The sequence below is a fragment of the Agelaius tricolor genome, unplaced genomic scaffold, assembly GCF_023055355.1.
Source record: "Agelaius tricolor isolate 1412-34295 unplaced genomic scaffold, bAgeTri1.0.p SCAF_27, whole genome shotgun sequence".
Classification (NCBI taxonomy): Eukaryota; Metazoa; Chordata; class Aves; order Passeriformes; family Icteridae; genus Agelaius; species Agelaius tricolor.
In genome coordinates, this window is record NW_027269287.1 from 9,812,800 (window position 1) to 9,883,324 (window position 70,525).

The 70,525-nt window shown below is 39.0% G+C and overlaps 1 protein-coding gene across 2 annotated transcripts; it reads left to right on the forward strand.

Annotated features, from left to right (window-relative positions):
• The first annotated feature begins 10,806 nt into the window (after positions 1-10,806).
• On the forward strand, positions 10,807-60,614 carry CEMIP2 (cell migration inducing hyaluronidase 2). 2 transcript variants are annotated; one of them, XM_071448729.1, is made up of 24 exons: positions 10,807-11,046; positions 23,318-23,654; positions 28,015-28,155; positions 28,434-28,995; positions 32,110-32,279; positions 33,541-33,729; positions 36,336-36,505; positions 38,998-39,207; positions 39,613-39,818; positions 40,382-40,451; positions 43,123-43,251; positions 44,819-44,907; positions 46,770-46,901; positions 47,388-47,423; positions 48,132-48,287; positions 50,909-51,086; positions 51,572-51,787; positions 52,456-52,667; positions 53,292-53,477; positions 54,604-54,823; positions 55,402-55,500; positions 56,610-56,758; positions 57,462-57,568; positions 58,286-60,614. In XM_071448729.1, exons 2-24 carry the CDS (start codon positions 23,330-23,332, stop codon positions 58,480-58,482), a joined length of 4,149 nt encoding a protein of 1,382 aa, XP_071304830.1. In that variant the 5' UTR covers positions 10,807-11,046; positions 23,318-23,329; the 3' UTR covers positions 58,483-60,614. The 2 variants fall into 2 exon arrangements, with proteins under 2 accessions (XP_071304830.1, XP_071304831.1); XM_071448730.1 differs by lacking the exon at positions 10,807-11,046 and adding an exon at positions 11,317-16,784.
• The last annotated feature ends 9,911 nt before the right edge of the window (positions 60,615-70,525 follow it).

A 70,525-nucleotide genomic window follows, 5' to 3' on the forward strand; every position in this document is an offset into this window, starting at 1 on the left:
ACTTTATAAACACAAATCCATCATTCTTTTAATCTGCTGGAGTGCTGGTTGAAGTTGACTCAAACATAAAAGGGTCTGTATCCTGTTGGGCCTCTGCTATCCTTTAAGTAGTATTTAATGGCTGTACTGTTTGTGAGACAATACTGGCAGAGTAGTAGGAAGACTCTACTGCATTGTGACCTAGATCATTATCAATCAGATAAACTTTAGAAAGAAAAAGAGCCCTACAGAGCTGGTTTTTAGATTTAGTTATAAATAGAATGCATTCTATAAAGTTTTGTATGAGATCTGTTTTACAGAGGATGTTTATGAGTCTTTTCAAAAAGGAAGGGACAGTAAACTCTTTAATATACTAATTAATATATTGAAAACTTATGTTGGGCCGCAAAAAGTCTTGAGTTTATCCTTCTCCTGTAATACAAACTAACCCAAGACTGGTCCTTTTAATTAACCTCCTGTGTTTTGAACTGTCAATGGACACAAAAGTTGTATTTCCAAGCTCCAACTTCAAAACAGAGGATAAAGTACTTCATTTTTAAAAGAAAGCTTAGTTTCTAATGTAACCATAGCATTCTAAAGAGAATAAGAGGGTATAGAGACTATAAGGCAGATGTTATTAAAATTCAAGATAATGGAAGGGTCATGAGAGCAGACAACATCAGATAAGCTTGAGTTTCCGCATTGATATATGGTTCTGCTCCTTGCAGAACCAATTTGAGATTCTGCAAGCTGGGTCTTGAGGATGTCAAGGACAGGTGCATGAGGTTGTAACCAGTGGGTACCTTGGTGTATATAACATGGAAGATAACAGCTTTGGCTTCTATCTGAGTTTAACCCATTTGTATTTCAGGAGAGATTAAAAAGAAAGATTAAAAATGTTTGTGTCAGCCAGACATCAAATGTAGCAGTCTGCTGCTCTAGATTTACCCAGTCCATATAAGATGCAGCTTTGTCATTGCTAGTGTTGAGAAGATCCTTAAGCCACAGAAAACTTTGTGCTAAAAGTTCTGTTTCTTCTAGTTACTGTGGAAAGTCTAGGAATCATCTTTTTCAGTGCAATCTTATTCCATAGCCATTTTCATACCCAAGAAAGCTGCATTCACCTAACAGTTCTATTCAGATCTTAAATACTTTCTAACTTGAGTTCTAGCTCAAGACTAGTCCAAAGAAAAGAACAAGCCTCCTGTCAAGTTTTGGGTGTTGTCAACTGCATATGAAAAAGTCAGCATTTTATTCACAAAAAAAAAAGAAAGAGAAAGGTTGTAACTGTCTGCTGTCCTCTTTGAGGGATCATTTGAAAACATGGCTAGTGAAAAGGACAGCATGTATGCTAGGATAAAATTAAATTCCTTAAAAGGGAGGAAGAAATTCCATTTGACTGGCAAGCAATTCCAGTTAGCAAGGAAGTATGTGTTCCACTCCAGGTTTGAATTGGAATATAGCATTAACCAACAGTTGTGAGGAGTTATTAGCCACACTAACATTTCTTTTTCCAATTAGTAATAAAGTGTTTACTAATATTTCCCTTTAAAATGTGGTACTCAGTTTCAGGATTAGCACCCATGAGACATACAGGAGCCATTCACATCTCATGCCTTTCGTTATACCAGTCAGCAATCTGTTATTAAGTTGATACTCATATTTTGAAACTTAATTGTGCAGCTGCAGGCATTCCGAGACAGATATTAAGATTCTTTGAATATATTTTTATAGTATCTTGCAAGAAACTAGGACACTGGATCATAAATACATCAGATAAAATTGGATTCCGTTTTGGGGATATGAGAGATAAATAGTAAATCAAAGTTTAAACTCTGAAGACCAAACAAACCCATGTACTTAAAAAAGTAGAGTCATTACTACTGAATAATCCTTTAGATATGTATTTAGCAACATATTTGTGAGTATTTGCTACACAAGATTGATGGATCAGGTAATACTGCTTCAAATTCAAAAATATTCTATGAGAAGAGGTCCTAAATAACAGCATGCAAAGAGATTTGTGTCTATATATGTCTGATTTTAATTCATTATCTGCACATGAAGTCAACACTTTGAAAAGTGGAATAAGTTTTAAAAATTAATGTGATTTCTGTACACTCTGGCATTCAGAAAATTTATGATTTGTTGTCACATTTCTCTGATTCCAAAAAAGTGTCTTCTTTCCCTGGTTTCATGTGAGAGACTTATGAAGCTGACCAAAGGTAAGCTGTTATCAAAAAAAGCAAAACAAACAGACAGAAGCCTCTTTCAAAGTCTTTCTGTTAAAATGACACACCACAAAGTTTAAGTTAATATCCAATTCTGGTGGCTTGACCTTGGCTGGATGTCCAGTGTCCACCCAGCCACTCTATCACTCCTTGACTGATGGAAGTCTGTTCCAGTGCAGGCTTCCCACAGGATCACAGCATCCTTCAGGCATCACCCTGTTCCAGACTGGGGCTTCAGGAGCCACAGGTAAGCTGCAGGTGGATCTCTGCTCTCCTGTGGATCTCCATGGCTGCAGGGGGATCGCCTCACCATGGGCTGCACCAGGGGCTGCAGAGGAATCTCTGCTCCAGCTCCTGGAGCACCTCCTACTCCTCCCTCTGCAGGTCTTTTTCTCTCAGGTATTCTCACTCCTTCCCAGTGCAATAATTTACATTTATGATTTGATTTTTATCTCCTGAAGGGTGTATGATTTAAAACAGTAATGTAAAAAATTGTTAATTACATAACAAATGAAGTAAAATAACAATCTATAACCATATAATAGTCCTTTCTGCATAGCAAGGCATTTGACTAAAGGCATCCATAAATTTGGGAAATTACTGTATCCCGCTCTTTGTCTTTTTGGTTAGCCAGAATGTAAATGTCTAAGAGTTTATGTCCAATTGCTGAGTGCTTCAAGGAGAGGACACAAATTTTCCCAGTTTCATACAGTTGTTCTGACCAGCCTGTCCAGCATGAATCTGGTCCATGGACCGGGGGAGATTTAGTCCAAAGCCTGCATGAATCTCACCCCTGCAGCAGGGGCTGATGAAAGCTGCTGCATTGTTTCGGCCTCGTATGAATTTTAGTCTGAACCCATGAAAAGGTCTAATCACTGTGTAACTCAGCACCATTGGTGATGCCTTATGCTTGTAAAAAGTGTAAATATATAGTGGGAAACACCAGGCTTTATGAAGGATATTGTCCAAATAAGTCTTTTAGACAGCCTCTACCATACATAAAGCCAGCAAGACCTTTTCTGTGCAGTCATTACCTTTGAGTCTCTAGAGGCTTGGTTGTGTTTTTTTTTTCTTGTAGACACCCTCCCCCAACTCTGGCATTGTTTTTTCCCAGGAGATGAGTTCAGTTAAGCCTTTAATCTCTATAAAGACTGTGCTGTCTAATTCAGAATGGAGAAAATTGCTTGGAGAGATATTATACCTTCACTGTGCTCAACTTGAAGTTTCAGTTGAAAAATCATTGTCTAAGTTATCTTTCCTGTCAGAGTTTGATGTACAATCATAATCATGAAGAATGTTTCTATCTGTAGTATTTTTCTTTATTTTTTTCCTATTCTCTCTTTTCCATGCAGTTTGCTCCATGGAATTTTGCAGAGGTAAGACTTAACTATAAAATGATAAAATGTTGATGTCAATCCCACATGTACAACTGCCTGGCTAAGTAAATATGCTCCCACTGCAAAAAAAAAAAAAAAAAAAAAAAAAAAAAAAAAAAAAAAAAAAGGAAATAGGCTAAGGGAGTGGAACCAAAAAGCAAGAGAGAAACATAAAACATAAGATTGGTATCAAGAGAACTTGAAGGAAAATTAAAGAGTCAGCAGGAAAGAACTTCCCCGACTGAGAAAAGAATGGCAAGCTTGCACTGAGAACATTGTCTTGCTTTCAGCAAACAACTGACTTTGATAGGTATTTTTTCCTGTCTTTTTTTCTCCCTCATTGCTTACCTAAAATCCAACGACAGTATTTGAGGAGAAAACAGGAAACTGATGGCCTATTTTTTCCAAAGGGCTGGTTTATGGCAAAGGTTATAATTTTTGAGTTGCTCCTATTTTGCAATTGGCACAGAACAGGAACTTGCTGTTCAGAACAGAACATGAACAATCTGAAATGCAGCTCCTTCTCGAAAGCTTGCTGATGTGATTGTGATAGTATATGGCACTTACAGGTTGTTGGGAAATCCAAAGCGACATTTATGTACACAATTACAGGCTCTAAAGAGTTACTGTTCAGAAATACTACTAAGAAAACATCAATGGAATATTCAATGGTGACCACAAAGCAATAGGATTTTAGATATGATTTAGGGAGAAAAATACAATGAAAAGAAAGCACTTTTTTTAAATCTAAGGTACCCATATTCTGGAGGATGCTGCAATTCTCTTTCTGTCTTCTTTAAATAAACAGGCAGCAAAATTGGCAAAAGAAAAATAAAGATGCTGAAATATAAAACAGTCTCCATGAAAGGGACAGAAAAAGATGTTCTGTTAATACATATATTATTATCTCAATGAGCATGAGAGAATTTGATGGCATGTGAATAGGGAATAACTTTCTTTCAATGTAAGAACTATGGGGTATTATAAAAGATAAGTGGAACATCTGAAAGAAATATTTCTTGTTACAAGATAAGCTTCTTGTAACTCATATGCCCCATGTAGTTACTACAGAGCTCCTTGTCACAGGACATCATGGATGTTAGGAACTTACATAGTTCAGAAGGCAACAAATTCTTTAATAGAAGCTGGTAAAAAGCAGCATATCAATGGTGACACAGAGCTGCAAATCACTTGAAGAAGGGGAAGTAGTCTATCAAGTTTTGATGTATGTTTACTTATCTTTTAAAAATATATTCTTGCAATGGCTTGTCAACAGCTGTTGGAAAGAAGATACTTTGCTAGATGAATGTCTGCTTTAGTGTAGAGTCCTGTTTTAACATTAATTTATGGTTTTGTAAAGAAACAGTAATTATCATGGTGCTTTCACCTCAGTCTCTTGTTTAAAGAATTGATTTTTAAAAGTAGCATGATTTTTAGGATTATTGAATATCTCAACCTAAACCAAATATTTAAGGATTGTGTTCTGCAGGATTGCAAATGCATCTCTCAAATACTTTGAGAGAATCAAAGTATTCATTTCTCTTGGGCAAAAAAATACTTATTGTTTTTACATTTGGCTGTCATTCATATCAGACACTTCAGTTCCTGGAGCCTTTTCGTAAAAAAAAATCAAAAGGTCAGGATGACATCCTATGCACAGAATCCAACAGATAACTTTTCCTGTCAAGTGATTCACATTTGTATTTGTTCTTCCTAAAAGGAAAAAGGTTCAGTCGGTCATTTGGTGACACACTCTGTTGGCAAAAAACTGAAAATTTACTGGAAACAATCCCCTCTCATTTTATATACGTGCATTATTACTTTGTTACAAAACAAAGTAAGCATAAGTGCTTTATTCTACAATGTTACTTAAACACGTGTCAAATGTGTTTCTGCTGAATTTCACGGAAGTTTTTATAAAAGAATGACATTTTGAGGACTATGGTGTAAATGTGAATAAACAAGCTCAAAGCTTTGTAAGAAGATTTACATTAGCAAATCATCATGTGCAAGAAATGTATCTTGTTGTGTTTGATGGAGAGTTCTGTTTTGAACTTTGTTTTAATGCCATAGAAAACAATGTTATCTTAGTGTCCTAATGTTGCACTTTACCTTTAATATTTTCACTTACACATTGTTCGTATGTACATATGTTTCTTCTGGAACAAAATGAGGTACCAGCGAATACAGGTTTTTAGAAATTTCCATATCTGGTTTTGGCACCAATTTAGAAGCATTACAACTTAATTATTTTCCAAATGTTTAAATGCTTTTAAAATAAATAATATTCCTGAGCATTTCACCTGGTGAAAATATTTATCTTTCTCCTCAATCAGATATTTAATAAGTAACCATAAGACCAGAACACTTAAATGCATTTCTCTACAGTGGAAGTCAGACTCTCTGTCTCCCTCAAAAATTAAAAGAACCCAATTACATCATGTTTCTGGCTTACTAGTATGTGAATGCAAATCAGAAATCTGTGTTTTAAGCTCTGCTCTTCTTGTAAAATTCACAGAGTTTTAACCAAAATCATTCTCTGTTAAGATAAGAACAAAATAAAAAATTCGGGACTTAAATTTATCACCTAGAAACATTATGTGCACAATTTAAAAGCAATTGCACCAAGCACATGGGATAAAAAGCAAATGGTCATAAATATTTCAAATAGTCTCAACCAAAGTCTAGCAGGCAATTTGTAAGAAATTATGCACTTAACGATTTTTAGTCTGCCTTATCAATTACAGAATGCCTCATAATTAAAAATTTCTGACAGATCTTAAAAAGTCTGCAGACTGTGGCTCATCTCATGAGCACAGCACTACAAATACAACTCTCATGGATCTGACTTAGCCATTGTTTGTGTTTATTGACCAAACAAGCAACTAGAACCAGCAGTCCTTATGGCTGTGTTTCTGGTCACTCATTTGCCAGTCAATTTCCATCAATATTTACCTTAAATGCAAAGCAAATTTACTGCTGCACTTAGCTTGTAAAATTCACATAAATGTCAACCCAATTCACATAAAAATAAATATTTAAGTGACATGGAAGGTGGACACCTGCTCTGAGAAACTTTCCCAAGGAAAAAAAATTTAAATATGGAAGACAATCACAATCAAATGTTTTTAATAATGTTGGAATAAAATCTAAACAACAAGTAGATACTTGTTTCTTAGTGTGAATGAATGAATGAATTGATTTGGTAGGGAATTGTGACTTTTATTCTGATGATATTTAAAATTGGTGTAATACGGCTTCGTTGCATTTTGTCTTTCATCAAACTGCACTTTAGGAGTGTAAAATGCAAAATACAGCTTTCTGGTATTTTGCCTACTCATATTGGCTTTGTGATTTTGTTGTTTTCTTCTTTTCTCCTTTTGTTTCAGTTATGTGCTCCCCTTCATGTGTTTCATCTACGTACATCTGCTTCCCCCTCCCATTCTTATGTGTTCTTAATACTTATTTTCAACTATTCTTTTAAAACCCTGATGTATTAATTCTCCTTTCACCCTTGAATGCAACCTATAATACTCCATTACACAAGTTTTTAAAGTATTTTGCTGATTTGCTATCAATATTTGATTACTGAGGAGGAAATCTAAAAGCCACTAAAAATATATCAGGTTTTGTTGTTGGTTTTCCACAGTTTTTCATCTTTATATGACCTAGAATCTTAAAATTCTGACAAGTTTCTGCACGGTAAAAATTTTGGAAACATACAGTGACAGAGGAGAAGGACAGGTAGGATCTACCAGATCTCAGACATAGGTCACACCATTTTGTAAACCTGCAAAAAGTAAATCAGTTTCATATGGGTTGTCTTGACACACAGAAAAAAACACATTGGCTCTTCAGTGAGCAGGGGAAGATGATGCACTAAATCTGCTTCTGACTAAATTTGGTTTAATTCTCTTTGGTTAAAACTCTACATTCCCCTAATATGTATTGTGCACTCTTGTCTTCTCCCTTAAACTGTTGTTATATTTTATTAACTACTGTTACCTTTGGTTGAAGCACAGTATTTCAAAGTAAGATCAAGTTTTTACTAAGAGCAAACCTTCCCCCAGCCCTAGGCAGTGTCTGCATTATTTTAATAACTTAACTTTTATTTTGCCACAAGTGCTTAACTTACTGAGAGTTAATTAAAAATCTGTGTGGTTTATGATAATTTAAAACATGGCTACTGTATGGAAAAGGTATTACTGCAGAGTACCTGGGACATATGCCAGAAAGGCTTAGGTCAGGAAAGAAATAGGTACATTTGCTCTCTTATCTAAATAGAAAAACAGCAAGATTTTCTAAGGGTCTGCATGGGAATTGAGAGAATAGGACATAATTTTAACTGGTAACTGCCTATACTACTTACTCCCACCTGTTGCTTCCTAACTTGCTCCTTCCTCTCTCCTAGTACCTCTTTTTATTCAGAAGGACAAAAGCTGCTTCCTTCTTGCTTATTTTAAAATCATCAGACCATAGTGATGGCATCCATCATCTCTTTCAAGTCCATCTTTTGTCATTTTTAAACTTCAGTTTAATGATTTGTCTGCTGAAACCCAAAGCAGCATAAAAAAGCAAGTGATATGAAATGGAGATGCACTAATGCTTTAGTGCATCATTTGGGTTTGATGGAGAGATTTCAAATACTCAGGAAATTTCAAAGTCCAACATTTTACATACTTACAGGGTTTAGGGATTGTTTTATTCAAGTGTATCCATCATTTAAAAGCATTATTGTTATTTGGTGATAATTCCATTCTGTAAGTGATCTGAAGCTGCCTAAAAGGAGGTCATAGTGAGGTGGGTGTCAGTCTTTTCTCCTGGATAACAAGTGGCAGGATGAGAGGAAATGCTATCAAGTTGCACCAGAGGAGGTTTAGACTAAATTTTTGGATTTTCTTTTTCACAGAAAGGATTGTTAAGTGTGTTGGAGTCACTATCTCTGGAAGTGTTCAAAAAAACTGTGGATATGGTGCTTGAGGACATGGTTTAATGGTGAATATGCTTGTGGTGCTAGGTTGACAGTTGGACTTAATGATCTTAAAGGTCTTTTCCAGCCTTATTTTTTCTATGGTCCTATGATCTAGTGCTTTTATAGCTCAAAGGTGTTTGTGGCCTGCCTGAGACTGAAAAGAATGTATTATGTGGGTTGCCTAAAATATACATATGTCTGCACTCCTACACACATACCTAATGCAATATATTTAGTTGCAGACTATTTAAGTATGTAGAAATGTTTTACCTTATGCCCCTATATAGTAGTACTGGCAAAAACATTAATACTTGGGTATAACGAAAACAACCTTTTTTTCAGGCTTCTGGCTGAGAATGTTGATCAGCAGTCTGTATTTCTTCTTTCTTTAGACAAGTATATAAGAAAAGTAAATAATTTCTGTTCCTGGACTAATACCTTTCTAGTAGATAAGCAGTGCTTACCTTCAGTTTAATTCCAGCCAAAGTAATAGGCAAATGTAAGTATTCAGTTTGCATATGTTTGTTGAAAAGAGTCAGTTTTACAATTACATGTGTTAGAATGATTGTGCTCCTGGCCTAACAAAGGAAGAATAGAAGTAGAGACACACTGTAAAAGCCAAGATGAAATTGTCTTATTCATACACGTACAGGCTTTCCTCTCTGTGGTTTAGTGACAAAGGCAAGTTAGGAACTGTCTCAATCTATTTTGTGTGTATACAGGCAAATCTCTGTCTTGAGTCAATTACTGCTGTAACTCCTAGGCCTGAAGCTCAAACAGTGCAGCAGAGCTGCAGTCACAGTCTCCTCCTGAGCTAGTGCAGTGCTCCTTCCACCGTGCTCCCTGCCCAAGGACAGCTGCTATCCAGTGGTGCGATGGTTTGCAGTAAAACTGCTCAGCACCCTGCAGCCCTGGGGTGAAACATTGCAAGCAATGGGTCCGACTGTCATCTCCAAGATTTCAGATTAATGAAGCTGATTTGCAGTCTGTTATTTAGGCGCTAGATGTCTCCATGTGCTACAAGTACACCTCACCACACAGGCTATGCTTACTATGCTTTAAACAAAGAGGAAATCGCTAGAGGCAAAGTTAGCAGGGCAGTGTTCATAGACATACAAGTGAGTTATCACTTTGACTTCATCTGTTTGGAATATACCCAAGGAAATAACCATGTCGGGAAATGCTTGTGTTTCCCGAAGCATTTCATTGACCCATCTTGAATCCGATCAGGGAATGCTTTTTTCTTTCTTTTTTTTTTTTTCCACTGGCTCATTAGTAATGAGTGTGGCCCAACCTTGCAGCACGGAAATGGTGGGAGGTCCCAAACTTAAGAGAAGCCCGTTGTCAGATTTGCATCAAAGCTGACAGCCTGAGGTGGCCTGAGGCTTCACAGTCCCTCTTGAATGTCTATACCAACTGATGGTCTTTGCTGGGTAACAGCTTCAGGCAGGGGTTCCCTGAAATTCAGAACATTTTGGACTTTAGTTTGATTTTACTTAAAAAACAATAGAACTCGAAACAAAATTAAAACAAAACAAAACAAAAAAGCAAATCAGAAAGCGGAATCAGGTTCTTCACTCGGCTCTTTCCCCTGGTCAGACTGCCCGGACTACAGCCGCCGTAAGTAACTCTGCGCAGCCCGCACGTACCGACAGCCGCCGCGTGTCTCTGCTCGCTGCTACTGCCGCCTCTCACGCGCTCCGGGTGTCCCTGCATCCCTCCCCTCCGGAGACAGCACAGCGTCTCTTCCCTGCTGTCGCCTGGCTCTCGTTCCTCGCGCACATTCCACACCGCCCAGGCAGCACCTGCGCGTTTATAACTGTGGAATTACTATTATTACAAGTATTATTATCATTATTATTAGTAGTAGTACTACTGCTGTTGTGACTATTACTTTAACACGGACATCGGCATCTAACGGTGCGTCCAGTATTTGAACTGAATATCAGCTCTTTTCCACTCTGCCCAGAGGAGAGCCGTAGGTCAGGGCACGGATGCAAAGTACCCCCCTGCTTCCTCTTGCCCCCCAGGCCCGGGTGCTGCAGGAGGCGGCGCCTGGGTCCCCCGGCAGCAGCGGGAGGCCGAAGGGATGCAGTCCCGCGGGGAAGGAAGCGCCAGGCTCGGGCCGGGCAGCGCGGCGCCCGCGGAGCGCAGCGCGGAGCTGCGGCCGGGCCGGGCCGGGCCGGGCGAGGGGAGGGCGGGCGGGCGGTGGGGGCGGCCCCGCTCCTCCCCCGGCGCGGGGGTGGCGGGAGGGCGGGAGGCGGGGCAGCGGCGGTGGGGCTCGGCCGCCTCCGCTCGGGGCCCGCGATCTGGGTCGCCCCGCGGGGCTTGCGGCCGCTGCCAATTGCGTAAGGGCGGCAGCCGAGGCGGGGAGCGGCGGGGTTGGCGAGCAGCCGGCGGCCTCCCGCCGTGTCCGGGGCGGGGAGCGCTATGCCGCCGCCCTGAGCGCGCCGCCGCCGCCCCGAGCGCGCCGCCGCGCCGGGCCCAGGTGAGAGCGCGCCCGGCCTGGCCAGAGCCAGCGCGGGGCCGGGCCGTGCCGGGCCGGCTGGGGCGTGGGCCGAGCCGCCGCGCCCGGGCGGCCGGGCTCCGCCGCACTGGCCTCTTTTGTTCCCGGGGCCGGCGGGAGGGGAGGGAAAGAGGGAGCAGAGGGAGGGAAGGAGGGAGCGGGGGCGGCAGCAGCAGCAGCCGGCGGCGGGGCGGGGAGGGCCGGGCGGCGGGCGCGGCTGCACTGAGGGGTCGCCCGGGGCCGCGCGGGCCCGGCAGGTGTGGGCCCGGCGGGGCCGCGGCAGGTGCGGCGGCGGGGCCGCGCTCACGGTGCCGCGGCTTTGTTGGCGCGCCCAGTCCGGTGCTGCCGCGGTCGCGGTGGAGAGCGACCGGGCTCGGGTCCGCATCGCGGCGTGGCTGCGCTGGGACTTGTCACAGGCATCGCCGAGAGCTTGGGCTGTCGTGGAATGCCGTCCTTGTGACTGATAACCAACAGCTGCTTCATTTGCCCGGAGGCACGGAAGAAGCAGTGGGAGCTGTACATCATCCCAGCCCCTCTAAGAAAGGAGGGTGTGCAGCGATTAATGCACTGCATTTGTGCTACATCACAGCTAGATGAGGGCTGTGTGCTGAAGATTATGACCTTGTTGGTACTTAAGTGTGCATTTAGTGATACAGTTTCCTTGAAAGGGATTTTATATTTTTGAGTGGTTCTAAAAGCAGAATAGCAGACAAAGACAATGTAATATGGAGGATAAAGTAGTACTTGGTGCTTTTTTGTGGCATTAGTCTGTTTTCATGAATCACAGAAAAAGGTTTGCAGTGGCTTAGCTACTGATGTGAAATGGCCCATGGTAGCAGTAAGGAGAAGGGAGGTTCATCTTTGTTCTTAGGAGTCTGCAGCTCTTCAAGGTGCTTTGTCTACATGGATCTTGAACACTGCCTGCACAAATGTGAAGTCTTCTGCCAGATCAAGTTTGTTGGGCCTGCTCCTCCTGCACTCTCTTTACTAATACAGCATTCAGCAGACTATGTCAGGGACTTGAGCTAGGCAGGGAGGCCAGAGAAATAAGTTATATGTAAAGCTTGAGAAATACCCGCAAACACAAAGGGATTCAGGAAGAAGAAAGCGAGTGTGGAGGGGAAAAGGACAAAGACAAGGAGTCTTGTGGGGTCCATGCTAAGATGAGTGTCTTCTGGAGTTCAGTGTCTGGTCTCAGCAGGAGCTGTGGTGGTGTGTGCTGTTTTGACATGGGGATATATGTTTTCCAGTGGCACACTGTGGGTTTTTTAATTACAAATATTAAAACATTTTCCCATGGTATTTTTGGGGAAAGTGGTATTAAGGATTGGCTGAAAGCTTTTAGCCAGTTCGTCTGACTTGTTGCTAGTTGATAGAGACACTAACTAGTAGAAGATGGTGGCCCCTGTGTGTAAAAGCTATTGATTGCTGAAGGGCCTATGAAATCCTCTGAACATTCCTAGCTTTTACAGGTCCTGTGACTGGAAGTTACCTTTTGGTGGTACAGTTCACTTTTCTTCCAAGTTTACAAACCAGGGGACCAAAAAAAGGTTGTTTTTTACTTTAAGTATGAATATGAAATTAGATAGAACACAAGTTGTGGGGCTGCTTTGGTTATTTTACAGCTTTTCTTTCTTTTTTTTTTTTAGTTTGGGTTGATACATATTTGAATAGTTTGTACTTCAGTGGAAGTTAAGTAGTGACAGAGGGCAGTGGGATAGGTGCTTTTCAGTCTTATTTAAATACTTCAAAACAACATTCTTACCACCAAGGCTGTGAAGAACTGTCTGCATGCCTTCGACAGTTGGGACTAGAAATGTTATTTAATTATGGATAACTTTAAATACAAAGGACAGTCATTAGCTTCCTTTATTATATGTCCAGTGAGTTTCAGAAGTTTCATTAAACAGTTTTAGCAGACTGGTTTTGTGTATTTTGAGGTAACTCCAGTTTCTTGCTGTGGAAGTCTTGTTTGCAGAAAATGAGCAGTGACTCAGTTTTATTTATCTTACCTGTTGAATAGGACGGAGCTGTTTGTTTCTGTGCCTGTGGGATGGCTCTGGCTACTCTCTGTGCTAGGACAGGAGCTCCATCTCCTCTTGATTCTGCCTTGTACTGGAGCTGGGGGGAGCCGGGGAGAAGAGGGACCCTGGTCCCCATTGTCTGCTGGAGGCTGATGCTGTAAGGGACACGTCTGCTACCTCTGCCCTGCAGCTGACGGAGCTCCTTGGCTGATGGGCCACACCGTGCGTGACTTCAGGGAAAGTTGTCCCACAGTATTTGTGATGAACTGTTCTTTACCTTCTGTGTGCATGCACCAGTGATTTAAAAACTTCAGACAGAAATTAGTGGGAAAATGGTCACCTAGTAAATCTTGCTTTCTGTATATTAAAAAATTAAATCATAGGAATATAATCTGAAGTATATCAGTAAGGTTCATGCTTTGCATTGGTAAGGCTGTTCCATAGAATCACCTACAGTATGCATCAAAACGTGATTAAAGTCTGTGTTGTAAATTGCAATTTCTTGTTTGGAGTCAAACTGTGATTAGACTTGATACATTCTCGGCTTATTTTTACCAAAAGGGATTTCACTGTTGATTTAATTGAGATATTTTTGGCGAGACAAATGGGAATGAATTATTTGTAGATGTGGGTGTAGAAATCCACAGAAATATTTCGTGGAATAGTAATACTGAGAAATTGGAAAAGGAGTAGAAAAGTTGAGCAAAGATCTGAGGGAGAAAAGTGACGTATTTGCCAATAAGGAAAGAAAATACTGAAGGCATTGAAGAATGCATACTTTAGAACTTGTAACTGATTTTATTGCTTTGTTGTGAAGTAGATTAATGGAAAGGATGTGCTAGTAGCTCTTCTATCTTTTTGGCACATGGGATTAGGAAGAACATGTAAAAAGGAGTAGTGCAGTCATGCAAGATGACTAGCTATACCTGGCAGGGTGTTGCAGTACTTGGCAGTAGGGTGCAGAGTTCTTGGAGTTTCCTAGAATGGAATTCACTGTAGGTAAGCCAAAATATGAGTGTAGCCACTAGCTCAGTAGAATGTATAACTAATGGTGGATTACTGGGCTTTGTTTTGCTGTTTGAAGATTGAGATTTTGCTGTTTTGAGATATCCCAGATATGCTGTATATCCCAGATATACAAAAGGAGAATTATAGCATGTTTTTTCTTTTACAAAATTCTACAAAGGTATCATATTGCGTAAGTTAAGTCACTGTTCCTTTTTCACCAGGTTCTCAACTCATGTAGTTCTGAAATTTCTGAGATACTTTAGAGCCATGGATTATGTTGGCATTCAGATACACAGTCAAGTTACTCTTCTTAGTTCATCAGTAGAAACTCTTTTCACAAGACTTTGAGCCCTCATACCTTGGCTGGTATGTGCTGTGCCCTTCTGCTACATTGCCACAATTCCTACAGCAAAATGAAAACTGTACTATATTTCAGCTACTGTGTATCAATCAGTGTGGCATATTAATGTAAGTGATCAGGTAAAGGTGTATTTTGTGTTGCTGATCTCAGCAGGCAGTTGCAGTGGCTGAGTTGAGGGGGATTTGGTCCTTAGAGGAGGAGAGGTGATTTTGGAAAAGTGAAGGTGAAAGACAGGTAAATGAGGTCTTAAAGTGTGGTAGAGGAATGACCACATCTCATCAGGCCAAGTGTCCATCCAGGCAATTACCCAGGGTCTGACAGTGGTGAGTAATAGTCATCTGGTGAAGCTACTGCATTGTGATGCTACTGCTTCCAGCTTGTGTTTCAAGGACTTCCTAAACTCGGGGCAGTGTTATTTATACAATACTCCTCAACTGAATTATCTTCTGCAACCTTGTTGTTCCCTGAACCTGGGTAAATGCTTGATGTCCAAAGCATATAGTACTGAGACAGGTTCAAAGATGTCTGTGCCAGCTTTTTTTTTTCCTCCTGGGAAGAGGCATGAAATGTTTTTTGCATTCTACCAGCTACTTCTGATTCTATGGACCTAGTGACATATAGCCTCTCTCTTAATCATCCATCACCAGTATGAAGAGTCCTTTGGGGATTCATAGAGTTCTTACTGGATGTGATTTGCAGCTCTTAATTATTTTTTAATGCAGACTCATTTAACTTGGCTTTTACAAAGGCAAGACAAAAGAATGTGGGTGTGCAACTCCAACAATTCAGTTTTTCAAGCAGCATTTTTTTTGTGGTTGATGCACAGTTAAAATCTGCTGAGGCAGTCCTTCAAGTATGCAGAATGAAGGGTGACATTTCATTTACTGAAGCTTGAGTTGGACTGAAGAAAAAATTCTAAGAACTTAACAGCTTTGCCAAAGAAAGAAATCCACATGCTGATATGGAAGCGACTCTTATTATTCTGATTCTTGTTTTAAATACAACTTAAAGATGACAACCCTTTGATGATTAAGTGATTATGTGAATACGCTCAGGAATGCTTTGCATATGTCAGTTTACTGAAGCTAAATATCGGATCTGATTCTTTTCCCTACTGCATATTATAGTCTGTACTTTCATATATGCCTATAATCTATAAGAGCTTTTCTAATTTACTAATAGATATATAATCTTACTGTCCTTCTCTTTGGAGTAGGGTTGTAGGCCCAGTGATTCAAGGTAGTGCCAGAACTCAACTTCACCTCTCTGAAGTGTATTACCATTACATAAAAAATTTTCTGCTTTGAAGTCCTAGGCTGTAGTTGTTAGATTGGGATTTGTGTTTTTCTAGAGACTGCAGATATCTGTATACCACTTCTTATTGTCCGTATGAGAAGTAGTTTAAATGTTTTTCCCTGATTTTTATTTGGATTTTTCCCTACCATCTTATTCAGGTTCCCTAAGGTGAATGTGGCAAATCCGTCACTTTCATGTGAAAGTTGTTGACTTAAGTGTAGCTATTTATTTACTTAAAAGTAGACTTGTACTCAGATGCATTACTGAGCTGAGGCCAAAACGTTCTCTAAACTAACCCTCACAATGTCCCTGTGAGGCTGGTGACCGCTTTTTTGCTCATGTTACGGGCTTGGGGCCCAAGTAATCTGTGACTCATGCAGCAAGCTAATGACAGATGGGTGACTAGAATGCAAGTTTCCACTCTTGATCTCTTACACAAATTATTAAACATTTAATTTCTGAAAGTGGAGTAGTAAAAATGATTCCATTCATTTTGCCTATTTCGGCACATGCCATATTTCCTAGTGTGCTCTTGGATGTGCTGTATTTAAGTTGTCGATAATTCATTTGTTTCTACATGGTTTCCTCCAGCAGAATATGCTATTTTTTAAATAGTGAATGAAAAACAGAATAGACTTCCACCAATTTATAATTTACAAAGATAAACTGTGTCAAAAAGAAACAAAGGGCAGGAAAGTAGAACTCACTGGAAATGTCAGATACTGTTTTAGAAACGCTGACTACAGTTTTCTGTGGCTGCTGGCTTGTTTCTTTGTTTCAATGGGCAAAATCTGAAGCTACTACAGTTCTACTTGAGCAGACTGAAAATTGCAGTGTCTACTGGTCAATTTAGAATTCTTGAAAGCTTACCTACATGTTTGGTGTCTAGGAACTGGAAAAAACATGTCCCTTCAGTTTCTGCAGCAAGATGCATATCTGCAGCACTACAAAAATCCCCAGGTTTTGTACATAAACTTTCTGCAAGATCAGATACTTCATCTGCTGCATCAAATGCTCTGTAAGTGAAACAGGTGAGTGCTGCAGAGGCTGCTCACACAAACTGTATCTCAAGGACAAAAGCCCAGTTGTCTTTGGAGCAGGGAACCATTTTTATTGTACAAATACCCTCAGTCTTTGTCTCATCCTTAATGGTGATATGCCAAACACCTGCACAAGAGGATAGCAATGAAATTCATGGCTCTCCTGCATGCTGTCAGCTGTCAGCGTGGGAGTGGTTTTACTTGACCATAATTTCGTACTTATTCCCACAGACAAGTTCTATTCCAGAGTGTTTATTTACCTATTTCCCTTGGAATGCAATCTTTTCACCATCCTCTACCCCTCACCTCGTTGTCCTTTCTAATCCATAGATAATAGCTTAATTGTTTTGCCTATCACCTAAACATATGTAGTTCAACTTTCCCTGCTTGTATATAAGTTTGAAATTTCTTCTGAACTGGAGAGAGGCTTGTGTTCTCCAAGATTTCATTAGACTAGCTGACGAAGGTTATTTCTATCTATAAGCCTTCTCTTATACTGTAAATATAATGCATGGTTTCACTTCTGTTTCTTGATGCGTGGTACTAAAGTGGTTCTGTGATTCTATACTTTGAAAGAATTGGTTTAAGAAATACGGACCTTGCAATTTTACATGTTTTCTACATGCCAAGTAATTCGCTAAAGATTATTAATTGCTACGCAGGAAATTCAGAGCTTATCTTCTAAGTTTTGTAACTTTTACCATTCTTATATCTCTATTTCTTGCTGGTTTATGCTCTAATTTTCTTCTGAAAATGTGGAGCATAGGAGAAAACTTGTTGGAGGCATGCAGAAAACACGTGTGTCTAGATGTCAGTAGAGTTTCTAAAGGTTTTTCTTTGTAACTCAGTTGAGATTTTTCAGGCTGTTCTAAATATTGTGATTTCCAACAGTTACTTAACTTAGCAGTGCATTTTACTGTGCACATACTCTTTCCAGCTTTTGTACATGGGTGGAAAAGTAGGTTCCTTCCAATATGCTGTCTGTTGTCTTAGCGAATAGGTGTAATTTCAGAATAAGGCAGGAGGAGAAAATGTGAAACCAGGGAAGAAAACATGTGGGCACCCTGTCTAGAATTGTTCTTACCGGTGAGGTGATTTGTTGACCTGAGGACTTCCAAGACACTTGAAGAATTGAAATTTGTATTTCTGTTGTGGTTGACCAGCTCGGAGGTCTACAAAGGTGTGCATGTCATGCTTTAGGAGCTTGCCTGACATCACATTCTGTTCCATAATTGTTTCTAATTAGGAGCTTGTTAATACTGATTTCTTGTCCCTTTCCCTTTTCATGGGTTTCTCACTGCACTTTGGTTTTATACCAGACAAGTGCCTCTACCAGGAAAGTAGTAATAACTTTTGTGGTACAGAATCATTAGGTTGGAACAGACCTTCAAGATCATCAAGATCATCAAGTCCAACCATGCCCTAACACACCTCAGCTAAGCCATGGCACCAACTGCCATATCCAGTGTTTTTTTAAACACATCCAGCGATGGTGACTCCACTACCTCCATGGGCACACCATTCCAGTATTTTAACACTTTTTCTGTAAAAAGCTTTTTCTTATAGCCAACTTAAGCTTGGTGCAGCTTAAGACTGTGTCCTCTTGTTCTGTCAGTTGCTGCCTGGAGGAAGAGACCCACCCCCACCTGACTGCAACCACCTTTCAGGAAGGTGTAGAGTGTGATAAGAGTGAGTCTCCTTTACAGTAGATAGAGATATCCTTTAGATAGAGAGCGAGTCTCCTTTTCTCCAGGCTGAACACCCCCAGCTCTCTCAGTCACTCCTCACAGGGTTTGTGTTCCAGGCCCCTCACCAGCCTCATTTCCCTCCTCTGGACGTGCTCAAGCATCTCAACATCCTTCCCAAACTGAGGGACCCAGAACTGGACACAGCACTCAAGGTGTGGCCTCACCAGTGCTGAGTACAGGGGAAGAATGACCTCCCTGCTCCTGCTGGCCACATTGTTCCTGATACTAGCCAGGATGCCATTGGCCTTCTTGGCTCCCAGGGCACACTGCTGGCTCATGTTCAGCTGGCTGTCAACCAGCACCCCCAGGTCCCTTTCTGCCTGGCCTCTGTCCAGACACACTGTCTCCAGACTGTAGCATTGCAGGGGATTATTGTGGCCAAAATGTAGGACTTGGCACTTGGACTTATTAAACTTTTTATTAAACTCATTTTATTGGACTCTGCCCACCCATCCAATCATTCCGAGGTCTCTCTACAGAACCCTCCTACCTTCCAACAGATCGACACATGCACTCAGCTTAATGTTTGCAAATATACTACTGTGTTGCATGGGGAAATATTTTTTTGTGTATGTGTTTTCCTCCACCCTCTGCTCAGTCTTTTCCTTAGCGGTAATTGTATGCTCTGAGACTAGACAGTGTGGTAATAGGTCAGCACTAGAGCTGGTGTAGTTTGATGGCCCAGATCAACAGAAGTGTGTCATTTTTTCTGGTTTCTTTTATTTTATTTTTAAGACCTATGATCCTTAAGATGTGCTTAAAGAGAGGCATGAATTATGAAGTAAGCAAACATTCTGTACAACATTTTCAGATGGTGCAGGTGTGGGAGTTTATTAGCATGTTTGACATGTTCTATTACACTTAGCATTTGACAACACAGAAGTGTAAAATATCTTGATTTTTTTCCCACTTTTTGGGTGGTGTCATGTGACATTTTGAATTATCTGGTAAAATAAGCCAATTTCTTTCCAGGAAACCAGCCCCAAAATGAGTAATGGATAAGCACACTACTTGCTTCCGAGCGCGCAGTCGTGTCTCAGGAGGTTCATATGTTATGCCCTGGTTGTACAGTGCATATGTTTCCAGTTTCTGACCGTGTGGAACAATGTGGGCTTGTATGAGAGTGTGGTAGTGGCACAAGTTAAAAGTGGTGAAGGAATACTTGAGGAGACGGGAGATGTTGCAGCCTGTTCAGCGGCTCACTGCTGTCTGCAAGCTGGGGTTTGCTGTCCACATCTGTTTGCTCAGTTGTTCTGTTGACGTATCCAGACTTGCAGGTATTCACTGTTTTCACTTGGAAGCTGTGCAAAATAAACCTTTTTGGTTTTTTTTTTTTTTTTTTTTTAATTTAAGCTAGTTTAAGCTGGCTTGGCTGATGTGAGCAGTATGAGAAGTAATTGTTTGCTTGCTCATGCTGTAGGAAGGGGTGGATGAGCAGAAATCTGGATTGTGTGGAGTTGCACTACTCTTGCAAAAGAGCGATATGCAAATAGTGCAGTCATCCAGCAGATGGGTGGCAATATCTGAGATACTCCAGATACATCGTGGGCTGAAGCATCTGAGATCCTCCAGCCGAGTCTGTGCAGGGAAGCTTCCCTCTTACTGATGGGCTTGAGGCACATGCTTAAGTGTGGCTCTGACTAAAAGCTGTGTTGAATAATGGATTTAAAATCTTGCATAATACTTTGTTGAAAGCTGACGTGCAAAAAATTTGGGAGTAGTGAGAAAGCAGCATTTTTAAATGGCATGACAAAGAACACATTTGTACAGATAGAGCTCTGTACAAATGTTAGCTAATTGGTTGAATATGGTGTGAGAACTTAACCGTTATTGAAAGCACTCTGAAGCAAGCTGCAAAGTAAAATTTGTGACACCATTCTGTGTACCACAGTACAATTGCAAAAGTGAGAGATGTTCTTGTCTGGGACTGGCCATCAGGAAGAGATGCCCAGATCATGAGTTCCTTATGAGACATGGCATAGGCACAGGTCAAATGTAAACATGGGAAAATTCAGATGCATAGGAATTTTCAATGTGGTATTTAAATAGTTCAGCAGTTTGGGTATTTTGTCCTGCATTTCACTCTGTAAATGCATTTGCAGAGTAAAATTTGTGCTATATTTGTGACACACAAACTGTATTTGTGCAGCCAAATAATTGCATTATTCTCTGGTGCATAACTGGCCATACAGACAATTAATATACTTGCTTTTATGTGGTGCTCTCTGAAGTATTCCACAGAATGGAAATAAACAAGCCAATAATTTGAATCAGATTATCAGTCTATCTTTCAAAAAAGTTAGTAGCTTCTCTACAAGATAGAAGATATCCTTTTTCAGCTAGAGAATTTCAAATAACGCATGATGAGGGAAGGAAGCATTGCAATGGTTACTCCTGTTGTAATGGAAAACCGTATGGTGAGTTTAGAATGTACTGAGTAGCTCCTTATTGGCTTAGTGTAATTATTTTTATTTTGTAATGGTTAAGACAGCAATTCTACTATCTTTTTCCCACCCATCCTTGGGGTGACCTGTGTTTTCACTTGAGTGGGACAGTTGAAAACCTTCTACAATTGCCAAAATGAGGGTTGCTAACAAAGCAGAATGCTTTGTACAACACAAAATATGTTTGAAATATGACACGAGTGTTTCCAATGGCTGCTGTAATTAATGTTTTTTGTTTGGGGTTTTTTTTGTTATTTCTTTAGAGGTCTGGCAGTACTTTAGGAGGGCTTGGTGGGAAGAATTGTGGGAAAATTATTTTGTAAAACTGTTTCAATTCTTGCATAGCCAATCTGGATTCAGTTGCTATAGCTGAGTAGTTTAAAAACTTTTTAACTGTTGTTATTACACTATAATGAACACTGTAATAATTTTGTCAGTGTCACAGAAAAATGTCCTAACTGAAAAATTAGCCAAGTTTAAGGAGTTGGGGTTTCAAACCATAAAAAAAGAGAAAATCTCAATGCTGGATCAGATTTCTTAAAATGTTTAATTAAGAAGCTAGTCCAGCATTTGTTTAGCTAGATATAGATACTATCTTTGAACTACCTGAAAAGCTCCATCTCTACCCAGCTTTTATTACCACATCCAAAACACAGAGATTACTTTCATTTCTGAGAGGTGGTAAGTTGAGTAAAAGCATATGAGGTTAAAGCAAACTGTTCTACAGTGCACATAACTGGTTGGGCAGTTAAGTGTGAGAGCAGAGGATTGGGTTTGTCAAAGAATAGAAAGGAGAATGCTGAAAATTAATTTGTTATAATGAACAGGTGCAAGAAGCACTTCTGGAGGACTTGGAATAATTTTTGCACTCTGGGATAGCTACTCCAGTTAATGTTTCTGTGCCTTCATTGTCATTGTGCATGCATCTGGAGATGCATTGTCTCCCATGAAAGGGTAATCTAGCCTGTTTTATAGTAACAGCTCTTTTTCCTGGAAACAGTGAACTATCAGATTTTGCAGCATGTGGAACAAAAGGCTCCTTTGCTGCGTCTCAGAATAAGATTACAGTTGTCACATTTCTCCTTCATCAGCGTGCCTGACACTTCAGAGTATGGCTCAGACTTCCCTTTGTTAATGGAACAGAAAGAGGATCTTTATACTCTTCCATAATTAGTAGTTTTTATTTTTCCTACACTTTGCTGTTCAATGCACATGACCTATGCCTAAATCCCCTTCAGGATTTAGTTTCAAAAGTTAGGTTTCAGTTAACTGAAACTTGAGCATCCTTCTCAAAAAATTTCATCTATAAGAAGTGTTAATCATAATGGAGATTAAAAAAAAATTATGCCAGCTTTGTGAATACTCTGTGCAACACTGTTGACTGGAAAACCAGAGAAAACAATCAAATGCAGGTTTGTCTCTTAAACTAGAGTGGTGAGTTAGAGCTGCTGCTGAGGATGGGCCAGGCAGGGATGGCACTGGTATGCTTTCTTCTTGGTATGCTTCAGAAGAAAGATGGACAATACTAGTAACTGAAATAAAAGCAGTACTCACTTCTGGGCAATAGGTACAGAGATCTGGAGCAAGCATGTTGCTTCCAGGCTTTGTGTCCAAACCCAGGTATCTCAGCAGAAAAAAATCACAAGGTTTCCTGAATAAGATGTAGGTAACTTAGAGAACAATTCCTGATGTACCTTTACTATCAATTGAATCTTGCTGTGAGTAAATCAAGAGTTTTCTGGCTCTATGCACCTCAGCTTATTAAAAGTGTTGACGAAGTTGCATCAGCATGACTAGAAATAAAAAGGTATTTGGTATTTTAATTTAAACAGTTTTTAGGGCTTCCATTGTAGAAGGCAGGCTTATCTTTTTAAGCTTCTTTTCCGTAAGGGAAAGTGAGGAGTTTGTTCAGCTTCTGTGTACAGAAAAAATACATTTAGACATTCTTTGCATAACTGTGGGGAAGCAGGGGTTGCTAGGTTTCTCACTGTTCATCTGATTTCTTAATCTCATAATACAAGTTAACTGTGAAAATACTCAGTGAAAAGTACCCACTGGAACTATGAAGAAATGGTCTGTGTTGTACTGGGTTCCCTCACCACATGCTTTTGAGTTTGTGTTGAAGACACATATGTTGTTCCATGCGCTTATACCATGGCAAGTGACCAGTAGCGACTGAGTAACAGATACTTTGTAAATATTCCCAGCTTCAGTGGCTGTTCTTGACATAGGTGGCTTAAAATTGCCTTTTGCTGTTATTTCTTTTCATGCATTTTGATCTGTATTCTGAAAACCTGTCTCTTCATTTTTTCCCTCTGTGTGTGTGTTCCAGTGACTTTATAACATGCAAGGCACTGATACCAGGGGGAGCTCCCCTGCATTCCTCCGTCCTCAGAACGGGAGCAGTCACAGGTCTTCGGGGTACGTCCCGGGGAGAATTGCCCCTCTCCGTCCCCCGCCGCCTTCGCAGAGCCATGCTGCAGCAGAATTTACCTCGGTGAGACAGGAAGCCCAGACAAGACTCCCGTCCTTACCAGTGGAGCAGCACCGCCGACATGCAGAAGCCAACAGACACAAAAATACTCTTATTTGTTCTGCCGTTTCTAGCCTTTCACTTTTTGTTGCACTGGGGATTTTTTTGGGAATAGCTTCAAAGTATGCTCCAGATGGTAAGTTCATTAAGAAAATCATCCTAGAAGTTACGCTACCTGTGAACATAACTCAATAATTTAGCGTCAGGATTATTGTTGAAAGATAATAGGACACTCACTGTGATTTTAAGATCAGAGGAGGCAGAGACTGGGGGCAAAGATCAGCTCCTTTTTTGTTATCACTATTGTTTTTATTACATATGGTTTAATTTACCTACATGAAACAGAAAGGCATAGCAGTAAATAAAGATTAATGGTGAGGGGAGAAAGAGGCATGAATGTTTTATAAGCATAGTTATTTGTATCTGCAGAAGCTGTCTCATCTGTTCATGAATTGTAGACAAAACTAAATCCTGTCTGTTTCAGCAGTAACTAAGGAAGATAGTAAAAAAGTGTTAAGGTCAAATTATTTAAAAGTCTTTGAGAACCTATGCTAATAGTATGTGTTTGTTTTGTTTATATACAAATTGGGCAGGGACCTCTTTTATATATTAGCCCTGATTTTTTGTTTTCAGCTCATCTTAGAAAACTGGGCAACTCTTTTGGAATTTGGAGAATCTCTGAAATGTGTCAGTTGTTTTAAGGCATCAACAGGTCATGTGACCACAAAGTGTACATCCCTCTAGTCAATTACTCCTAGAAGATGGTACGAGGTGTAGTTGCTAAATATTGGTAGTACGGTTTGGAGTGTGGGTTGTTTTGGTGACTTTGTTTGGAAGTCAGAAGCTTTTTAGAAGCTAAACAAGATTTTGAATTGAAACTGTTGGCTACTGTAATAACAGACTTCTCAGTGGCTTTTGACATAGTAATCAAAAAGATGCTATTTCCAAAGTCAGTGCAACATAGGCTGAACAAATCAGATAACCAACTGAAGGTTTCAGATGACAGTACAAAATAAATGCACATATCCAACTGAAATGCTCTTTGTGGTGGCTTGCTGAGATATCTCCTTGGGTGAAGTTGCTGAACTTTCCTAATAAATTACAAAGGAAAATAGCAAAACCTTAGGGACTAGTAAGTGGAGGATCATTCCTCTGTTATGATACATACTGCTGGTAATGGGTACATATGCATTAAGTACTTTGGTTGCAGATTCCAGAGGAGACTGGAGGGTGACTTACCAGTTAACACTCTGAAGTATTTTGGAGTGCAGCCAGGCTCTTCTCGGTGTTGTTGTGCAGTAAGACAAGAGTTAATAAGAAGCTCCACCTTAATATGAGGAAGAATTTTACTGTGTGAGTGACCTTAAGCTGGAGCAGATTGCCCAGAGAGGCTGTGGAGTATCACTGGAGCTACTCCACAACTGTCTGAACACAATTCCGTGCAATGTGCTCTGGGATGACTCTGCTTAAGCAGGGAGGCTGGACCAGATGACCCACTGTGCTCCCTTCCAATCCTATTTATTCTGTGATACTGTGAAACCCTGACACAAGAGAAACTCCTACAGGGACTAAGGAAAGCCTGGCTGATGTTTTAATCTTGCAGTATGGATGTTGCAGAAACTCCCCAAAAGTTCCCCAGCAGTTTGAAATGTTAATGTGCATAAACATAATAGCTCTGACCCAAGCACGTGTGGTACTACAGTGATCAACACCTGTTCCACTTAGGTGTGCTTTTCTTCGGGACTAGTTGGAAATCCATATTGTCAGAACTTTTAATGGCTGTTTAAAAGGCAGTGGAAGGAATGTGGCACTTGGTAGTAAATGCATGTAAATTCTAAACCTCTACCGTACTTTCCCCGAAGGGAAGATGCTGCTTGTCAGCATTTCTGTTCTTGCTTATCAGCTGGATTCTGTTTCCGCCATGCTTCTGTATTCCTGACTCATCTAAGGAGTCCTGAACACTGGAGATCAATGGAAATGCAATTTCCTTCCCCATTTCCCCAGGCCTCTGATGCAAGGTTAAGCTGGGGAGACAGGGAAAAGTTCTTCACTCTTCCAGCTCTCAGCTGGACCTTGCCTAGAGTAAACAGGATCCTCAGAAAATGTAGCTGAAATGTAGCTGCCAAAGTCTTACAAACTTCTGCTGAGCATAATATAACACTGATAAGTTTTTCCCAGAGGCCTTAAGAGTTCTAGGCATGGTGTCTAAACAAGTAGAAAGTAACTATTTAGTTGTATCTTGAGAACTGTTCCCTGCTTATCTTTTTCTCCTGTCAAATTTCTCTCCATGAAAGGTTCTAGCATTGGACTTTTTTTTTGGTCAGGATGCTTTCTTGTGGGGGGGATGGTGTACTTTTCCTCCACTACTTGCAGAAATTCTACTTTGCCCCTCAGCTCCAATAGAAGCTACTAAACCTGAAGGAATGCTGACCCATTTTTACAGAAATGTTTGAAGCAGAGGCTTGACTTGAAAAATTTTCAACATGGGTGCCTAAATTTGGCAAGATCATCACTACCTAACAGTTTCTGGTCTGTACTTCTGTTTTTATTTAACTTTAAAGGCAGTAACTGTTATCTGTAAAATCTACTTCATAATTTTGGAGATAACATATGGTGAAGTTCTAAATATTTGATGTTTTCATGTGGCCCACCACAACTGCTAAGGGAGAATTTCAAAATACTTTTGCTAAACCTCTGATCTTCTTGCCAAAAAGTTGGCCCACTGTGCCCCTAAAGCATGTTTACTTTACAAGAGTGCCTGGTTCTGATTCTGATAGCTTTCTTGCTGGATTGTAATGTACAATAGATTTTAAAATATTTTCTTTTTTTTTATTCACTGTTTTATACGTCTTCTTTCTGATTCAAAAGGAAAATATATGTTCACTAGATCTTTTCTTCTGTGAATCACACTAAGCAGAAGTCATCAGGTTGCTGACTCATGGTTTCCTCACGGCTGCCCTTTGCTACCGGCCAGGAAATAAGTGTTTCTTCACAGTGCTTGTGTGTGTGGTGTCTGGGGAAAAGGGATTAGGGACTCTGCATGAGTCAGGCAGTAGACTTGCCTTTATCTAGTGAATGCTCAGCAGTCTTGCTGAGTGCAGCTCTCCTGGCTTTTCAGTTTTTCTTCATGTTGAATTACATTTTCTAAAAGCTGTCTTCATAGGTTCCTCCCAAAAGATTTTATTTTGTTTTTATTATCATAATACTACTTGTCTGCCTTCTGCCCTTTCTGCAGTTTGCTAATTTTTCCCCACTGGTAGTCAAATCTTGGTTTATGTGGCTTTCCTGAGTTGGGAGGGATTTGAAATGCGGACAGTTAATACCAAAGGAAAAACATTTCTGTTTGCAAAACTAAGGCTGGCTTGTATTAAACTTGTGGATAGGTTTTGGTTTCTTTAGTTATTGCAAGAACGGACTATTTCTGATAGCTTTTTGCTTCTGAAGTAGTACTTCAGAAGTGTGGGTGTATTTCTTCAGAAGACAGGATGTGAAAAGGCTATTTTGGCTGTTAACCTCAGTTGGCCTGCTAACATCTTTATTTTGGCAACTTTTTGGTTGTCTTTTGCACAGGAAAAATATCTTTAAATTTTTTAATTTTCATTTTTAATTTTGATAAGATAAGCCAAGGAATCTGCTTTCCAGTTTTTATAGTGTGTCTATGCTTCCACATTACTCAGATGCTTAATTTGTTAAAGAGGTGCGTGGTATAAATACTACATTGCTGTAACTTTGTCTGAAATCATACAAGGCTGTCACTTCTTGCTGTTGTCTCTTCTTCCCTGGCCTTGTAGCTCAGTTTATAGCCTGTATGGTGTCATGGCTTTCAGCAAGGATTGCGTGTCTTTGCTCTTGTTTGTAGCCTGATATTTAAGCTGACTTCCTAAGGGGTACAAATGTTTATGTTAGATCCAAATGTCTCATGTCCCGGGGAACTGCTCTAGCTAGGTTTATACTAAATATCTTAGGTTTTATACTAAATATCTTCTGGGAGTCTTGTCCCTCCTGCAAACTTCCACTGAGAGAATGATTTGAATGCTTAAAAGTAAGAAGGGATCAGCCTTTCTCATAGGGTTGAGACCTTGAGGGGGTGGGATATTTAGATGCTCTATAACCATGTTAGCCTAGTTAGCTGGCCTAAGGCTTTCAGTGCTCAGTGATTGCTCTCTGTCTGACTGAATTCTGCTTATCTCTTCTTATCTATAACAGGTGACCTAGCAAATAAGAGAAAAATCACATGGGGTTCCAAAGTATCTATGGTCAATGTTTGGTCAATACTAGTTTAATTCAGTAGAGAATGCTTTCTTACCCTGATACTTTGGCTGTTTTTCAGGTGTCTTTTTGGCTAATCAAATGCAATGACTGCTGTGTCAAAACCACAAAAGGATGTGGGAGTCCTTTGTGGGTGACTGACCCTTTCTTACTTCTGTTCATCCTAATGCTGCCTTGATTGGTGTGATGATGTTTGTTTTTTAAAATGTTTTCACATTGTATTGCAGAGAATTGTCCTGATCAGAATCCTCGCCTTAAAAACTGGAGCCCTGGAAAAGATCCTGAAAAACAAGTTATTATCAAAAAAGGGGATTTGTTTCGTCTGAACTCAGATGCTACAGTACACTCTATAGTTATACAGGATGGAGGTATGAAAAAGCAAGATGAACACCTTGCTTCAGTGTCCTGCATATTTTTTACTTCTGTGATTGCACAAAAAATAAACCAGCAAATGCTTAGAAAGATGAATCATAATTGGTAGTAGTTACTTTCTCACGTATTCTTAAATACATGTAAGAGCATAACAGCTTAATTCATGGGTGTGAAAATAAATCTGTAATTTTTCTCTTGTTCTTTCTGCAAAATGTGGTTATTTGAGTCTCTCTGAATTTTGCTTTGATGTACAGAAATATTTTTTTTCCTTTAGGTTTACTTGTTTTTGGTGATGATAAAGAAGGTTCTAAAAATATTACCTTGAGAACTCGATTTATCCTGATAAAGGATGGTGGAATGCTTCATGTTGGAGCAGAGAAATGCCGCTATAAATCCAAAGCAACTATTATTTTGTATGGGAAGTCAAACGAAGGTGCTGATGTGCCAGAATTTGGCAAAAAATTTATTGGTGTGGGCCCTGAAGGAACGCTGGAGTTGCACGGGCACCAGAAGTTATCATGGACTCTTCTGTCAAAGACTATATATTTCTCAGGGCTGGCCTATGGTCATTACACATTTAAAAAGAATTTTTCCCGAGGACTAAATGTTAGAGTGATTGATCAGGATACAGCAGAGGTTTTGGAAGTGCTGAAGTTTGATACTCATGAATTTGCAGAGGAAAGCTTAAAGCTCCAGAACTTACTGAAAAATGGGCATCCTGGTCGCATTATTGCTATTGCTGTAGGAGATTCAGCTGCTAAAAATCTTTTGGAGGAAACCAGAGTGACTATTCAAAATCTTCTGGGAAGTAGGTTTGTCAGAGGATTAAGTTACAGGTAAGTAATTTATTTTCCCCTTTGTGTTGATTAAAGATGACATGCAGATTCTGCTGTGGGGGATTTGTTAAACTTTGACAGTTTATCATAAAGTTTTCAGAGAGTTCTTGTGTTGTACATAGAGCTGCAGTAATAGTATTCAGTTAGCAGTACAGTGCAGAGACTGGTGTCTGTGTGACATACTTTTTTACTTACTCAAAATTACTTGCTTTCACTGTTCTTTATAGAAATTAAACTAAGACATAGACAGGTAACACTTGCTAGGTGAAGCTTTTAATTGTATGACATTGGAAGAGCAATGAGTGCAACTAAAGGATCTCTAAGGTTCCTTCCAACCCAAAATGTTATTTCTAAGGGATACTAATCCCAGGTATCAACATCTTATTCATACTCCTGCACTGTTGAAATAAAAGTATGTTACCTCTCCATAGAGCTCTCACAGGAGCTGACCTGTCAAATTATTTTATGATTGAAATGCAGTTACAAGGTGTTTCTGTCTTTTGACCATTCCTTTCAATTGGCCAGGATTTGGATGGTGAGACAGTAGAAAAAGTATAACAGGAGTTATTAAAGCAAGAAACTTACATTGCTCCTCATTGCTCTTCATTTTGTTGTTGCAAATGGCTTTTTGCAGTGCATGTTCTGAATTTGGCTTTGTGCCACAGAGGGTTGTCCACTCTGCTCTGGGCAGCACAAAGCAATGTGCCCTCATGGCCATGAAGGTCCTGGCTAGTATCAGCAATAGTGTGGCCAGCAGGACCATGGCAGTGCTGTACTGGGCACTGGTGAAGCCACCCCTTGAGTCCTGTGTCCAGTTCTGGGCCCCTTACTACAATACTGATGTGCTGGAGTGTGTCCAGAGAAGGGCAATGGAGCTGGGGAAGAGTCTAGAGTGTAGTAAGTCATATGAAGGGCTGCTGAGGGAGCTGAGAATGTTTAGCCTGAACTAAAGGAGGTTCAGAGGGTCCTTATTGCTCTCTACAAGCCTGGTGGGGGTCAGCATCTTTTTCTAGGCAACCAGTGACAGAACAAGAGGATGTAACCTTAAACTACATCAGGAGAGTTTTACAGTTTAACATAGGAGAAATTTCTTAAGGGAAAGGGTTATTAAGCATTGGAACAGACTGTCCAGGGAGATGGTGGAGTCATCATCCCTGGAGGTGTTCAGGAAATGACTGGATGTGGTACTTGGTACCATGGTCTAGTTGACAAGGTGGCCATTGGTCAAAGGCTAGACTTGATGATCTTAGAGGTATTGTCCAGCCAGAATCTGTGATTCTGAGTTAACAATATAAGTGCAAAGTATACCCAGTTTGTTGTTGTTCTATTGGGATGGTGTTGTATAATCTCTTTGTATTGTCCAGTGTTTTCCAGGAAATTGGTCATTTGGTTTTTCCGTTCTATTCTTATCCCTTGCTATCCCCTGACATCTGGATTCCAGTTAGTTTCCTCCCTGTGCTTTGGCAGAGGCGTGTCAGTCAGGATGGCATGTTCTGACCTCAGTTCCCATCAGGATTACATTTGTGTCCCTGGCTGTGTAAGCACAGGGGTGTGGAATGGAATGCTCTTGCCTCTGAAGCAGTTTAGCCAAAAGTGCCAGGACCTGAATGCTCTATAGTAGAATACCAGTTCCTGAAAGCAGCAAAGCCTGTGTGGCTTCACATTGCTCAGGCTGTGGTGCAGCCAGCCCAGCATGTCCTGAGAGGTGTATGTTTCTGGGATTTGTCTCTGCCCATGACCTCCACACAGTTTGTCTGAAATGAGGAACTGCATCATGTAACTGGGAAAAAGCTGCCTTTTTTGCCTCCCTGTGGAACTGATCCTTGTCTGCTTTCCTTAGTTGATAAAAGCTCTGTAAACACATAAAACTGTTCTGCAGTGGAAGATAGGCAAGAAGCTGTCCCTGATGGGTTGCTCAGGAAAAGCAGGTCATTTTCTTAAACCTCTCATGGTAGTGAAAAAGATATCAGCATCGGGGTGAATACTCCATTACAACCCTCTCCCCTTCTACTTCTTCCACCAACACATAGAATGCAAAACATGCATCAAAAAAACTTTATTTTAAATGTTGGTATATGAAATGTTCAGCTTGTTTGCTGCTGCTACTAAAAAGCTAGCCCAGTAGGTACTTCTGTAAACATGTATGTTTATGTATTTCTGTGAATGTGTTAATGCTAAAGTATTGTTTGGCTTTTTGATCCCAATCAACACAAACATCAAGAAGGGTTAAAATCAAGGCAACTGGATTGAAGGTGGGTTTAATATCTGCCTTTGAATTAATCATTAGCAACAGACTGCAGTCTAGCTGTTTTCACTTGGGGTGAATGATTCAACTTTAATGATTTAAAATTGTCTGGCTTTTTTATGATGATCTCTACTGCTTCTTTGCACACATGGTTATGGCATTACAGAGCAGTAAAGGACAGCAAAATAAACTTGTTTTTTTTGAACTTGGTGGCAGCTATCTGTGGTGCATGGTTTGCTTTCAATTTCCAAACACTCACACATGAGTACTATATTGTATGAAAGTTGTGTAACAGCATGCATTTCCTTTTCTGGTTCTGAGCACCCTGAAAGATTCAAAAGCTGTTGCCTGTCTGGCATGGGGGTGAGCACCAGTGGCTGTGGTGGTGCTGGCTGTGTCCATCCCTCCTGGCCTGAGGAACCTGTGGTCCTCTGGAGTCCTGACTGCTCCTTTGGGGTGTTGCTGGCAAATGGCAGGAACATTGGCACGGACTCCTGCTCTTCCTGGGCCCTGCTAAATTGTTTGGGAGTAGGATCCTGTGTGACTTTTGTCACACATCTCTAGCAATTTGCTTTGGAAAAATGTGTATCTCGTTGAATGTTTTACTAGAAATGTCTATGAAAGCCCTCTCCAGTAAGAGTTCTTGTCTTCCAATTTGTGTGTAGGACTCCCAGTTATTTTAAACTTTTTTTTTTCACTGCTGTTACATCTGCCCATTTCCTTCTACATTTTGAAGTTGCATTTTAAAATTAATTTGGAAGAGCAAGCAAAAGGGTTTTTTATGATCTCTATACTCCTTGCCTTTCCTGGTTTTGTAAAGAATTTTGAAAGGGCCATTATATTTAAACATTTACTTTTGATTTTCACAGGCAAGCCTGGGCTTTAGTTGGTGTCATAGGTGGTGGAAATTCTTCCTGTAATGAATCAGTGAGAAACTATGAAAACCACAGCACTGGTGGGAAAGCTCTTGCTCAGAAAGAGTTTTTCACAGTGGATGGTCAGAAGTTCGTTGTGAGAGCTTACAGCGAATGGAATGATGGTAGGAAAGTGTTTTGTGAAATTCTACATTTGTGGGAAAAAGAAAAAATACTTCATATGCTGTTTTTTCACTAAAACTTCTGGTTGTAATTTAAATTTTTGAATGCTCCTATAAGTTGTTTTCTCTTGCTATGGATGAGATAGGAGGACACAGTTCTTCAGTACTACCTATTTCTTACTCTGTTTGTATACAATGTGTGAGCAGCATAATATCGAGTCTTAAATTCAAGTATATTTAAATGAAGATAGGAGTCTAATAAGTTTTGACACTTTTAAAATTTATTTTCATAATCTGGCAGATCATGTAGATTTTCAGCTTCTGAGATGTTGATTATGGTACAAAAAAAAAAGAAAAACACAATCCAAACTTTAGAAGCCAAAAGAAAGTTTTTATTCTTGTTATGATTTTTGGTTGCTCTTAGAGTGCTGAACTTTAGGCAGCTGTTCAGGTACAAAGTTGAATCTGTGGTATAAAAAGCTAGAAGACCTACCACTTGCTTGCTTTTATCCTTTTTTTTTTTTAATTTAAGATATCTTAGATCTGTGTTTTTATGGGTAATAATCCCTTTCTGTTTTTAGAATTGCTAAATGCTATTGTGTTTCCTCAAAATTTTTTTATGGTAGTTATAAATTTATTTGTTAGGCAGTTGAGCTATTTGGTACTACTCCTTTACTGTTCTTGATAGCCCCATGAAAATGTAAAGACTTACATTAAAAAAAAAAAATCTACCAAAATACGTCTTTTACTTACTGGCGCTGTAGCGTTAGATTCAAGAGTTAGCAAAAGTGGCTGAACTTTTGCAAATTCATCATGAGCCAGTGAAAGTGTATGTGTATGCTACTTAGTCTGCCAAACTCTTCTATTAGTTGTGCTTAGAAAAGAAAGTCCTCTACTTTGTTTTCCATGTCCTTGATTACATTTGTACAGTTTAAAGCAGCAAAAAAATGTCACTTGAAAAAAGCAGAGGTAGCTGGACCTACAAATTATTGCCATACGATACTAGGGTTTTTTGAAGAAAAAAAAAAATCAGGTTTATTCCAGTCACCATTAGTTTCTGTGTTTTCCCTTTGCTTTGTTTGAGATCCAATAAGTAAGCAGGCTGTAAAGACATCTCACACTGGCATGTTTGAGGGAAGAGCTGTACTTTGAGGGCTTTGGGGCCTGCAAAATCTCTTATATATTTTGTTAGTATCTTCTTGGGAATTGTTTCATATAAAGGTGAGTATAATCTTTGTTTCCTTTTCTTTTATTTTTTAATTAGGTGTCCCAATATCAGGCTTCCAGGTGGAAGCGGTGGGTGGAGTAATACTGAACCTTCTGGATGATGTTAGTAGTTGGGAGCCTGGAGACAGGATTGTGGTTGCGAGCACAGACTATTCAATGTATCAGACAGAGGAATTCACCCTCCTTCCCTGCACAGAGTGCACCAAGCATCAGGTTAAAGTCAAAGGTATGAGAGCAGTCACCACCTGAAGATCAGTGTGAAGTATGTGTTTGCTGCTGGACAGGCCCTTGCAGTGTCAGCAGTAAAGAGCAGCCTTTTCTCAAATCGCTGTATGGCTTTGTTACCACATACACGGATGTGTAATTCTCCTTGTTGTGAAATGACTGTATGTCAGGTCTGCCTCACAGCTCACCATGCTAACTTTTCTTTCACATTTCTTCCCAGGCCCATTGAATACCTTTTTTTTTTTTTTTTTCCAGTGGGGTTAGGCTTGTTTTCCTTCCTTGGCTCCTTTCTGTCTTTTCACATGCTTGAATAGCTGTTGTGGTCATTCTTGTTTCTCTTGCCTTTAGTGTCACTCTTGTCTTTTGAACTGGTATCATTATAATTTTTTTCTGTTGTTACTAAAAAAGTAGAAATGAAAACAGGAAGGAAAAAATTGCAGTCTTTGAACCCATAGCTTTTTTTTTTTTCCTCCTTTCCCTCAGTCTCCTTTTTACCACCTCCCCAACAAAATGGTTATAAAATAAGTGGCTCTTCCAAGATTCTGCTCTCACAGGATATCCCTGAGTAGTTGCAATCTGTTTTTCTTTTGGGTGTGATGCACAAGTAAATGGTCATGCATGTTGTTGACCATTTCCTTTTTATTATCTGAGTCATTCTGCTTGACATCACAAGAGCCTCCCCTGGGACTGGCTTGCCAGCTATGCTGGCGTCTCTGTTTTCCTTCTGCTGCTCCACACCTGCTCCATGGTACCACCCTCCCCCTTCGTGTCCTCCAGCTTCTGGTCTGGAGCTTCCCTTCTCACTCCTGGTGGGCTGCAGCATCAGTCCTTAGCACAAACTAACAAGTGTTGTTCTGCAGTGTTAATTTGCAGCAGCTCATGGGTGCTCTTTTCAGTCTGGTTTTGTCCCATTAATTTCTGCACAGTGCAACTTCCTCTTCTTCAAAGTGCTCTTCATCATACTGGGAAGTTCTCTGTCAACACCCTCAGATTTCCCTGTACACCTCTGCCTTAAGGGATTGCCAGTCTGGCTGTCCTGGTGGTGGTGAAATTTGCTTCTCTCACATTTGTTAGCACGGGTCATGTATGTTGTACTGCATTGAGGAATCTCAAGTGTGAGGAAAGTATATCCACGTTTATGTGATTGCACCATCAGAGAATACCAGAATGCCTAACTTAGTGCTATTGAACATGATATTTCCTGGGCTTTGTTCTTATGTGTCATGTGGTGTGTTTTATTGGGCACAGTGTTTTAAAGAGCAAACTTAGCTGAAATGTTGCAGTATGAAGTTTAAGAACTTTCTTGTCACCACTGAGTAGTGTGTGTGTAGACTCTATTTCATCTTGGAAATCATGTGCTGTGAAAAAGCAGCTGCTTTTAAAGGTTAAAAAAATCACATTTTCACAAGATACAGAGTAAAACACAAAATCTTGGTGTTTTTTTTTTTTGAAAGTAAATCCAAACTAAAAAGATATTAAAGGCGTTGAACTTAAAGTCAACTTTCCCAGTTGGGGTTCTTTGCCACCATCAGTGTAGTTTTCTTTGTCATAGTAATGTATACAGTTTTAAAAAATCCACATGGCACCCTACATATTTGTTCCACAAAGAATGAATTTTCTCTGTAATGGTAAACTTGACATGCTGATGAACACATAATCCTTTGAAATTATTTCTTGCGTTGTTTTACTAGGTTTTTTGCTGGTTTTACCTTTCTGTAGTAGGAAAACCAAAAGGTTGTAGGAGCCCTGGTTGCTCTTTCTGCACTTGATTTCTTGAGTTTCTAGTCAAATCTAGGGAAAAACAATAGACAAGACTTTAGGGAGAGGAGTGCAGTCCCATTTAAGATGTCTCTTGTCTTTTTAAATCCTCAGAAGCAGATATAGTGTTGGTGTCTCTCTTAGTTCTGTTTCATGTTGTGGTAGTTTTTTTTTAAGGAGGGATAGTGATAATATGTATTCAGGGTATCAATAAATGCATAAATGCATTTTTAAGGTTTACAGAACCAGATAATTTTCTTACTTTCAATGAGAAATTGATTGGGTTTTTGAAGACAGGTATAAAATCAGACTGTAATCTTTTCCCTAATTTCCTTTTTCTTAGGTAGCTGTTCTGAAGATACATAAAGAAGAAATTTAGTTAGGAAAGCAAGTCCTTTTTTCTTTTAGGAGGAGATCAATACAGCATTTTCAAACAGTGTTTTGGCTTCACTTTCAGTTCCTACTTTGTCTTTGAAACAGATTATAAGCAGCTAGCGTATTTTTTTCTTTTTAAGCAAGTCTGCATCTGTGTTTGACTAAAAGTTTGATACATTGGATTAATAAACTCTTCTTTGTTTTTTTCCCATTCTGTTCACAAACTATTGGATCAAAACTATAAGATGCTTGTAAATAAAATGTTGATATTTTTTGAGGATTGATTTCTTAATAAAATGAAAAACACATCTACCATAAGAAAAGTTAAGAGAGACCAGCATGTTAAGGAAGGGGAATGCATAGGTTTTGTTGCTGCGGTTATCTTTTTTATTTGTGTAAGTTGATTCTGGTTTTAATCAGTGGTGCCTTTTTTTGGGTTTTTTTCCTCCTGCTTTGGAATTTGTTGTTGGACAGAAAATCCTCAGTTTCCTCATGTTGGAGAAGTAATTGATGGAGTGGACATGAGAGCAGAAGTTGGAGTTCTTACAAGAAACATCGTAATAAAGGGGGAGGCAGAAAATACCTGCTATCTTGAAAAGGAGTGTCAGTTCTTCAGTTACGATACATTTGGTGGACACATCAAGGTTTGAAAAATGTTTTAAATTAACTTTCTGTCATGTAAAGACATATTAAGAACAAAAAGATTAATGTTTAACTTCAAGGGATTAAAAAACTTAAAGAACATCAATTCATTCAGTTGCTTTTTGTGGAAAATTCTTCATTCTTAGCTTTACCCAGATTAGATTTAACTCCTCAAGACTGAATCTGCAAAATTAAAGGAAGGGAAGTAATGCTCAAACTGTTATAGAAACATCCAGCAGGTACTGTAACATTGTATGTCAGGGATTGAACAAGTGACATCCATGCATGTGCATCCTATAACATTACAGAATAAAACTTGACCTCCCTGGCATTTCTCTTCGTTCCTTTCACTGCCTTTGTACCTCCCCAGGTGACGAGCATTGAATCCTAATTCAGATTTCCCATCTGAACCTGAGCACTAGAGAGGCATGGAAGGAGAAGAAACTGACTTTTACTATGGGGTTTTATATTTAGTATCTTAAAAGTCTGAAAGTACTAAGACTCTATAAAGGAAACTGCTTCAGATTTCTTGTATTATGAATAAACAAACCTGAGAGAAAGGAGAGTTCTAGAAACTAATATTTAAACTGGTGTTCAATTACATTTTTAGATTAAAGATTTGAGCAGCAGTGCTTCAGTGATGCTAGAGAAGTTTGAGGCCTCAAATTTTAATTGCAAATATATTTGTGTTCATTATGTGGTCAACACAGTTTAAATCTCTTTCTAATGTATTTGGATACAGATTTTAATTTCATAGTGGTGGTCATAATAGTGGGAAAGAAAATAAGCCCCATTCTTACTATGTGGCAGCTTTTGTTTTGTGGAAGAAGTTAGGTGGACTCCAGATGTCAAGGGTTCAAGATAATCTAATGAAAGAAGATAATGGCAAGCTGTGAATCTTGTTAAGTGTGACCAAAGTGTAAATAAGCAGACATTCAGTTGTCTGGAAGGTAGAAAAGAAAGCAAACATTTTGACTCATCAAAGTTAAATTGTTCCCAGGAGACTGAGTAGCGAGTGTCTGCTGCCAAATCTAGACTTCAGCACTGAAAGTATTTTTGGCTTATGCTAATCTTATATGCTCAAGTAGAGGGATCCTAGATGTTAAGAAATGTAATAGCTTTTGAACACACTGAATTTCTTACTGGTCACTAGTTTGGTAGCCTAAAGGGGGCTTAGTAGCAGTGAGGAGAGGCAATGATTTGCAGTTTTGGTGCTTCTCAGTAGTTAAGAGCTAGAGATTAAGGAAGCCTAAAAGGTCAGGTTTTGACCCTATATGTTAGGTACATATATCCCTCTATATGTTAGGCATGCAAACCTAAGGGTTCAATTAGAGGAGGAGGAAAAAACCGTACTGTCTTCCCTATGAAAATGGATATTTTTGATAAATACTCAGTACAGCTAAATTAATGAAATGAAGTTACAAAAAAGAAAGTAGGGTTTGTTTTTGTTTGGTTTCTGGGTTTTTTTGTTTGGTTTTAAGTCAGGTTAGGTCCTTGCAGTTTAGCTGTTGCATTTGGTTTATGCTTTCATAGCAGGTTAGGTGGAAGAAAATATTTTCCTGCATTACAGCTACAACCCCATTATGACTTTACTTTGTACATAGTAACATTACTGTGAAGTTGTATGATTGTGAGGATTATTTAATATATTCCTTAGTAAAGACATTTCTCTGGAGTGCAGTGTCCAGTTTTGGCTTCTCATTGCAATGAAAACATAGATGCACTGGTCTGAGTCCTGGAAAGGTGGTGTGGCAGTGTGAGATGATGAGTGATGGGGAGTTGAGAGGAGAGATCTTCTTGCTGTCTTCAGGTACTGGTGAGGGTTCAGTGTGGCTACAGCAATTCTTGGAGGTGCACAGCAAGAGGACAAGAGGCAATGGGACCAGGCTTAAAGAAGGCAAATAATGCTCACATACTGGGAAAATGAAAGGGTGGAACCAATTGGTATCATGAGCATCTCTGTGACTGGAGGTATTCTCTGAGCACTGTCTTAGGAAGCTGACCCAGCTTCATAAGCTGGGTCAGCTTCAAACAAGCTTTCAGCTGGGCTAGGTATCTCAACAGGTTCCTTTGAAGCTGCATAATTCTGTGGATTTTATTCAGCTAAGGCTGTCCCAGATGGACTGTGCTGGGGCACCTTCTTTACTGACACACCCAGATATGGGTGACTTCTGTTTGGTTGGACAGTACATAGGAGAATATTTAATCTGACACCTGGTAAAGACCAAACAGCAATTTGGCAATATGTCTGTTGAAAATTCCTCTGTTGTAGCCTCATGGAGATTTAAATTTTGAAATCATATATGAAGAATACAGTTTTGTAAGGCTTCTTGTAGAGCAACACAGTAATGTTTGTTATAACTTGTATGAAGTTGCTACAGGCTAACATAATAAATCTATCTTCTGTACATCTGGGGTAGATGATGTATTAACTTAAAATTTCCATTGATTAAAAAGCAAATTGGTTTTTCCCTCCGGACTTAATTTTTTTTAGATTTTGAAGAATTTTACATCTGTTCACCTTTCCTATGTGGAATTGAAGCAAATGGGCCAGCAGCAGATTGGAAGTTATCCTGTTCACTTTCACCTTTGTGGGGATGTGGATGAAAAAGGAGGATATACTTTTAAAACTTATCTGGAAGGTCTTTCCATTCATCACTGTTTTTCTAGATGTGTGAATGTTCATGCAACTAATGGCTTGCTGGTAGGTGCACAGAGTGTAAAACCTATTAGGTTGGAATAAATATTATAAAGAGCATTTAGATGTCAAAATAATCCCATCCCTTATGCAAATCCAATGCTCAGAAATGGTTTTCTTATTTCAGTGGAGAAATAAATTACTACAAATAGTAATTTAACCATTCTCATCATTCTGGTTTTTTGAGATTCTTACAGCAGCTAACTGTAAAACAGCTGCAAGGCAGCTAAACTCTCCAGACAGCGCTGTGTTTGTAAGGGATGAATAAAACTATGTGCTTGAATCATCTGAGCTGCTGATACTGACACTTTACTCTGCATCTGTGCCAAGATAGTAAAACTAGATGGTATTTGTCAAATAAATCTCAGTAAATGCTGTTACTACTGACATAATGAACTTGTATTTCTACAGATAAAGGACACCATTGGCTATGACACACTAGGTCACTGTTTCTTCATGGAAGATGGCATTGAGCAGAGGAATACGTTGTTCCACAACCTTGGGCTAGTCACAAAACCAGGCACTCTTCTACCTACAGACAGAAACAGCAGCATGTGTATTGGGATTAGGGATAAGGTATATGGAAGTTATGTCCCAGTGCCAGCCACAGACTGCATGTGAGTATGTAATGATGAAAAAGTAAAACCCAGCCAGCTGTAGCAGTTAAAGTGCTGATGATCTTTTGACAAAGTACAGGTGGAAACATTCTAATCTATAATTTAACGAATGTAGCTCATATAGTACTGCTGTTTAAAAAATAGCAATAAAAATAACACTTAGACTTCTATTAAAGAAAAAAATATTTTATGGGAATACTGTTGTTTCTTGTGATACTTGGGACCTTAGAAGTCTGTTGAGCATCTTGACTACTGCGTAAATGTATGCATATTCTGAAGTTGTCACCACTATTTTTTCTGAATGCTACTTGTTTCTTGTGAAAGCTTCTTAAAACAGTTTTTCATTGCATGGGATACCTGTACAACATTAAAATACAATACTGTGCACTGAACTGAAAAAAGGTATTTTTGACTTCTAGATGTGGAAGGTTTTGTGATTTGTATTTTGAATGTGAAGTAGTTACTTCATCGATTTACTTTTTTCTGATGATGTTTAAAAGGGAAGATAATTCTGTTGGAGATAGAGGTTTTCTTTATTAACTAGTTTCTAAATAATATTTCAGGGCCGTTTCAACATTCTGGATTTCTCACCCCAACAATCATCTTATAAATAATGCAGCAGCAGGCTCACAGGTAAGGCATATGGGTGTAATTCATGACAAACTACTTATGTCACTGGCATTTGTAAAATCTGTAAAATTTACACTGCCAGATATACATATATTTTCCTTATATATATATATATACATATATATATATATATGCATCTTTTTATGTTTGGCAGTATATTGCCATTGAAAGTGCAGGGTATGTCTAGGTGTGCATTTAAATGACACCAAAAATCTTTGTTGTGGCTGCAACAGAGGAGATCTTGTCTTCTGTATTTAATAGACCTGACAGTAGTGTCAATATAGAAATGTAGTAGTGTCTGTGTAAAAATCCTTTTATTTTCACAGAACTGGTGCATTTCATATTAAGTCTTCTGTATTTTCTGTAGGTTGTCGTGAGTTTAGTGACAGCTCTGCAAGATCTGTAGTGACTGGAATGAAAAATTGCTACAAAAAGTTGTTCATTGTGTGAGAAACAGCTAAAATGCTTCTTTTCTGTCAGTGGTTAGGCAGTTGTTTTCAGCCAGGGACTGCTGATAGGCTTTTGCTTGTTCTGAACCTTATATTAGTGCAAATAATCTTCTCATAGCTGCCTGTGATATAAAGATCTGTACATACTGTGGAGGAGGGAGCTGGAGTCTGTTCTATATTGTATAAGAGGCTGAGAAATATAAGGTTTCTAATTGGATTTTTCTGAAGAGATCAATGGGAATGGAAAACGGGAAAGGTTGTTGATTGTTGTTGCAAAGGCTCTGGTGTGGGAAGAATATGAGCCTGTGTGTTCTTAGCCACAGATAACATTTATCTATAAATGATAACATTTATATAAGTAAATGATTCATTTATTAGCAGGTAACTGTTATTAGTAAATAGAATAGGATTCAAAATACTTACCTGAATTGAAATATCTGGAGTAATAAAAAGTCAGAAACTTTTGTTCTGTTTTTTTGTGTGGTCTAATTCTTGTTGCTTTTATTGCAGTGGGTTTGCCTCTGTTTGGTTTTTTGACTGTCTGTCACTAGGAGGGATCTGGACTCACCTCCCAAATTAAACCAGTTCTTTTTTGTCCAACACAATGTCTTTCTATTTTGCCTGCTTTGTGTAATATACCTAGTTTAGGCTTTTCAGGCTGAGTTAAACAGCTTTTATTTGCTTCTCTATCTGGTGCTTAAGTCCTGTAAAGTCTTTCTCTGCCTGTGTAGCTCATCCCAGTAGATATTACTTGCTTTTGTTAGCAGGATGTGCCTGACTGGAGCACGCATTTGTGTCTTGCAAAGTTCAGCTACTCTGATGTACATCCCTTGCATGGATGTAAACACATTAGTATAAAGGGACCACAGCTTATTGTTTCAGAAATAGAATAATTCAACTGTGTTCATACAGACTCTCCACTATGGAAGTTTTTCTGGTATAAACTAGAGCAATTCACAGCCAAATAATTCCATTCCTCCCCAAGATCCTTAATTTTGCAGTAAACCTATTGAAAGGCTCTACAGGCAGTAGATGTTTTGGTGCGTATGAGAGAGAAGAGGAAAAAAACCCAACCTTTTTCATATTTCTGAATGCTTGCAGATGCTTAACAAGCTTTTAAGTTTATCTAAGTCTATTTTCAAGCATCAGGGGGTGTTTTGGGTAAAATTTGAGTCTGCCAAACACAGAGCTGTACTTAATTATATGTGAGGTAAGATTTTGTTAGTTTTTTTAATGGAACATCCATATTTACTTTGTAATGGTTAATCACCAGAAATGTCAGTGCGTCATCATTACACACTGGGATGGGAACATTACTGTAAAGTAGAATTTCCAGCACTCATTGGAAAATTATTATGTTCTTGGAGTGAAATGCATGAAATTTTTTAAGCCAGGGTGAATTGACTTTATCCATGATTCTTGAAAAGGTTGATGACTGTTTTTCATGAGATAGAGCACCCAAAGTCTCTTTAGCTACCATTTATTCTTTAATGTGCCTTGTGGGGTGATTCTTCTTTTTTTTTAAGGGCACACGGCCTATGGTCAGGCAAAAGTTGTGATGTCAGTAGATGTCTCCAATGCAGATGTTGTCATGATGCCACCTCTTGCAAACACAGATGTAGTTGAGAGGGAAGTTTTTTGGGTTTCATTAGCAGATAAATCCAGTTTCTTTAAGAGCAGAGATATTAAAGAAGTATAGAAAATGAACAGATACTAAAATTATTACTGCATGTCATTGGCACAGTGCCCCGAACTGGCCAGATTTCTTGATGTGCTTTTTTTTCTGTCTACTGAAAGCTCTTGAGGTGTTTTTTGGCTGTGCCATTTAAATTTTGATGGGAGCAGAGATGAACCAACCTTAACAGACTGAAAGAGTAAAGATAGGAGGAATGATTTTGAGTATCTTACTGTGAGTAGTAATATCTACTAGTAAAGGCAAATCAAGTGTGTGGGATGACATAACTGAAATGCAGAAGTTACATTAATTTGAACACTTTTCTACTTTGAAATATTAAAACATCTTAAATATGTGGTGTTGAATGGTTCACTAAGAAGCAAAACACTTTTTTAGTTGGTACAGTCCACTAGAATGTAGCCTTATTTGCAAAATCTCACATTTTCACTGGTTAAATTTTTGTTTTGAGTCTTTATTTTAAAATATGTATCACCACCAGTAATAGTATCAGAATCACTTATAAGTAATGTTATTCTCTCATTACTTGCAGGATGCTGGAATATGGTATTTATTCCACAGGGTTGCTACAGGAGATTCTCATAGTCTAGCCATCGAAACCAAATCAGAGCTTACACCCCTAGGAATCTTCTATAACAACAGGGTTCATTCTAATTTTAAGGTAATGTAGTATGTTATTAAAAAACAGGTGAAGTTTTTATCTCTCACTATTCTATATTACAATCTGTCTGTTTGCATTTTAAGCTGGGTAGTCTGTTGTTCTACAGTAGAGTTCAAACACAGCACAAAATCCAATGTATAATCACCATGGGTGTATTTTTAGTTGCATTTTGGATATTCAGTGCTTCAGAGCCTAGTAAGATACAAACGACTAAAATAAATTAATCCTTCTAATAAACTACTTTTTTCAGAAGTAGCATTTCAGGTGCTACTGTTTACAGCTTTGTTTCCTATCTGAAAAAAGCTGACCCTCAAAGAATCAAGTTTATTATAGCAGTGATTCATCTAATAGCTTGCTGGAGTTGCTACAGTTTATTTTTCTGAGTCTCAGGTGCTTGCACATGGTGACGCAATCTTGGCTAGAGATTAAGGTTTAATATTGCCTTCAGGAACTCACTTATTTGCAACAGTTTTCTTATGAAGTTCTCAGCCTCCAGTCATTGAGGAGTGTTCTGTTAGTATGACTTTTAAACCTTTTCCACATCTCAGCTAAAGTTTCACTTCAGCTGAAATCCTTAAAGTATTTCATTTGGAATCTAGTTGCTGTGTGTATGTATAAATATAATGACATTTACAAAGCCACCTAACTCTAAATAATTACTTGTGTTTGTTTGCTGCATGAGATTCTCATAGTTTAACAATTGAAACCTCATAAAATCATATTGGATTTTTTTTTTTTTTGCCAAGTGAAACTGATTTTGCCTTACAGTTGTCTGGGATACTAAGAAATGCAGTGTTTGATATAAGTTGTGTTAATAATGTTTTTGGGAATGTAGGGCATTTTATTCAGATTGGAATTAGAACATACTGAATACAAAAGTGCATTGTGAAGAAAAGATTTTCACCTGTATAGCTATTGTCATCTTTCAACAAGGGTAGCAATTTGTGTGCTAAAGTTCCATGTTGAAGGAGAGCTCCACTAGCAGGTCTAAGAATCTGCTTGTGTATAAGACTCAGTTGTAATCCTGATTTGGATCAGAGGTGAAAGTAGTCAGTCACAGGTATTTGTAAGTAATTCAGGTAAAAGAGCACAAATGTTTCCTCACACTTTTATTTTCTCAAGTAATTTATTTGGTAAAGATAGTTTAGTTTTAAAGTGAAACACAAAGGATTTTTCACAGTGGGTTTTGGGGTTTCTTTTCTTTTCCATTTATGAGAATAATCTGAACTCACCACAGGATTGGCTTCCAGATTTTCCAGCATCTGATAATAAATGGAAAACCTCAAATAGATGTTGTGAAAGAAATCTGAAGTGAATTTTGATAACTTTGATCATTTTCCGTTGCCTTTTTTTTAAATCACAGATAATTCATATCATTTTAGCATTGACTGGTTTATTATTTTAATTAGCTTGTTTTTCATTAGACAATATGCCAATTTAAGCCAAATGGAAAGATCTAAGAGTTTCTAATATGTGTATAGAATGCAATGCCTAAATTTTTAAAGTTTCATTTCTACTCTATCTTAAATTTTGGATATTATGAATTTTCTTTTCTTGCTTATTTCAGGCTGGTTTGTTCATTGATAAGGGTGTTAAAACAACTAATGCTAGTGCTGATGATCCCAGAGAATATCTCTGTTTGGACAACAATGCAAGGTAAAGGATATTTTCTTTCACGTGGGTGAAAAATGGCAAAGTTTTGAGACTGCTCTTATATCCAATGGGGAAAAATTCTTTAAAAACAATAAAATAATTTATAAATTATAACCAAGCAGTAAGTTCATATATATTCTTTTCCTTCATTTATTAATCTGTTTTGGGAACAACAGGGATGGTATCTCTTAAAGGATTTGGGTTCCTTCTGAGCTTTTGCTCAGGATAGTTTCCCTCCTCTTAGAGGACACCATTTTAAACATGCTCCACTGCCATGCTTAAAATGTTTTCTGGAATTGCTGCTGATAGGAAAATATTCCTTTAAAATCTAATCTTCTGATTTATAACTGAGTTTTAACTAATTGTTAGAAAAAGGCCTCAGTAGTGCAGCTTTCCTACTGCTGAATGTTTCTGCTGTTCCTTCTAGACTTGGAAGTCATAGCTCGGTAGTACAGTTCTACTGAAGGCTCTTTGCAGAGGTGGTACAAACAACCACATTTTCTTCAGTTTACAAAGTGAGAGAAGGTAATGGAGAGACTAGGAAAGTTCCAGGTTATACTGTACCTGCTTAGTCTTGTCCTGAATTTCAAATAAAATAGCCTGGGATACTGGTTATATGAATATTGGATAACTGTATCTGTCAACATTTTATTGTGTTTACTGAGTATTAGCACGGAAAATATGGTTCATAGATTCTTTATTGTCAATTGACCTGTGTTTAAGACAAAGACAGTTAAGTGACTGCTACAAATGCAAAGAGGAATGTTCCAAATTTTGATGATACTCAATACTTCATAATTTGGAAATGAACCTGCTAGTTCCCTGTTTTGACAGAAAATCCATATAACCCTTGCGTTTTACCTCAGTTGTAACAGATAATTGAGAGGAACTTGAGAGGGGCAAGATGCCCTCTGAGATCCTGTAGTGTGTTGAGGATGCAAGAAACTCAGTGCATGAAATGGGGTTGTGTTTCACAGCAGAAAGAAAAGGAATAAGACACTGCATAACTATGTGAGGTCCCTAATCATTGTACATGGAACCAGACTGGAGAGATTTAAATGTTATTTGAGAGGACTGAGTCTATCAATACCTAGCATTTGCTTATCTTCTCATTTCTCCCTTGGATGGGGAGGGGGCAGATCCAAATCTCAACAAAAGAGTATCAGGTGATTGGGATAACAGACATAGGTATCTTTACCCACACAAAATGCCTGTTTGCAGTTTTTTAAAATGTATTACTTTTTGTCTGGGGTCCTGGGGGTAATCAAGTGAAAATGTCACAAGTTCTTAATCAGACTGTTTCTTCCTACTATTTAAACTAGTTTCCAGTCATAATTTACTGTACAAGACCATCTTGGTAGCAATGCAACGGAAAAAAAACTCAGACATGCCCAAAGAAGCAGCACTGCTGTGTGTCAGAAAAGCTTGAAACATTTGAAGGATCAGTTAGACAAATGTCCAGACTGTTTTTGCATAACTAATGTCAGCCCTGTGTGTCCTTCCAAGGAGTTTATAATTCCCTTCATCAAACTTTCACATTAATGCTTCACTACAAGTGGAGAGGGCAGAAAGAAAAGGGGGATAAAGGAAGGCTAAAGGCAGCTAAAGAAAGTTAGAGAGACTGAGCCTGTTAGAATTACTGGAAAAGAGATGTTTCACTTTCCGGCTTCATGGTACTCCAGACAATTTTCTAGTACTTTTGAGGACCAGAGATATACCTGCTTTTAGCTTCTTTCATCCCAAACATTAAGCAGAGTGAAATTTGCCCATCAGATGATTGTTTATCTTTCAAGTTCACTCAGCACAGCATATATGGCACATGTAAAATAAAAAGTTTTCTTGTACTAAGTGTTTATCTCTTCCAGGTTTCGACCTCATCAAGACGCGGACCCTGAAAAGCCCAGAGTTGCTGCCCTGATTGACAGATTAATCTCTTTCAAAAACAATGATCATGGAGCCTGGGTCAGGGGAGGGGATATCCTCATTCAGAACTCTGGGTAGGTATTTGGAAGCAAATAGCTGCATGCTGTTTTCTCTGAGGCTATGTTTATGAAAGTGCATTACAACAGAGTTATAGGAGAGGATTGATGGTTAATTTCAGGTACTTCTCAGTATGACCAGCTCTCATACCATCCCACAACTTCAAATATGCAAGTTTTTATGTGATTAGATGAGAACCTGCTTTAAACAGCAAAAAAAACCAGCTGTAGTAAAAAGAAGCCTGAGAGTTGGAAGAGACAGAAAATTCAGACTGGGATTTCTGTTGTCTTCCTGAAGCTCTCAAGTCCTGTTTAAAATATGTAGAAAATTATTTTACTGCTTTTTAACAAGAATGCTTTTAGAAAAGTTAACTGTGTGGTGGTTATATGTTTCATTAATAGAAAAATTCAAGCTTTTTTCAGTGCATAGCAGGATGTGCTCTTACATTAACCAATTGTAGGATAATTCAGAAAAAACAACTGATGTTTTGGACTTTCTTGTAGGTTTGCAGACAATGGAATAGGTTTGACATTTGCGAGGTGAGTACTTTTTTAATAATTTCTGTATTTCCTTGCATAGAAGCTTAGAAAATCTACATGTATGTATTAAAATCAATAGGTATGTTTTCATAAGGCTGCAGTTTTTGTTTGGGGCCTGGTTATATTTCCAGTCATGCAGATGATGTTATAGAAGCTGTAAACTGGCACAGCTGCCAAAGTTTCTGCTTTAGTTCAGCATGTGCTTGGCTTGCACCACAATTTGTTGCCCCTTTACCAGAAAGCTACATTTATCGAGGTATTCTTGGTAGTGTATGATTCCTTAGGCAGCATTTTTTTTCCTCCTGAACAGTTGAAAGTGTGTAATGGAAAAGAAAGGGGAGTGAGCATTTAGCGGGGTAGAGTCTCTTTCTAATGAAGAATATAAAGAAACTTAGGTAGTGAACTGAAATTACTGCTGTTGACATTATGACAAACTAGTTCTAGGACTGGAAAAGTGAGCTGTAAATAAAAAGATGCTCCTCTACAAAGAGAGTTATAAATTTTAATGTTTGGATCTGCTGAACATTTCAGTGAGTTAGCCTCTATTAATGTTAATGATTTAATCTCTTGTTTTGTGTATTGTCCATGAAGTCTATACTGCTTTGCTTGAGGAGGGCTGTTACAGAAGTAAAAAGTGTTGTTATGGCTTGGTATAATCATCTGCTGGAGAGTCTTGGCTAAAGTTTTGTCTTTGATGTGCTTTGATAGTGATGGGAGCTTCCCAAATGATGAAGGTGCCAGCCAGGAGGTATCAGAGTCGCTGTTCATAGGTGAGAGCAAGAATTATGGGTTTCAAGGTGGACAAAATAAATATGTGGGAACTGGAGGAATAGACAACAAGACACGCACTCTGCCTAGAAATCGGTAAGTATGTCAAGAATGAAGGAAGTAGAAATACAAGAAAAATTTGCTGTATCAGATGTAAAGATCCTTCTTGGTTGAGCTGTCAGAGATTAAAACTCCATTGAAAGTGATGCTCTCTTTTTCTTTTTAATGCTATGTGTGCGGCTGTGTCACTTTCACCTTTTTACTGAAGCAGGTTCATCTAATGCTTCCACAGGTTACTATTCTGTAGGAATTTAAGTTATCCTACTTAAATTGAATCTTAGACTTAAAAAGTATTTGAGTCTAGAAGAGCTTTCAGGTAAGAGAATTTCAAAGGTCAGTTTGGGACTAGAGACTACAGTTTGTCTGTGACAAATCACTGTCTGTGACCATGATCCTTCTCTTTTCTCTTTGACTTGCACTGGTGCTTGTTTAACATAATACCAAGCCCTACCCTTGCCACAGAATTAGAAAGAAGACTGTTTTGGTTTAAGCCCAGCTGGAAATTGAGCCCCATGTAGCCACTCCCCTTTTCCCAGCTCCTCAGGTGAGAATGACAAAAGACAGAGATCTCAAGCTGACACAAGAACAGTGTACTGGACACAATGAGATTAAGAATATTAACAATAATAGTGACAATATTAATAACAAAAGTATACAAAACAAAGGTGATTTATGTGCAAAAAAAAAGCAAAAATGCTCACCACTCAACCTGGTACTGGGTAGCTCTCAAGACGAAGAACAAGATGGCCAAGAGAGCATCTGCACTCCAGATGTTCTCCTGGTGGACAAATCCTCTGGCCAGGACTGGTGTTACCCCACTGCTTCCCCAGAAAAAGGAATGCTCTCCCTTCAGAAAATGAGAGACAGTCCCTTTCCCCCACTTCACAGCCATGATGTCAGATGGTATCAAGTAGCACAATGTATTGGCTGTGCCCACATGGCTCCAGGTTCTGTCCCCACATATCCTTGGCCAAGTAGGACAAAGGGTGAAGTGGGCCTCAGCCACCCTAGTTTTTTTGCTGTTCAGCCATTTAAAGAGGGGAAGTTAATGTGGTGATATGAGGTATTCAGTCTTGTTGAGTGGAATCACCTAACAACTGAGGCTGGAAGGGGCCTCTGGAGATCATCTTGTCCAATTCCCCTGCTCAAGAACTGTCTCCTAGGCCTCAGGTTCCAGGACAACATTCAGGTGTCTTTACTATATTTCCAAGGGTGGATTCTTCATAAATTTCCAGGGCAACCTGTGCCAGTGATCAGTCACTCAGTGAAAGGTTTCTCCTGATGGTTAGCAGGGACATCTTATTTTCCATCTTGTGCACATTGCTTCTGGTCTTGTCACTGGGAATACCCTGGCTCCATCTTCTTTGCACCCTGCCTTTAGAAGATTGAGATTACTGCCTGAGGTTTTTCTGCTCCAGGCTGAGCATGTCTCCTGGTGTTTCTTCCCATGAGAGATGCTCCACAGACTTAATCATCTTTGTGACCCTTTGCTGCACTTTCCAGTATCTCCATACATGCCTTGTACTGGGGACAAGCACTCCATATTGTCGTTTCACCAGTCCTGAAAAAATGGGAAGCATCACTTCCTTCAGTGTGCTGATAACACTTCTCACAGTGCAGCCCTGGATACTTTTTGCCTCTTTGTGGCAAGGGCATATTGTTTGGCTTATGGTTAGTTTTGCTTCCTCTAGGACCCATAGGTCCTTTTCACTGGCACAAGGAGTTGTTGCTCCCAATGTACAAGACCTTGCATTTTCCCATGTTAAACTTCATGAGGTTCCCATCCGCCCATTTGTCCAGCCTGTCAGGGTCTGTCTGGGTGGTAGCACAACCCTCTGCTGCATCAGCTGCTTCCCTCTGTGTTGTGCCCTCTGCAAGCTTGGCCCATAGACTGCACTTGGCCTAATCATGCAGATGACTAATGAAAATAATGATCAAGACTGGACTCAGTATTGACCCGTGGGGTACATCACCCATTATTGGTCACCAGGTAGACTTTATGCCATCACTTTCTGGGCCCGGCCATTTGTCCTCTCATCCTGCCCATACTTCATGAGGATCATGACACAGAGTCAAAAGTCTTACTGCAGTTTTGGTAGACCCTCTGCTCTGCTCTCCCACTGCTCTACCAGGCCAATCATTTCATCACGGAAGTTTATCAGCTTCTCCTTGGTGAATTCATGCAGATTATTCCTGATGGCTTTCCAGTCCTCCAGGCACGTGGAAGTGGTTTCTAGGATTAGCTGCTCCATCATCTTCCTGGGGGTCAAGTTAAGCCTTACCAGCCTACCATTCTCTGTGTGCTCCTTTCTCAAGTTAGAAATGACATTCGCTTTCTTCCAGTCTGCAGTCACTTCCAGTTACCATGATCAATCAAAGAGCAGGAGGTATTATTTTTCTGCTGTATTTCTCATATTGAAAAAGGGGTACATTTGTGCATGGAGAGTGATAGCTCTGCTAACAGGAAAATTTAGGAATACAGGATTTTTTGGCTCATTAGAGAAGTGCAGAAACCATATTTCCTTTGCTAAATTCTATCTTGCGAGTTGTTCTGTAATTGTTACTTTATTGATTTCTGAGAAGAGATGTATTTGACAGATTCAAGTGTACCATGGATTTTGTTACAGGATGGTATAAATATTTGCTTGCATCAACAGGACATTTCCAATCAGAGGCTTTCAGATTTATGATGGACCTATTCACCTTACTAAGTGCACATTTAAAAACTTTGTGCCAACTCCAGACAGATTTACCAGTGCAGTTGGATTCTTGATGAAAAATCCATGGCAGATGACTCCAAAAAATAACATTTCTCTTGTGAAGTTTGGTCCAAATGTAAGTTTACTACAAGTTTTCCTGAAGTCTTGCAAATGGTTTTCTTTTCTTGTATTTAACATACACAAACAAGAGTTGTAGGTCATCCTTTCTATGCATACCTACTTTAGAGTTTATCTCCTGGCTGGAGGTCATGCCTCCTTTGTCTCCTGACCAAAAAATCCAATACCAACAGAGATGTAGGATACGTTACACTAAATGATTCATGGCTTGTGGTAAAGTTGAAAAGAAATTTTTATAAGATTTTTAAGGTTTGATGTATATCCTTAGTAATTTATTTTCTGCAGCAAATATTAACATTGTTCAGAAGCAAGAGCTGGCTTGAGCCTATTAGTAAAAACCAGCACGTCTGCTTTGCAGGATTCTGCTATCCTTGCTGTAAAGTTTTTAATCAGCTTTGTCAAATTCCTGTGTTTCTGCACATGTGCAAATGTAAGTCTGTGTTTCAGCCTAGGAAAAACAAAAATTTCTGTTGTTGTTGTCAGGTTTCTTTGAAAGCCTTCTTTGGGAAGCCTGGTCCCTGGTTTGAAGAAGGAGATCTGGATGGTGACAAGAACTCAATATTTCATGACCTAGATGGCTCAGTGACTGACTACAGGGACACCTACGTGGGCCGAATGGATAATTACTTGATTCAACACCCCAAATGCATTAACATCACAGAATGGAGTGGAGTGGTTTGCAGTGGGAACTATGCACAGGCTAGTACTTTTGGCTTCTGTTTGGGGCAAATGTATAGTATGAACTACTTGTGGAGTCAGGTAGTGTAACAAATAAAAAATTACCTGTCTTTGGATTTCAAAATTTTTTGACTTTTAAAGATACTTCCAGACATATCACACTTTTGAGCCAGTTGTGTATACATCATGCTTCCTCTCAGCAGACTTGAGGGTACAGTATCAGATGCTGCAAGATAAAACTAAATGTGTTTGCCAAGAATTCTGTGTTGCAGCTGTATCTGCTAAAACATCTTTGTTGAAGGTGTCTTCTTCCACACAAGTTCTGTCTGCTTTTTTTCACAGAGTAGATTTTAAGGGGCTGTTTTGTTGGTTTGTTTTCTGGAGATGTTAAATAACACCTTCTGAATATGAGTCTTACAGGTTCCCACTCTGGTTCCTGCTCTGTGTGGCCAGATGTTATAGCTGATTTTTTTTTCTCCTTCATACCCATTTTTGTCTGTAAGGTGGGAAAAATCTGTAATGGTTTTTTAAATAAGACTTTTATTCAGGATGGATTTGTGCATTGTATAAGTCAGAACATCAGATTGCAGCTTTTTGGTTAATAATGTCCTGATTGTGCTTCACAATTTTGTTTTCTTTTGCAAACGAGATCAAATATTCCTATTTTCACCCTCTTAAATATCATATAGGTTTATGTCCAAACCTGGAATGGACAGAATCTTTCCATGACTATTGTCAGAGATGAGTATCCAGCCAATCCCATGGTTCTTCGAGGTATTAATCAGAGAGCAGCTGCCTTTCAGCAGTACCAGCCAGTGGTGATGCTCCAAAAGGGCTATACAATACATTGGAATGGAAAAGCTCCAAATGTCACCTATCTGTATCTCATTAATTTCAACAAGTATGTTTATTTTCTTTTGTGGCTTTGATCCATAAGGCAATACTGAAGTTATGTCCTGCAAAATTATTGTGCATGAGTTTGCAATCATCTGGAAGACCAGAGCTTGGGTTTGGTTTGGTTTTTTTTTTTTTTTCATAGTTACAAATACAAAAGTATGGGATTAAACAACAGATCTGCATCTGAAGTTAAACAGTTGTCCAGTACAGTACACTGTACTGGACAAGTGTTTAACTTCAGATGCAGATCTGTTGTTTAATTTTGCAGATCTGTTTTTTTTTTTCTGTTTAATTTTGCAGATCTGTGTTTAAATTTTTTTAAGGAAAAGCCTTTGGAGAGGATGATGTACCAATAGTGAAGTCAAGCAGAATTGTACTTGATTAGCTGATCATACTTGATTTTGTTGGCAGATGAACTTATTAAACATCTCTGAAGTATATAATCAAATATATCCTGAGACAATCAGTTACTAAAATGTTTAATGAAAGGCTGTGCAGATTTGATCATCTGGTTGAGGGTTTAGGAGCTTTTTGTGTTCCTGTTTCTTTTTTTATGGAATGATCTCTTTGCTCTGTATTGACACCTAAACTGTTCCTGTGAGGACTCATATATTTTATATTGTTTTAGGAATGACTGGATACGTGTTGGTCTTTGTTACCAACCAAAGACAGATTTTCTTATAGTGTTGGAAACCTTTCAAAGGCGATCATCTGCTCTGTCAAGCAAGGTGGAGCGCTACACGCCTGTATCTTCAATGATGGAGCTTGAAAAGAATCGATCAGACAAGAGATTTTACTTTGACAACAGTACTGGGTAACTCTTGTAGTTTGACTCTGCTAGAAGATGTTGTTTAATTTTGAAATGTCCAGCTTGAAAGTGTTAAAAGCAACTGGTTGAGGCACCTGCCTAAGAGGAAAGCTGTTGAGGACTCCAAAACTCTTTGGAAGAATGTTCATATGTCTTTAAATCTCCAGACTACCATGGTTGTCATTGAAATACTTTCCACAAGCACCACAGTTGCCAAAGATATTTCCTACTCTATGTCTGGGGAAAATATTACTATATTTTCAGTATTTCTGGTGTGCTGCACAGCAGTGCATTTTAGGATTTAATTTCTTAGTCTTCAGAGAAATTGTCTGTTTTCTTGTTAAGCAGAAAATTCTATAAATTTCCAAGAAACTTTCTCTTCCAACATTTAAAAATTATATTTTTGAAAATCCTAATCTGTTTTCAGCTGTCTCAAAAGAACTTAAAAGTCCTAGTCTCTCTTTCAAAAGTACTTCTCACAGATGCCACTATGATCCTTCTGAGAGGTTTTAGATATGATCAGCTTCCAGTAAATTAAGTCCTGTGTACATTAGTTATGAGTTTTGCAAACATTGAGTTGGAATTTATAATTTGTTCTCTTATTTATTTTGTTCTGTTACCTGCTACTGTGCTTATCTATAATAAATACACAAATTAATTGTGAAAATTCACAGATGAATTTTGAACAAACATTTTATGTTGCTTTGTGTAAGAGCTTTTCACCCTAAAATGCCTTTCCAGGTATTTGAAGTAGCACAACTATATTGTTCAGTGTTGGTGGGTGAAACTGAGTATTTCTGCTGCATGTCTGCAAAGATCTATGAGCAAGGAAAAAATTCATGCTCTGCAATATGGTTTTTGTTTCCTGTAAGCCACTGATATGAGGATTGTTATTTCTTGCAAAGCATCAACATTTATATTGATGTCTCCTTTGTGGGGAATTTTAGATAAGTTGCTAGGGATTTCCTAACTCTAGTGAACTGTAAGTACTTTCAAACCTTTGGATAGTGGTGCAGAAGTGAATACTGTAGTTTGTCTGCTTCTGAAAATCATGAAATATAGCTGCTAAGATTGAATATAAATACCTATATTTCACCAGTTAATTTAGATTATTTTTCCCTTTTTTGTATAGATTACTGTTTTTATTTCTTCAAGCCAAATATAATAGGGATGGTCACAGTTATTGCTCATCTCAGGGATGTGAAAGGATCAAGATTGTGACCAAAGATTCATCAAAAGGGATAAGTAATTGCATGGCAAAAGCTTACCCAAAGTACTACAAAGTACCAACCGTCATAAAGCAGATGCCAGAAAAAACTACTGTACCATGTTCAAAATGTGGCACAACTCAGGTAAAATAAAATAAGCTAAAACTTTCATGAACTGTAGGATTGGTGATGCTGTCTACTCAATTTAAGTCCAAATTTCAATCTTTCAGCACAGAATACTACACTTTTAAATTGCAGTGGTCAGCTTGTTAATCTTCTTGGACTCCTTGAAGGTTTGGAGTCCTTTCTGTAGCATGGTTTCAAGGTTTTTTTTTTTCTTCTTTTGTGCAACTCTTGCTCCAAGTACAACAGAAAAGGGACATAGGTGGATTGATGTCTTGCATTGCAGTATTGTCTGTGACACATGGAGAGCTTTGCTGCAGAGATCTACATGGCAAACCTTCTCTCTGTTTGGATCTTTGCTTATTAACGTGAACTTGAAATTGTCTCAGCTATACAAGCTGAGAAAAATATTGAAATTAAGAGATAAAATAGGTTCCACTATGTATCATTATATTTATTAGTATTAGTAGTACCATAAATAATGCCATTGACAAATGGATATATTTGCTTTGGAGCATGGGCTGTCTGTTGTAAACTGGCACGATAAAGTGTTGAAGAAACATTAATATGTGTACTTAACTGTTTTGTTTGATATCCAGATGGTGTTCACCAGTGACCCTCACAGAAACTACCTCCTTGTGCAGATTAATTCATCTGATGAAAAAGAGTCAAGCAGAGGCCAGCAAGCATTTATATATGTAAGTATTCTTTACGATTTTCTTCTTAAATATCACTATAGCAGTATGTATTGTAGCAGTTGTACAGCTCTTCATAATGCACATCTCAGTTTTCTTCACTTGAATGAAAAGATTGGTTCATTGTTTGAAAATAAAGTCAAAAAGCTTATGTTTAAACATTAGAAAGTAAGGCTTCAAAGCCCCATTTTATATTTGAGTCCTATTTGCTGAAGAGAGAAATGTTCCAATTAGAGTTTAAAATGTTCAGTTTATGTTTAAATCTGTGTTTAAAATTTAAAAAGTGTATCTGGGCATACATTTATGGCTGGTTTTGGAAATAAACAGAAGACATAAACTAAAAATTTGTTAGTTAAATCCATTTTGTTGAAATTGTCCTTGTGCAAGCAGATTAGTAAATTAGTGGGATGGGTCACATGAGCCATTAAGCTTTGCTGAAGTCCTCTAAATGGCAATTGCTAAAGAATCAGTAGGTTTCTGTTTTTGTTCTGGTGTGGCCTGAATGAGCCCAGTGATGTGATACTGTATAACAAGTAGTTTAGTTTGACTTTTCCATTCAGATGCTGAAGTAGAGTTGTGCCTGAAGGTGAAGTACCACTTAATGGTACTTCCTTACATTCTTCGGTGTCATTGTTGGCCTGGCTGAACTTTCAGTTATTCAGGTAGACAAATAGCACATGAGCAGCTTAACCTTTGCAGCTGCGAATTTCTCCAGGAAGGTGTGTGCCGTATCCAAAGCAGCAGGAAGAAACTGGGCTGGAACTAACCTGCTGCAGGGATCAATTAACTGTATCGCTGTAAAGAAGTCCGGAGGATTCAGTGTCTGAACTTTAGCTTCCCAAAGCTGGAGCGATGACTGAGGCACGTACTAAGTCACCTGGAATGTGCCATATTCCTGTAGAAGCTACAGGCTTAAGACTCCCATGCAATTTCAGAAATCCCATTAAGCAGCATCCTTTCAAAGGAAAAACTGAAGAGTTGCTAGGGAGAAGCAAGTATTTGTAAGGAAATTACTGTGTCTAAACTAGAGTAAGATTGATTACCACTGAGTGCAGTAGAATTGCTGTTTGATTCATATTAACTTTCTTTTCTCTCTTTTTCTTCCCATTGAGGTCAATGACACCATGTTTTCCTTCAAGGGTAATGGAATACTTATTGTTGTAGTGGATGCCTGCACTGGCACAGTGTTGGGAAACAAATTATTTTCTGGAGTAGACATTAGGCATGTAGATGGATATTTAAAATCTGGAATTCCACAAAGGTATGTGCAATGACCAGTCATTTCCAGTATGTCCTGCAAGCTGTAGCTCTGCTCTCTGACAAGGATTTAAATAATGACAAATAGATCATGATATCTGAGCGCTGAAAGTGAACACAACATATGTCTAAATTCAGGCAAAAGGAGAAACAGAGGAGCAATTTATTGGACAGTGTATCCTTATTTAAGAAAACTAAGCAGATTTTGAGCACTTAAAATTTTTCTGGTGTTGCTTTTTTCCTCAAAAATAATTTCTTTAACAAGACATCATGTAATAACACTGCTTTGCTTAAAACAAGAATAACTTTTTGTTTAATAAGGACAGTGGCAAGGACTATGTGAAAGATGTCGTACTGTTTTCTCCCTGTGGAGAAAATTATTTATTACTAAATAAAGATAGAGAGTTAGTGTCAGAAAATAAACAGTATTTTAGTTTTCTAAATTTGGATCAATATCCAAACTTGATTTTTTTGATACAAAATACTAAACTATATCTAAATAACACTTTCCAATGATTTTGAAGTTAAAGTCAGTTTAAAACCAAGAAATTCTTAAGTACTACTTTCAGAAAGGGTTGACTATTTCCATGTCATAAGCATTCATAAGGAATTGGACAATGAGGGCAGTTAGCTGGAAAGGTGTGTAGCCAGAATATTAAAAAAAATGTGTTTATAATAGCTGCTGTGTCATGCTGTTCTTGTTGCAGGTCTATCATTCTGCTGAGCACAAGAGGTGATGTAGCAATTCCTAATAATTTAGGTGAAGCCTTAATGTCCCTGGGCACAGCGAAACCACCTTATCTTCAGAGCAATGGTTGGTGGAAACGTTGCACATTTCTTTGACACCACCTTGGTCTTTGTGTTCATGTTGGCGTGGTGGGTTTCTTATGGGTGTGTGAGAAGGATGCAGCTGGTGGAAGATGGTTGCCAGTTTGCACTGGTGTGGCTGCTGTGTGTCAGCTCTTGTTGAGCAGCCCTTTAGCAGATGGGGCAGAAAACCCCTTTATCCCATTGTGTGAAGCTTGTTGCAAACAGAGAATTAACTGGCAGTTCTTTGTGCCTGTGGATCACACAAGAGTCCCAGGCTTTTTTCCTAAAGCCTGTATTTTGTGCCTCACCCAGCAATTGTATCTTTAAGCAATATTCTGTGCCTGCCTAGTATTTCCTGTTCTAAAATAACTTGAAGCTAGAAATGAGAAGCTATTGGTATTTTGAGGCATGATGAGTTTATAGGCCACATGGGGGTAGCTCTCATCTCTTCAGAGTGATGCTCCAAGTTGTGTTTGAGAAAGCAAGTTTTATAACTGTCCAATTAGCTGTGTTTTCAAATTAAGATTTCAGGGTATTTAATGCTAAATATTGAGACAGGAGATGGCAAATCATTATTTCTTTGTAAGGTGCATGTAAAGCTGAGAATGGATAAATGTCTGGAATGATGTGGGGGAAACAATTTAGCCTTTGCCTACCTAACCAGTCATGATGCTGCAGTGAACTTGGCTGGTTTGGTAATGCTAAGCTTTTTCTGTCACAGGAAGCTTGGCCTTTCTGGGCTTCAGAGGAAACATTAAGCCATCCTGGATTAAGCTGTTTACCAGTCCTGCTGGGCATGGGCTCGTTCAGATAGAAAAGTATATCCCTCTGCAACTGGAAGAGTATGGCTGTGCCAGAGCAACTAAAAGCCGTCAGAAAGACCTCGAGCTTCTGAAGAAGGCTGCACGATCTCATTAAAGACTAAGATGTACATAAAATCTGGGGGAAAAATGTGAACTAACTTATTTTTTAATTTATGGCATTTTAAACTATATTGTTATCCAAGTAAATCATGTTATTGTCTGAGAGATGTTTGCCAGCATTGACTGCTTGAATGCCAATCTGTGCACCTTCTAGTTGTACAAAATATTAAAGAATTTTTTAGTATTTGTATAAACAGGTTTCAGAGATTTTTCAGATGTTTGTATTTACTGTAAACAAGTTCCTTCTGTTTAATATTCCTTTTGTATGTAAGAGGGTATTCATAAAAGCCTTAAGTTTTTAGTAACAGGTGTTGGAGTGCATTTTGGGTTACTTGAAAGATTAACATCAATGCCTTCATAAACAGCTTGAATTGGTCATTATAACTTAAGCATTTTTCCCTCAGCTGTTTGGGTGTTTCCATGGGAGTTTTTCTGTGAGCTCAGTTACTTTCTCAGTCTGCTTTCTAACGTGTTAAAGCCCAGTCTCCCCTATGCATGAGGCTGACTCAACGGATTTTTAATTGCAGTAAAAATTTTTGCTTTCCTGTGTGAAAGATGGAGGAAGGAATTCAAAGATCCAGCCTGGGGCAGGGTGAGAATTGTGTACCATTCAGCAGAGCTTTACAAGACTTTGTGTACAAGTGTGGCATGCAGAGCAGGGAATTACTCATGTTCTTTAGGATCACTGTTTATTCTCTCTAAATACACAGGTGTGTCTGTAAGAGCTACTTTAATAAACAGTCTAGAAGTTAAGGCTGCAGTCTTGAGTATAGCTTGACTTCAGTTTAGTCTTTTAAAGCTTTTATCCAGAAGGGCGAAGCTAAGATACTGTTACTCTCAATTTGTTAGGAAATGAGGCTTCTACTCTTGCAGTGGTGGATTTTTTGTTTTGTTTTGATTTTTTAATTTTCTTTTTGTTTTGTTGTTTGGTTGGTTGATTGGTTTTGGGGTTGTTTTTGTTTGTTTTTTAGTGTTGATTTTTCTTTAATTATTTTTAAGGCTATCTCAGCTTTAACTTCTAAGTGAATGGAAAGTGCTCTCAGTTCATTAAATCATACCTTCTGCCTTAACTTTGATTCTCTTAGTATACTCATGTTGTTAATTCCTGTTGACTTTATATTAGGTCCATTGATTTAATCTGGTTTTGTTGCAATAAATTGTCTCTGCCAATAGTGTAAAAATCATTTAGAACAGCGGCACAGCTGCCCTTTTTCAGGATCTTTGTCTTTGAAATTAAATTTCAGGGACAGTAAAGATGCATTTCATTATAGGGAGCAATAGGTGCCTTAGGGCTAAAATATAACCCTAGTTCTAATAAAACTGACATATTTCCTTCTTCTTGTATATGTCCTCATTCATTCGAGCTGGTATAGTGTATCTACCATTCATAGATGCTTTGTGCTTTGAATTCAAAATAGAGTGGCTGTTGTAAATGAACTATATGCTTGTCTTCTCCAAAGATGTTGAAAAACTGTGGGGATGTTTTTTTGTGCTTTAAAGGAGAAGAGGCACAATATCAAACATATTACTCTCTGTTCAATTAAAATATGCTACCTCAGTGCTACAATTAAACTGCCTGGTCTAATTGAGAAAGGAGGGAGTAAGGAGTATGACACAAGAGTTGAAGTTAACAAATAGATGACCAATACTGTTTTTATTGTAAAACCAAGCCAAATGGATGATTGTGTATTTTGCAGTTGTTTTGATGCACAGTTCTCTTGTTATGTTTAAAAGAAAAGTAATTTTGTTAGGGGAAGCTGTGATAAATCTTTACAACTAACTGTAATGTTTGGTATTTTTAATGCAGGGCAGTGATGTAAATGCTCTGAGTGCAGTAGTGATAGTGTTTGGGGATTAAAATGGCTTTAAGGCTTCCTCTGTTCTCATGCTCAGCAGAGAAATAGTGATGAGGTGGTGATCCTCAGGCTTGTGAAGTTGGCCATTATTTATGATATTCTGCTGTTCTAAGCGTCTTGTAAAATTTGTCCTTGGAAGCGTCAGGGGTATTCTGATGTAGGGCTTACTGATGAACAATTGGACCGGAAGTTAAAGTGTTTGTGTTTTGTGTAAATTTAAACACTTGACAAATAGCATAAATAAATTTTTACATCTGACAAGGCAATAAAATTATGGGTGTCTTCTGTTCTTGTATCAAGTAATTCTATAGTGTGTGCTGTGTCAATAATACAAACTATCTTATTTCAACACTGGTTTACTTGTGAGGTTTGCGGAGTATATCCTACTCTTCATTCGGAGACAAGCTAGCAACACTGGAAAGGAGACGCTGATGGTGACTGAAGTTATGGGTCTGTCTTGGAAGCCAGATATCTCAAAGCTGGCCTGAGCTGCTGAGTCTACAGTCATTTCAGCTCAAGGGAGCAAGGAGCAGCGGTGTTACTGACTCAGGGGCATCCTATCCATGTCTTTAACTACCTGGTGGGGAGTGAAAAAGGTGAACACTGTTCTCAGTGGGGCCCAGTGGCAGAGAAAAAGAGTCTGTGGGGACACATTGGAATGCAGGCAGTTCCACAAAAACAGAAGGAATGTTTTTATTAAGTGATCAAGCACTGGAATTGATTGGCAGTGCACCTTTGGAGTGTTTTTCTGTGGAGGAGCAGCTTTAACTGACCCTGCTTTGGGACAGCAAGTGTCCTGGGCCCTCTCCAGTGGTGATTGCCAGCCAGGTGATGCTGTAATTGTGGGAAGTTAAGGCCACTGATGTACCTAAGCCTCTCTCTTAAAGTGCACCAGCTGTTGCAGCCTGCAAGGACTGAGCAAGACACTTCTCATGTCTGAAACATGGTGAGTCCCCAAACCCATTCCAAAAGGCATTGTAATTGCTTCTTCGTGTTCAGGCTTTGTATACAAAGAGAAGGATTTCCATTCCTGGCTCAAATTATGTCATCCTGCAGTAAAGAAATTTAAAAAAAACTCCAAAAACTAAGGAACAAATTTCTTGGAGCCAGTAGCGGATTAAGTGTGCTATCAATAAGGCCCTGTCTCTGGCCAAAGGCACCACTGGAAATCCAGTATATGAGGGACAAGAGACTCATGCTCAAAGAGCCAGGATGATGGCAAGGACATGCTTAGGAGAATAGAGACTTAATTTTGTGTATTGTGGGACAGCAGTGACAGCTGAGGCCCCAGATAACTTCTGACCCTGGCCATGAGTTTCCTGATCAGGGCAAATCACATAATTTCCTCTGCTTCCCCTCAATTCCTTTTCACCTTATGTAGGAAGGATGTAGAGCTAGGGATAGTCATCCAGCTCAGTCAGCTGGGTTTGATGCTATCTGGATCTGTAGCTGCACTGATCAGTGAAGGTCTTAGTGTTTGTCGTGGTTGTATTTGTTTAAGGTAATTCTGATGTCACCTTAGTGCCAGAATATCTGTGAAAAGCAGTAACTTTTCCTACTTCAAAATGTGAGCTTTACCCAGTCATTATTTTTCTATGTCTTCTGGTCATACTTGTTCTAGCACTTATGGGCAGGTTTTGACCCTTCCTGGAGTTCACAAATATATTTTTCTTTCCTAATGCCTTTTCTTTTCCCTGTGTCTTCAGCTAGTTAAAGTTCTAAAATACTGATCAGTATTGAAGTACAAAAGGCCACCTCTGGCTTGAGAAAATTTATGAGATTTTTAATTGTATGGCTGGGGTCTACTGCAATTTTGCAGATCAAGTTTGTATTACCAATTGTAACTTGCTCAATAAAAAAAGGACTTGTCTGGCCACTCACTTGCATGACAGGGAGTGATGGGACAGGCAAGTAATAGAGTTCCCCCTCATTTTTTTTTTTCCATTATGAAATCCTGGTGTGTGTGGGGTGGGTGGAAGTAGTTTTTGGATATAATAGGAACAGTTTTAGACAGAGATGATACTACCACTACCTCCTAGTACCTGAAGGGTACAGGATTGCTGGAGAGGGTCTTCTTATAAGGGCATGTGGTAGTAGAACAAGGGGGAATGGCTTCAAACTGAAAGAGTGTGGCTTTAGGTGAGATATGAGAAAGAAACTCTTTACTGTGAAGATGGTGAGGCACAGGTCCAGGTCACCCAGAGAACCTGTGGATGGGACGCCCTATTCCTGGCAGTGTTCAAGTCCAGGCTGGATGGAGTTGTGAGCAGCCTGGTCTGGGGGAAGGTGTCCTTGCCCATGGCAGGGGGGGTTGGAACTGGATGATCTTTAGGTCCCTTCCAACTCAAGCCATTCTATGAATCTGTGAATTTTGGGAGACAGCAATCTTGGGATCTTCTGAGATCAGCCTAGCCTTTTTGATACATCATCTTGTGCTTTTAACCCATAATGAAAAAATTCAGAGAAACTTTAGCTTTTCTTGAAAGGTTTGTAGCTGTCACGTTTGATATATTAGTGAGAAATTGGCGTGGTCAGATCATAGAGAAATTTCAAAGTAATCAGTCTGTGTAAACTTTCTCCTTACACATGAACTTTGAAACTTTTTTTCTATTTCTTTTGTATCTACAAGTGCCAAGCAGACTTAACTGCTTTGCCTAGAGAGGGAATTCTTTGTTTCATCTTTTTCCAAGATGAATAGGTTGACAGGTGAATATTCTAATTTATAATATTTTTTTGAGAAATTGTTCACAGAGCATACAAAGGCCTGACTAAATATATACTTTATTCTAAATGGAGAATCAAAACAAAGTGGTATATCAGGATTATTTTAATGTGTGCAATTATTCTATGTAGAAAAGTTCTTTGCTAGAGCTGCTATAAAGGTGGAAACACAACAGTGTCTTTCCATGCAGCATTTCCAGGGAAATGTCTTTTTTTCCCCATTTTTTTAACAGATACCCCAAAGTCAGCTCAGGGTGTGTTTTGTGTAATTGGTAGCTTTTGGGGATGGATCTCAGATGATATCATCTTTTTGATATCTGTGAAGTTCATGAGCAGAAGATGGTTTATTCCATCTGTAGGGTGTGAACCATGATCTAATAGTTTTCCTTCAGCTCCAGTGCAAATGACTGGTGTATGTTTGTAGTAACAGCAAACAACATTGTAGTTATCTGTGGTCTCATTTCTACTTCTGAAAAATTATTCTGTGATAAGCATCACTCAGTAGTATTTATTGCACATTTCTGCTTTTTAATTTTTTAATAGTGTAATATAAATTCCCATATGCAGCATGTTTTGGTTACATTCTTCTTTTTAATGTTCTTCCATTGATACCAGGTTTTTCTGTCCTTCACTGCAGTGAAATACAAAGTGTTAGAAGATATGAGTATCTATAATACCATGAATCACAGCAGCATGCACAATTGCCACTGGGTTGATTCTGCTAGCCAGCAGAAAACATACAGTAAGAACTCATTGTGAGGCTTTAATAGCTAACATGGAAAAAATGAAGATATAAGAAAAAGTTGTTTGCAGTCTCTATTCCCTATAAGCTGTTCACACCTTTCTCTTTTTGCTTTGTACAGACCTTCACCACTTGTCTCTCAGTTCTTGAGGGCTGGGATGCTACTCTGGTTAAGTATCTTATTCCCATAGAATTTTTCATTTCTGATATTTCCAATGTTTTGCCTGCAGATTTTTCTGAGTAACTGCCAATCCTTCTTTTCCATTAAATCTATTTACAAAGTTTCTTAGAGAGTGGGTTGGACCTCCCCTGTTTCCCTACCCTTTTTTAGTTCCAGGATGTAACCTCTTTGTGGTGGCGTATCTCCTGCTGCCTCCTTGAGCTCCACTGACTTCAGAAATGCCCATTAGGCCTTGATGTGGGAAGTTACTGTGGCTAAAGCAAATTTTCTTGCAACCCTAAAAAGAGTGGTGCCAAGTGAGACCCTTTGAACTACCCTGGGCCGCTGTGGGGTGTGACCAGAAATCTCCCTGGGAGTGGGCACCTTTTGGAGCCAGTGAAGGATACTCGGGGATTGCAGCAAACACTGACGCCCTCCTCAGGGCTCAACCCTTCACTCAATGAGGAGGCACAAAGGCATCCCATGTGAGTCCTTCACTGAACTTGAGGGCAGTTTTTCCCAGATATATACCTTGTACATATTCTTCTGGGTCATACAGGTGCGTACAGGTGTGAATATGTCATAGCAAATGTGCTATATGTGAATGCTCTTAGATGCTTAGGTACTTCAGATTTTTAAGTTAGACCTATAAGTGAGCTACTGTTGTTCTTGCAGTAAATTCTGTAGAATCTTCTGACAAATTATTTAAGTCAGGCTATCGACTGAGTGCTGTTGAGTACTGTTAAGTTTAAGTGATGTTAAAACCTTTAGGCCTAAACATTTGATCAAGTCCAAGGCTCAATTTGGCAAAGGCATTCACTCTGAATCTTGTGATTCAATAGGGGAGTCTCCCTTATTTTTTGTAATCCTTACTCTTTCCCATCCTTACCCTTTTTCCATCCCCAGCTTCTATGATATAAATCAATTTTATTTTAGACTGATTGATTCAAATTTTAGTCTGATTTTTCTGAGTGCTATAACTATTCAGTAAATAATACAGTGAACTTTGCCAACAAACTTTTTTACGCTTTTACTTCTATATTAAACTTGCTTTACCAATGCCTTTGCCAGTGATTCCTTGAGCAACGTAATACACTCATTCCTAACTCTCTAAACAGAGTGATTACCCAAAATACACTTCTTTCATAAAATTCTCTGCTCCTTGTCACTCACATTGTAACAACATGTTCAAAATCAAAGAGATGCATAGAAATATCTTTGGTGAATAGATATTCAGAATCAGGTTGGGGGACACTGCCCATGTCACAGAATCACAGAATCAGTCACCTTGGAAGGGACCACAGCGGGTCATGTGGTCCAACCTCTGTTCAAGCAGGGCTGTTCTGGAGCACATGGCATTGTATCCAGACAGTTCTAGAATATCTCAAATCAGGGAGACTCCACAACCTCTCAGCGTCAAGCTGAAGGAATTAATAGCACAGAACTTGTGTAAAAATTTTTGTTTCCCCTCCCTATTTTTGTGTACAGTATTGCTTGCTGACTATCAAACAGGTCCTTTGTAATCTGTGAGTCAGGGTGGGTTTCAGTTCTTCCACAGGCATCATGTTGAATGAGCCAGATTAAACACTTTGCAGTGCAGATTATGGAATGAGAATGAGTGTTGATATGAAGCTTAGAAATGTTGATATCCCCTCATTGTAGGAACAATTGGTTGGATTTTTTTCTTATTCTTCATCTCCCTTGCTTTCACACTTCAGTCACTGTGCACTCTTTACCCCCTGCATGCTCCCAGCCTGGGCAGTTGTACACAAATAACATCATGGTTTGTAGTGACATGCAAGATCACTTTCCAAAATGAAGATAATAAATAAAGTTCTCATTAATATGCATATGTTTAACAGTTATTGACTATATAAGTAGAAAACAGGGGTCCTGAGTGAATTGCAATTTCTAGATTTGTGTATGTTTAATAAATACATGCGTAAACAACTGTATTACTCTATTTTTCAAAGAAGATCCTAAAAATTACAAAAATATTTTTGTTTGCAAACAGTTCCCCTGTTTGCCTATGAAAGCCTGATCTGTGAAAGAGTAAATGATATTACAAATTGCCTAGAACTGAAGTCGATAAAGAAGGTCACTGCTGGATCACTCAGAGCATGAAGTCTCAATACAGAGCTTAATAGGGAAGCAAATGTTCTGTTAGGAGCGCAGCATATGGTAAATTTGAGTAAAAATCCTGTTTTTTCTCTCACAGGTGACTATACATGCACCATAACCAATATGTGAACCCACACATATGGTTAACCTAATTCTTAGCATGGGTTTAAAAGACTCAAATACTCTGTATCTTAACTGTAAACATTAAGAGTTTTCAGAAATGTTATGCAAAATTAATGAAGCTGTACAAAGATATGTTATTTGCCAGAATATACCTGCATAACAAAAGTACAAAGTTTCTCACTAGGCAGAGATGCAACCATATAGGTACAGGCAAATCGTTGATCTCTAAAGACAGTAATTACCCTGGCTATCTTTGTAATTTTTTTAAGCTGTCATCCAACAAATGCTTAACTTGTGCACAATCCACTATGTGAGGTTAAGGTCATAGGTACAAGTGTTTGAATAGAAGTGTGGGGTTTTGTTCATAATTGTTACAGAAGTAATTTGGCCATTTGTATCTAAAATGAGTGTTTAATTCTGCTTTTCTTTTTGTAGTCCATTAATTCTTGCTTTAAATTCTACTCCTTGTAAACCAAGTTCTTATACTGTGAACCTTCTTCATAAACGATTAATGAACCCAACTGCATCCAGAGGAGCCCTCGGTGAGATTTAGAGAAAAAAAGCAAACAAAACCCACCTTTCTCCATGTAACATTGGGTAGCAATGTGTGTGAGAGGGTTTGTGTGTGTGTGTATTTTCACTGACTTTTCACAGATTTCTCTGCCCTTCCTTGGCATTGATACATTTGCTGTAATACAGCTTATCTTTTATGTAACAGATAAGTTACAGGAATACAATTGTGCATAATGTTTTGGAATACAGGAAACCAATGATACTGATACCAAGAATAAGCAGTCCGTATAATAATCCACTTGGAATGGGATATCCATATCTTCAGGTCTGGTTTTGCAAGCCAATGCAGTAGTTCTATATAGACATATTTTCATTTCCAGCACAGTCACCAAAGCTCATCCCCAAAGCTCCTTTTACTGGTTGTGTAGAGACTGTCCCAGAGAAAGTGTGGGGTGATCACAGGATAGAGAAAGAGAGTTGATTTATTGTGGAAGAGAATTAGTTTAGGAAAGAAATATTTGTAGAGCTTTGCATGATTTTTCTTTTTGAGATAAAGCATGTCACAAACAGGAATAGGTTCCTGTGCAGGAAACAGCTCTTCCGTAAAAGGGGCCAGGGAACAGAGTGTGTTAGGCCAAGACAGTGGCAGAGCAAGCAAAACAAGTACAGTGGCTACTGATTTCCTTCCTCTGTCATGCATAATTCATTGCAAAACTGCAGAGAAGCAAATGCTCCAGCTTTCAACACTCATCTGATTCAGACAGAGTAATGTATGCTCTCATCCTAGTAGATACTTAGATCAAAAGGTAACAGATATGGAAAAGCAAACGTGGGCAGATGAATACATTTGCCAGCAAAATAATTATCCCAGGAGTATTAACAGAAAAAAGAAAGTTCTCTTCTGAAGGAAGTTTTTCAAGAAAAGATTGGCATCAGGCTATGGGTTCCTTTGACCAGTAGAATTTACCTTTTTGTGCCTCCAGCAAGGTAATGCTTGTGAAGAAAGAAGTGGTATGATCTGCAAAACTAAAATTTACTCCTATTGATTTTACAAGCACTGCCATCAGAGGCGGAGAAAACCCTTCACGGGCTGTGGTCTCATACTCACAAAAACCATAGACAAACTCACGAAAGAGAAGTGTCACACCTGCCTGGCTGGAGCCAGCAGACAGAGAGAGAAAGGATAGGGCTGAGCAGCTAAGAAATTCAGTTCAAAAGAATCTGTAGCCAAGTATTTCTGGAGTGAAATATTTTGGAGTGAGGCTTCTCTGAAGCACAACTTTTCTTGAGCCTTTCAGGAGTGTTAGCCAGTGCATGGTATCTCAGACCCTGGGAGGCTTGTGATTGTTTGCAAAAGGTGGTTTTGGTGTGTCTCAGCTACAGCCTGTAATGGTGAGGGGTCCCTTGCCGGGGTATTGGCAGCTCCAACATGTTTGGAGCCAGAAGAGGCAGTGCCAAATGACAGGGAATGTGGATTGCTTTACCACTTGGTACCTGTCCAGCAAATACAGCAATTTCAGGAGATCTCCCTGCCAGGCAAAACAACAAAGAAAGACTTGCCACCACATTAACTAGTTAAGATGAATTTGCTGTAATAAAAAAAGGTCACTTTAATTAATGGTTTAGTGTAAGCCTCTAAATTGAAATCTTGATGGAGGGAATTAGAATAACCTTCGAGTGAACTTAGCTGGAGCTATCATTTGAGCACCACAAGAGGAAACATAAAGTGTGCATTGCCATGAGCGCAGATTAAGGAGTATCTTGGATGGCAGTGGTGGGGGAATGGAGAAAGAATTTAAAGAGACAACACAATTTATTGGAGAAGAGATTTTTCTTGCCTCTTAGCTCCCACTCCAACCTGAGCATTAAACTGCAGGTGTTACTCACAGAAAATTTCCACATGTGTCCATCTTCAAACACAAACCTGAGAGCAGGGTTTTGAGTAAAATCTGAGGCTGACCCTCAGCATGACTGAGGATCATGGTGTAATCAACCAGCAGAGATGTTGTCAGATATCTCTGCCATAGCTCTCATGCCATTTTACATTGCAATTTAAAAACACAACAACAAAACCTCAGAAGCAGTTGCCTCTTGTATAAAACATGGCAATAATCCACTGGAGACAGGAGAAATTGAACTCGGTTGGAGGTAGGTTGTTTTTCCTGTCTTGGGGTTTTTTTTCTTTAAAAGCTATGCTTTCACCAAACATTAGTGTGTGGGCTCTGAAGAGTAGATATCATGGCAATAAAGATAGCTTCTGCCTTTTAGTAGCAGATTGAAAGGTACAGATGGAGGTAGAGGACAACAACTGCATTGGGATATTTGATGCCAGCTAATAATTGCAACAGCAGCCTGCTCCAAACATGCTTGTAGCTGAGCCTGTGGAGTTTATTCCTAACCCATTGCCTACATATCTTCTTTAAATATTGTGCAGGGAGTCAGGCCCTGTGCATTGCCCAGTATACCATATCAGGAGGGGCATCTGAGTACTTTTTTCCTTGCCCATTACAAAGTTTTTCCTTCCAGATCAATTTTTTTCAAGAGATGTCAAAAGCATAAAGCCTTGTTAGTTGACATTAGTTCAGATTTAACATCTATTAGATATTTTTCTCTCTCCTGGTCTTAGCTATAATTTTTTCCCTCAAGCACTAAGAAATAAGGCTCAAGAAAGTGCCAGGATACCTGGGCTGACCCTGTGAGAATGTGCAGGAGTCAGGTGGGACCTTGTCAGGTCACTGGAGTGGCCACCATGAAGGGGCTCCAGTGACAGTCCCTGGTGTGACTGCCAGAGCCTCGAGAATGGTCAGGCTGGGAAGGCCCCTTAACAAGGGCTCTCTTGTGGTTTTTGTAGTGAGTTGTGCTGCACAGTTTTCATAGCAGAGCAATAAAACTGGAAACAAAATGTTTCCCAACAACAATGCTGTAATGAGAAAGCCTACTGTGCCAAATAGCTTTTCAAAATTATTTTTATCATTCATATTTGAATAGGAATTATGTTATTCTTATGCCTGTTTGGGTTTTTAAACATTGTTTATTTTTTTATGTAGAGCCTTATATTTCAGCAGAGGGCGCTGTGACCATACATAGAATTCAATCCATTGATGGGGTCACATGAAAATGCAAAAATATTGTTCTGTTTTTCCTCAGTCCTTAAACCACTGGGCTATACACGTATAATTTACTTATTCTCCAGTTTAATCACTGCTTCTTCATCATAGCTACAAGATGAGAAGCAGGCAAGAAAAAAACTTATTGAATTAATATATCTAAAAATAAAATAATCTCCTGACTTTTCTGTAGGGAAAAATTAGCTAAGTAAAGGCTTGGCCACTTTTTTTCTAGGGTACCATAGTTTCCCATAGTACAATGATTTACTGAGTAGGCATTTTAACAGTAAAATGTAGGCATTTTAATGAAGAATTTATAGCAGCTACTGTCTCAGAGGATATGAGCATGAAGAGCAAAAACCCCAAACCTAGCAGTTTGTCCCTGGTGTAGCCCAAGGTACACTGGCCACTGCACCTCCAGCATCTTCAGCTGCCAGGCTGCCCCTGCTCTGTTAAGGTCTGTGAGCTGAGCAGCTCCTGTGTGAATGGGAAGCAGAGGTGCTGCTATCAGTTGCACTCTGACTGATCCTATTCATTCAGCTGCTACACAGAAAGTGCCACTAAATGGGTAGCAATAGAGATCTTTCATATGAGGCAGTTTAGGGAGCTGATTCCCTGAGATAAGTCAGTCAAATCTTTCAGGACTGTATGTGTATATTTGTGTGAAAAAGTGAGGTCAACATAACAAAAAGAAA

Bases quoted from the DNA above. Each gene is read 5' to 3' on its own strand.
- CEMIP2 (XM_071448729.1), top strand. From the start codon at position 23,330: ATGCAAGGCACTGATACCAGGGGGAGCTCCCCTGCATTCCTCCGTCCT. The intron at 39,208-39,612 runs GTAGGTGCACAG...GTATTTCTACAG, and splicing joins ATGCAACTAATGGCTTGCTG to ATAAAGGACACCATTGGCTA. The intron at 46,902-47,387 runs GTAGGTATTTGG...ACTTTCTTGTAG, and splicing joins ATCCTCATTCAGAACTCTGG to GTTTGCAGACAATGGAATAG.